The 52,609-nt window shown below is 35.6% G+C and overlaps 4 protein-coding genes and 1 long non-coding RNA gene across 6 annotated transcripts; 4 read left to right on the top strand and 1 right to left on the bottom strand.

Moving 5' to 3' along the window:
* Positions 1–4,480: 4,480 nt before the first annotated feature.
* XIP1 (Leucine-rich repeat transmembrane protein kinase family protein) lies at positions 4,481–7,977 on the top strand. The gene is made up of 2 exons (XM_086651147.1): positions 4,481–7,082; positions 7,365–7,977. Exons 1-2 carry the CDS (start codon positions 4,601–4,603, stop codon positions 7,757–7,759), a joined length of 2,877 nt encoding a protein of 958 aa, XP_086507273.1. The 5' UTR covers positions 4,481–4,600; the 3' UTR covers positions 7,760–7,977.
* An 18,268-nt stretch (positions 7,978–26,245) lies between these two features.
* On the top strand, positions 26,246–31,775 carry HSL2 (HAESA-like 2). Of its 2 annotated transcripts, XM_086651145.1 has the most exons (3): positions 26,268–29,188; positions 29,607–29,842; positions 31,334–31,775. In XM_086651145.1, exons 1-3 carry the CDS (start codon positions 26,602–26,604, stop codon positions 31,406–31,408), a joined length of 2,898 nt encoding a protein of 965 aa, XP_086507271.1. In that variant the 5' UTR covers positions 26,268–26,601; the 3' UTR covers positions 31,409–31,775. The 2 variants fall into 2 exon arrangements, with proteins under 2 accessions (XP_086507270.1, XP_086507271.1); XM_086651144.1 differs by lacking the exon at positions 31,334–31,775 and having other exon boundaries at positions 26,246–29,188; positions 29,607–30,196.
* Positions 31,776–34,193: 2,418 nt separating this feature from the next.
* On the top strand, positions 34,194–37,118 carry LOC147533464 (tubulin alpha-3 chain). The gene is made up of 4 exons (XM_086651143.1): positions 34,194–34,619; positions 35,448–35,682; positions 35,766–36,136; positions 36,251–37,118. The coding sequence occupies exons 1-4, from the start codon at positions 34,527–34,529 to the stop codon at positions 36,905–36,907; spliced, it is 1,356 nt and encodes a 451-aa protein (XP_086507269.1). The 5' UTR covers positions 34,194–34,526; the 3' UTR covers positions 36,908–37,118.
* Positions 37,119–43,015: 5,897 nt separating this feature from the next.
* LOC147533463 (amino acid permease 6-like) lies at positions 43,016–46,703 on the top strand. The gene is made up of 7 exons (XM_086649156.1): positions 43,016–43,640; positions 43,739–43,972; positions 44,064–44,157; positions 44,269–44,483; positions 44,993–45,138; positions 45,627–45,854; positions 45,936–46,703. Exons 1-7 carry the CDS (start codon positions 43,517–43,519, stop codon positions 46,353–46,355), a joined length of 1,461 nt encoding a protein of 486 aa, XP_086505282.1. The 5' UTR covers positions 43,016–43,516; the 3' UTR covers positions 46,356–46,703.
* A 2,444-nt stretch (positions 46,704–49,147) lies between these two features.
* Positions 49,148–51,985, bottom strand: LOC147533462 (uncharacterized). Its single transcript, XR_015228258.1, has 5 exons — positions 51,605–51,985; positions 51,453–51,516; positions 50,382–51,149; positions 50,156–50,287; positions 49,148–49,556 (listed from the first exon to the last, which is right to left on the bottom strand). It is a non-coding gene; the product is annotated as an uncharacterized LOC147533462 (long non-coding RNA).
* Between the last annotated feature and the right edge of the window lie 624 nt (positions 51,986–52,609).

Below are 52,609 nucleotides of genomic sequence, written 5' to 3'. Positions count from 1 at the left end.
ATTTTTTTTCCAGACCAATACACTCAATATCAATCTTATTCCATGCCTCAAAAGAATTATAATCCATCGGATTATACTCATCAAGGGATAACGAATCAATGCTTATGCACATCATGTTTGTATGCGAATAGAGATTCGTATATTTATCATTGGAATCCTGGAGAAACCGTACGAGAAAACCCACAACCACCTCCGTAATCTAATTATCCACCACAATCGTCTCTTTTTTCTTCAGAAACGCTTCAATCGAACTATTATACACAACCGTCTCCTTGTCAATACCAACCGTCACCACCACCACCACCACCACCTCCGTACTTTTATTATTCACCACCTTCGTACACTTGTTATTCACCACAACCACCAACACCAACACTTTTGAAGCAACCTACGTCGTTGTCCGAAGAAAAAGTTATTGATGATAAGAAGAAAGAGGATGATTCGTTGATGGTGGATTCGATAAAAATATCCAATGAACAAGCTCTCAAATCGTTTGACACTTTGGACGAACTATTCTCTTCTAATACACCACAATCTCTTCAATTACAAGCAATTATTCTTCGAGATATGGGTTATGATATTGTCGTAGAAGAAGAAGAAGAAGGAGAAGGAGAAGTGGAAGAAGAAGAGAAAGCCGAAGATAAGTTCACTGAAGCAACTTCAGATGATATTAAAGAAGAAGTTCACGATGAACATAACACAATTCTTCCAATTGCGGAGGAAGAAGAAGAAATTGATATGGAAACCCTAGCGGTTATTGTTCCCACCAAGCACAATGATGATGACGGAGAAACAGAGAATGGGTCTACCACTTATTATTCAGCCGAAAACCCATTGGTTGATTCTTCTTTCCATATTGTCCCTCACACACCATGGAAGAGTCTGACCTACCAAACCCGAGATGTCCACCAAAAAGTAGTGATGCCTGGTCATGGGGTGATGATGAATTTCTGTTTACCTGCCGATTCTACTACTAATGGTCATACAAATAACAATGTCATTAGTAGTACTTCTGCTGCTACTAATGGTACGCGTGCTTATGTTTGTGGGTTGTTGGAGAAGGACGAAGGTTGTAATACTAATGCTGGTGATAATGAAGGGAACAATAATAGACGGTCAAGGCAAGAAACATTAACCCCACATGAATTCAGAATTGGTCTCGATCCTAAGTTGAAGGACGCCAATATAAAAGGTTACGATGAGAATGAAAAGTTTGATGAATTTGAAGGTAATGATGTTGCTTCTGCTGAATATGATGAGAATGATAAAGAAGCTACTGCAGTTTTGGAAAGTATTGATAATAGAATGGATTCTAGAAAAAAGGATCGAAGAAAAGCTAGGTTAAAAGAAGAACTTGAAAATTATGGAGCTTCAGACCCTAAAGTTACAACACAATTTGCAGATTTGAAGAGGAAATTGATTCAGAAGGGTTGTGAATTATGCCATACTCGTGAGGATATCTGGTTGGAAGCTTGTGGGCTCCATGAAGAAGCTAAAGCTGTACTTGCTAGGGGTGTTAAGACAATTTCCCATTCTGTTAAATTGTGGATGCAAGTTGCAAATTTAGAAAAAGATGATGGAAAGAAGAGTTGGGTTTTGAGGAAAGGTCTTGATCATATTCCAAATTTTGTTTGGCTTTCGCAAGCAGTTCTTATACTAGCTAATGGAGATGATGCAAGGACTTCGCTTCACTTAGTTGTTGAGCGTTTCCCTGTGCATGTTGATCATTGGCTTGCTCTTGCAAGATTAGAAACTTATGATAATGCGAAGAAAGTTCTTCACACAGGAAGACAACATCTTCCAAAGGAATCGTCTATACGGATTACTGCTGCAACACTCGAAGAAGCTCATGGGAATATCGGCATGGTTAGGAAGATGTTTAAAGCAATTTTTGATACAATGATGACTTGGTTGAAGAAACTCAAGGTTGACTTCCCCATCGACAAGAATGTAGTGTTTATGATTTTTTATATCGATCTTCAAGATGACGGGAGATGTAGAAATCTACTAGACGTTGTTTATTCCCTACAATTACTATTTCGAGAATCAGTGGCATATGAGATTGGGATTGAAGTTGACGATTTCTGGCAAATTGGCATCTTTCAGATCCAACGCAAAATTCGTTTGAAGTGGGACTTACGGATCGCCATCATCTTAGGTCGACCATGGCAATCAGATGTGGATGCTATTTACCGTGGACGTTCGGATGTTTATGAGTTTCCATGGAACAAGAAAATGGTGACGTTATTACCTATTGAAGATGGATCGGAAGAACTACATTCTCTTCACAAACGGTTCGGGACTAACCTCTTGAGGGAAGGGGATGCTGATGCAGGGGCACCCGGCGTGGAGACTATTTCCATGACCGAACCCGGTCATGGACCAACTGGCCAGAGAGAGTAGATTTAGGAAGTCCTTATTTTAGTATAATTATTAGATAATTTAGGTTTAGGAAATTATGCTATTTTAATATTTCCAATAATTGGAAAGGTCCAGATTTGAGTCTAGTTATTTAGGCAGTTGCAGTATTTTAATTATTTAGGAAAGTCTAATTCAAGTCTATCTAGGAAAGTCCAGAATCCTATAAAAGGATATCTAGTTTGTCTTTTATTTTCAGATTGAAGAGAAAACCCCCTTTCAAGTTTAATAAAGTTTAGTATTTTCGAGTTATTTCATCTTTATTTTATCGTTCTTGTTAAGTTTATTCGTCTTCTTTAATTCCGCTGCGTTTCTACATCAATATCGTTCTTCGATTGGTGCTTCCTAGTGTCTTTCTCTTAATAGACTTGATACAACTTATTCAGTGGACTTGATACAAATTATTCCGACAACCAACTGAGCAAGTGTGTCAACATAAGCATGCCAAAACTGTTATTCACTTCAATGTTGTGAAGTGAATTTTGTGATACATAAAGAACAATTCGGACTGTGTTCTTCTTCTTAACTATATTATATTTTCAGGTTAAAGATTGTGATACACATGTCACGACCTCCACAAATGCAGATTGGGCTGGATCGACTGGTGATCCTGACTCGAGAACATATGTTTCAAGGAGTTGTTTTTCACTAAGTAATCATCATATTTCTTGGACCCGGAAGGAGCAGAGACCACAATATTGAAGTTAAAGTACTGTGTTTTAGCTATTACTACATCCGAAATAGCTTAGATTCAACATTTGTTTTGTGATCTTGGTAATTCTACAACTACAGCACGGCAACTACATTGTGACGACACACGTGCTACATATATGGCGCACAATCCAATTCTCTTTTTAAGAACTAACATACGGAGTTAACTATGTTAGGCAAGAGAAATTTATCGAACTTTCAAGAAGCACACAAACTTAATAGTGTCAGAATAATATCTAATAGTCACATGTGTTTTACTGCATTGTATCCAAAGAAATACAAGAGTTCCAACAACAAGCAAACCATTCAGACTAAATACCTAGTACATTATTGGGCAAAACCAAAGATCTCCCTAGACAAATTTGTATGAACTTTTTTATCTAATTGGAAGGCCATTGTCATGTAGGGAGATGCTAGAGTGCCCAGTTTTTAGCCCATTAAATTGCCCAGCTGATGTGGAATCACTAAAAGACAAGGGTTTTTCAAAGTTTGACTACGGTGGGGACCGCTTTTATTTCTAAATAAGGAAAGTTGGGCATTTTAATGGGCAAAATTGCTGGGCACTCTATCATTTCCCTTGTCATGTATGTAACATGTAGTTTTTGCGCGTTTTTTAGGTCACTTTTGTTTTTCTTTTCTTTGGTTTTTGCTTTTGTGTTTTTTTGAATTTTTCAACGTGCCTCGAACCCTTGACCTCTAAGGTGGAAGACTATACATCTTACTACTCCAACCAAAGATTGTTAGTATTAATTTTTGCTTTTGTAATTCACTCTAAAGTGTCATTTCAGCACTATAGTTAACATATTATCTTTTTCCAAGGAAAAAAACACGAATTAAATTCAAATATAGATGCGTTGAAAACGGTCTCATATATACAGAAGCATACCAAATAACTATAAAATGATTACAGGACCACTCACACAAGTAACAATTGGTATTGAGTTGGAAGCCACAAAGTTATGAGAGAATTTTAGAGGTTTGATATTAGGTTTATAATGTTAGATTCAAATATCTTATCTGTAAAAAGTATGAAAAATAAAGCATTGATATTTTGATGTTATTCCATCCCAACCATGCATAGTGGGTATAAAAATGAAAAAGCTAGCATCTTTGTACAAAGATATATGCACATCTACACTCTCTTTATTTCAATTTTCTCTCCCTCTCTCTCTCTCACACAGACACACTATCTCTCTCTACGTTTATGTGTATCTGATTAAGTCTCAAACTATTCCCTTTTGTTCTACTTTCATGCACCTCCTTTTTCATCACTACAGTTTAGTCCTCCTGCAACAAATGATTCCTCCATAATGCCATTTATAAGCTTCATATCTTCCATATCTCCCCTTCCACAACAAGAACAACCACCATCTTAACCAGATAGACAAAATTCATCCCTTCTCTCTCTCTCTCTCTCTCTCTCTCTCTCTCTCTCTCTCTCTCTCTCTCTCTCTCTGTCTAAACTCCTCTAATGGATCCCAAATTCCCTCTTTTCTTTCTCTTCTCTTTTATCTCATTCTTAATCAACTTATCTTCCTCACAAGCAAACATCAATGACCAGTCTCAATTCTTTACTCTAATGAAACAATCTCTCTCTGGGAACCCAATATCTAGTTGGAAAGATGAAACTTCTTACTGTAATTACACCGGAATCGCTTGTGATTTTCGTGGGTATGTTGTAAACATAGACTTGTCTAATTCACCAGTCACTGGAAACTTTCCTGATAATATTTGCTCATATCTACCAGAACTTCGAGGTCTTCGAATTGGTCATAGCAATATATATGGTAAGTTTCCTGAAAGTATCATAAATTGCACTCTGTTAGAAGAACTTGACATGGCATCATTATATCTTACCGGAACTCTACCGAATTTTTCGGGTATGAAGTCTCTAAGGATTCTTGATTTGTCATATAATGAATTTACTGGTGACTTCCCTGTCTCTGTAACTAACTTAACTAATCTTGAAGTTCTAAATTTCAATGAAAATGGAGGTTTCAATCCATGGCAACTTCCAGTAGAGATTTCAAGATTGACAAAACTCAAAAGTATGGTTTTATCAACATGTATACTTCATGGGGAGATCCCAAAATCAATTGGAAACATGACCGAACTTGTCGATCTCGAATTGACAGGAAATTTCCTTGTGGGTCAGATTCCAGCTGAGATAGGAAACCTTAAAAATTTAAGACAACTTGAGTTATATTATAACCAACATCTCAGAGGTGAAATACCTGAAGAGTTTGGAAATCTAACAGCGCTCGTCGATTTGGATCTCTCAGTAAATCAACTTACTGGCAAGATACCCGAGTCTCTCTGTAAGCTTCCAAATCTTCGAGTTCTACAAATTTATAATAACAGCTTAACCGGGGAAATTCCAACCGCTATTGGGAACTCAAAAGCTCTGACTATGTTGTCACTTTATGACAATAATCTCACCGGCGAAGTGCCACATAATCTTGGAGCTTCATCAGAGATGCTCGTTTTAGACTTATCGGAAAATCATTTATCAGGACCATTGCCACCAAATGTTTGCAAAGGAGGTAAATTGAAGTACTTTCTTATGTTGGGAAATAAATTTTCGGGTGAATTACCTGAGAGTTATGGGAACTGCGAATCTCTTCTTCGTTTTAGAGTTAGTAATAACCATTTGTCGGGTTCTATCCCTCCTGGGCTATTAGCTCTTCCCCATGTTTCTATTATTGATTTGGGTTTTAACAGTCTTGAAGGTTCGATAGCAAGTTCGATAAGAAATGCTAAGAACTTGTCAGAATTGTTCATTCAAAGAAACATGATTTCAGGTGTTTTACCTCCTGAAATCTCTCAAGCTAGTAATTTGGTGAAGATTGATCTTAGTAATAATCAAATAACAGGTCCTATTCCAATCGAAATTGGCTACTTAAGAAAGCTAAATTTACTGATGTTGCAAGATAACAAGTTGAATTCAGTTATCCCAAATTCTCTTTCGTCCTTGAAATCTCTCAATGTTCTTGATCTTTCAAATAACCAATTAACGGGGACTATCCCGGAAAACATCTGTCAATTGCTTCCAAACTCAATCAACTTTGCAAACAATAATCTCTCAGGACCAGTTCCACTTTCTTTGATTAAAGGAGGATTAGTAGAAAGCTTGTCGGGTAACCCAAATCTATGTGTTGATGCCTATATTAACACATCGGATTCAAATTTCCCTATGTGTTCACAATATTACAGCCGAAAGAAACGAAACCAAATCTGGGTAGTTGTAATTTCAGCTGTAGCTGTGGTTATTGGTCTTGCTTTATTTCTACAAAGATGGATTAGAAGAAAGAGATCAACAATTCAACAAGAAGAATTCTTAACTACATCATCATTCTCATATGATGTTCAGAGCTTCCATAAGATTACGTTTGATCAACGTGAGATAGTTGAAGCTTTAGTCGATAAGAATATTGTGGGTCATGGAGGATCTGGGACAGTTTACAAACTCGACTTGAACAGTGGATACACAGTTGCAGTGAAGAAGCTATGGACTCGAAAAACAAAAGATCCATCCTCAGATGATCAATTGTTTGTAGATAAAGAATTGAAGACAGAAGTTCAGACTCTTGGTAGCATTAGACATAAGAACATAGTCAAATTGTATAGCTACTTTTCGAGTTCAGATTTGAATCTGTTGGTTTATGAATACATGCCAAATGGAAACCTATGGGATTCACTTCACGGAGGACGGACCCTTTTGGATTGGCCAACTCGACATAGAATTGCGCTTGGAGTTGCACAGGGTTTAGCCTATCTTCACCATGATCTGTTGCCTCCGATAATTCACAGAGATATCAAATCAACCAATATTCTGCTAAATGCAGATTACCAACCTAAGGTTGCAGATTTTGGTGTGGCAAAGGTCTTGCAAACAAGAGGAAAGGACTCTACAACTACTGTCGTAGCCGGAACTTACGGCTATATGGCCCCAGGTAATTCAATCCTGAACTCAAATGGTGTTTGATTTTTTTTTTAATTGTCTGCATCTGACTCACCTGACTCATATGAATAGGAATAGCCTGATTCAAATAGAACCTAAACCATTTCAAATCGTCCAGTCTTCTGAAATCTAACTTAAGACAGATTTCGTAGCTGACTTGGAATAAACAAACCCCATGTCAGTTTCACTTGTTAGTTTACTTCTACTATCCGTCTTCAAGTTTTGTTAGATTTTTAGTATAGTTTTATTGATTGTACTGTTTTTTTCACTACAGAGTACGCTTATACTTCAAAAGCAACTGCAAAGTGTGATGTCTATAGCTTTGGAGTAGTACTAATGGAACTGATAACCGGGAAGAAACCAGTAGAAGCAGAATTTGGCGAAAGCAAGAATATTATCTATTGGGTTTCATGTAAAGTGGAAACAAAAGAAGGTGCTGGAGAGGTTCTAGACAAACGATTAAACGGGCTATTCAAGGATGAAATGATAAAGGTGTTACGAGTAGCAATCCGTTGTACATGTAAAGCCCCTGCTCTTCGACCGACTATGAACGAGGTGGTCCAGTTGCTTGCCGAAGCAGACCCATGTAGATTCGATTCATGCAAGTCGTTTAATAAGAACAAGGAACAACCGAAAATCGTTATCACTAAAACCCCATTAGAATTATGATCTCTAAAGAGTTTAGTTCAGAGTAGAGTATTACTGGCTCTAGGAGTAATAATTTAGGGGCTATTAAACTGTAATTGTCTCTTTTAAACTGTTAAAATCTATATATATGTAGACTTTTCTCTCTTTAGACTAAACTAGTTATAATAGTAAATGGAGATTATGTTCTATCTCTTTGTATTTACCTTGTGTCCTATCAAGAATTTGATGGAATTTGAGTACGATAACTGCTTTATACTAACGCGGAGAATATGTATTTTCTAAAATAAAGGAAATCATTTTCTAAGCTTTTGATTTTCTCCTTTTCTTTATGTTACTTTCAAGAGAGTAATCCAAGGAGAAGAAAAAGTAGGTTTATAGAAAGGAAAAGAAGTTGGAAGGTTGGGATTTGCAATTAAAGAAGTGGGTACTTGATTTCTTTTTAAATTTTCAAAAGTTAGTTAGATTCGTTGGTGAAGAGCCCACAAGTAAATGAATTATAACTTGAGAAAGATTAAGGGTTCTGATTTGCTGAAGAGGCAGAGCATCATTGTCTCCATCCAAACAAAAGGAATCACCCTCACTCTCCACTTCCAAGTGAAAGGAGAGAGATTCGACAAACGTATACTAATAAAAGGCAGGAATAGCACCTACAGCTGCACTAGAAAGACAGTGGTACGGATACTCGCCCTCGAGGAGGACAAGTTATCTAACTAAGATGAACTTAAAGTCCAAAATATAGAGCAACTATCCAAGGTGGTCAAGCCAATTTTCTTCATGGAGAGGGAGAGAGATTCGACCAACTTTTATCGACAATATGTAGGAAAGCACCTATCGTCGCGACAAAAGATAGTGGTATGGATATTTAAGATGAGCTAAAAGACCAAAATGTAGAGCAACCATCTAAGGTGGTCAAACCAATCTTCTTCATAGAGAAAGAGAGAACTTTCTTCTTTATCTTTGTGAGTGCTGAATATTTGATGGGAGGGAGATGTGATGGTAAAAAGAAATGGCTACTGATAGTGTGCCATGAACTCCACTTGCTACTAAAGAAAATATTGTTATTTTTTTAAGGTGGTTTGAGCCTTTGAGGTATATAAGACTACTTATATTGTTCAAAGCATTTGGATGAACACTTGCATTAATGATTTATATCACCACTAAATGCAGTAATGTATCCTAACCTAGGGAACTAATTCTAGGTCTAGAACAACTAAGTATTAGTTTTATACTTTTATGCTAATATCATGATTATTTTGAAAGTGAAGTTTCTTTTCTATCTCTTAGTTAGAGTTGAGGGTCACAAATTATAATTATGAGAATTGAGATGATTATTATATGAATGAGAGCTTTTTTTCTATAGAATGTAAGAGTCAAACTCTTGTGTCACCTGTGAAAAGACAGATATGTTACTACCCAGCTAAAATAGGCTTCAGTATTAATCGGAGATTTTGTTATGTATGATTTAGACAAAACCTTGTGGATTGAAATCAAAATCCTTGGTTTTAGCAATATAATCTCTAACATACACCCTAATAATCTCTAACATACAAGGAAAAGTCAAATCATTAAATAGAGGATTCAATTAAAACATTATGTCAAGTTTGATAGCAAGGTGATATACAATTCAAAATTCTAGACAAACGGAGTTATTGTTCAGATATATCAGATTCAGACGTCTAAAATAAGAACAAACACGAAACCAATACATAAGCCACATGACATATTCTGATAAATCTACTTACCTCCTGGATGAACAAAGAGCTCCACCCATTGGTGGATTGGCCACTTTAAATAAAGAGGGGAATAGTTTTCTTTTTTTTCTTTATTTTGAGAAGTATAAAGAGGAATAAAAAAGATTCAAGTATGATTTCAAGTCATGCACAAAATAATTCAATCTTTTTTAAGTGGTGGAATGACATGAAATAAAGTAAGTGGGTTAAGAAATGACAAAAGGCATCTCCTCCTCTATATATAAACACAATAGAAATTAAAGTCATGAGAATGTTTAAAAGAGATGAAGAATAGCATACCTTTATATGGATATGAATATGCCACCAAAATTTGTCTTTATCAACTTGTGTTAATTAGTTGAAGTACTTCTTTTGATGGGCTATGATTCACAGTGGGCCTGGCCCAAGTTCATCTACAACTTCATGTGATGAGTTCATTTGGGTAATTTATCGAACACCTTCTATATACCAAACGTGGTCAGAGAAATGACTTAATCTAAAGTAGGTATCGATTTCAATCAAATATTGATCATTGGTGTCTTTTCTTGAGATGAACCTGAGACCTTCACTTCAACTGCATAGCCCATAGAGATAACTATTGTTCTATGGAAATAGGGTCATAGACCATAGGGGTAACTCAACTGGATATATATACACACAAGTGTTTTACTATTGGTTAATTCCATATTGGCCCCCAATTAGTGATCAAGTGGACATTTTGGCTCCAAATTTTGTTTAGGAGTTCTTTTTGGCTCTCAATGTCCCGGAATTTTTTTTCATTTTTTTCAGTTCCATCCTAATGTCCTTTTCATAAATAATTTTTTGTTTCTTTTTTATGAAGACTCTTTTTTTTTTCTCTTGTCGACTTCACTCTCTCACTTCTCCTTCATCCCTCTCATGAACGAGTTGGTGGAAGAAGCGAAGAGTTATTTTCTATTTCTATGAAAATTCTTGGAAGAGGGCCGGCCGACAATCCTCTTGTAGAAGAAGAGGTGAGATTGAATAGTAAGGACAAAGATGAAGTACGTGAGAGAGTGGAGAACAGAGAAGATATGAGGTGGATGAAATACAAGAAAAAAAATTTGTTTGCCCAATTAGGCCTCAATAGCCAATGGTCACAAATTGAGTGCCCCAATGAAATTAACCCTTTTTCTATTCAACATTTAGATATTCAGGTTGTAACAAAAAAAGGGAACAAAAAAAACACATAGATATTCACAAAAACCACTCACCCATTTTAACCAACTGCACACACCTCTCCATTGCACTTAACAACAAGCCCAAAATAAGTTGGGCCTATAGGAAATAATGGGCTCAACTGCAATACCCTCTGTTTATTAGGGACCCACTATTCTTACAGACTCAAGCTTCTTGCTACCCGCACCCAACCCTAACTCCAAATCTTTTGCTTCCCCAACTTAACACTCAAATTTGTTTGGGAAAAATACGTGTTGTAAAGAGAAAAAGTTCAAGGTACATAGAAATGGATCTGGAAGATATAATAGAAACATAACTAGGTAAATAAGTCCACTTATCTTTCCTGCGTGCCAAACATGGGCAAAGAGTATAAGAGTAAAAGAAACTCAATTTATATCTAGGTAAATAAGTGCACTTGAAATACAAGTTTTTACTTGTTTTAGGGGACTAGTAGGTATGCCACTAGTAGCCAAGATTTGTCCTCTCTATATCATTGATTCTTGGACTTCATATTCTTCTCTCAATGTGTTATTCTTTTTTATTTCTAGTTTTTAGGGTTTGCTTCTGCATTTTCTTGTTTGCGACATGTCTTTACCTACCGTGTTTTCAAATGAAATAATTGTAACTAAGATTCTTCCGATTTAATTTCGAAGTGATTTTTTGATGTGAGAGAATTGTATGTACAAATGCTTCTATTTCTTATTTTTCTTGTTTGCTTCTATTTCTTATTTTTTCTAATTTACTAAACAAACTCAGTACAAATTTTTCAACAAAAAGAAAAACTCAGTACAAATTAGATCGAGGTCGAGTGTCCTGGGACTGCCAACCGGTGAAAGCACTAAGAGCGAAGCCGGACCAAAAACAATTTGTCCGAGCACGTATAGACCCTCCCTCTTAGCCAGTAGAAAGGGTACACAAGAATCCAAGTTGTTGTTTGTCGGTGCTGTCCACACCAAAATTCTAGATTGAACCCGACCCTCTTAGAGCCTGACAACTCGAGAGCCTGGACCACAGTGAATATATATATATATATATATATATATATGTTGTTCATTACCGACACTGGTTGGTTGGTTGGTGATGTCAAACTTTAGATGATGTTTCTTTCACCTTAACACCAACCTGTATTCTAGAGAGAGAAAAGGAGATTTATAACTAATAAGGGGAATTGAAGAGGAGGGGATGATAGGGTAGTACCTTCAAAAATCAAAATTATCCTGATGAATAAGACTGTGAGGAAAAGACTGGCAGAGAGGTGGGTGAATGATCAGTCCATGATCAGAGATGCCCTTTAAATGTCCTACACATTCTGATTCCACAACTGTCTAAGATTCTCTCTCTCTCTAATCTCTCATCTGTCTCTCTCTCTTTCTCTTCTGATGATGGAGAGAAGAGAAAGAAAAGACAAAGGGGACCTATTTAGATTAGATGGGAGACCATTCGATGGTCTTGTTGGAATGTTTGTGAACTAAGTGATGTTTTTTAAGGCTACTCCCCTATAGGCTCTAGCTAAACCTTTTTCTTTTTATCAATTAGGGTTGTTTTCATTTTCCATTTTGTGTTGAGCAATGTTACATAATCCCACAAAGAAATACAATTTCACTCTCTTACTTACTAGTTGGGTGTTGATAGATCAACACATTGACTTAAGAGCAAGACTCTATAATTTTAAGGCTAGCCGAACCACGTAAATCCTTGCCTCATAGTCGTTATTTTTTGTTCTTTATGGTATCAGAGCTACGGTATAGACTCGTTCTGATTTTGCGAGCAAGAGAAACTCCGAATTGAATCTGCTGACTGATTGAGATTTGAGTCGATCTAACATTTGACTCCATATCAATAAGTATTGTTTGTTGCTGAATACACAAACCCTTCATAATCCTTCTTTTGTAGAAATTGATTTTTCAAAGAAGAGTTGAGTTCACCTTTAACCTTGTCGATTGGAAGAAGTTTTTGTTTGAAACACAGAGAGGGGTTTGGAAGTGGAAACGTGATTGTTTATTTGGGGAAGAAGACTGGGATGTGATCTTGTGCTTCTCGGTTGAAATCTTTTTCTCTCTTACATCTTATTGAAAGTGATCCCGTGCAACTCATATCAAGATAAGTCCTATAGATCTTAATCTCTCTTAAATTTTACTCTCTGTTTGGGCTTTCTTGCATTTGAACCTTTTTTTTTGTTCTGTTTTCTTATTGCTTTTTAATGGCGGAAATAGATTACAATACTAGTTTAAAGTTATCAACTGTTCCTTTAAATGGCCTAAATTATGTTCGTTGGTCGAGAGCTGTAATGCTAGCCCTTGGTGGAAAAAGGAAGACTAGTTTCATTGATAGTAATGCTAAATGTCCTGATCTAACAGACCCTAATTATGACGATTGGATTGCTAATGATCAACTTGTTAGATCATGGCTTTTGAACTCAATGGTACCGGATATTAGTGAAATATTTTCATTTTCCGAATCTGCAAAGGATTTATGGAAATCTGTGGCTGATTTATATGGTCATCAAAATAATGCAGCACGTATTTTTGAACTTAAATCTGAAATTGCTAAAATAGAGCAAGGGGAAAAATCCTTTACCGAACATCTCGGTACACTAAAGCGAATGTGGGATGAACTTGAGTTATATCGGCCACATACAACTGACGCAAAGATTCTTTTACAAAGGGCAGAGGAAGATAAAATTTTTACACTTCTTAATAGTTTGAAGCCAGAACACGAGTCCTTAAAAAGCAATATCCTCATGAGTTCCGTTTTGCCCACTTTATCTAATGTTTGTGCTACTATTCAACGTGAAGAAACTCGAAAGAAGGCTATGAATTTGAAAGGTGTTCCTGATATTCCTGAATCGAATGCTCTCATGGTTGAGAAGGAAGAAAAAGTAAAATATTTTAGTAGTGGAAGAGGCAAAAATTATAGAAATAAAGGACGACGTGAAACATATAATTGCGATCATTGTGGTAAAACTGGGCACACAAAGCATCGATGTTGGGAATTGCATCCTCATCTGAAATCAAATTTTGAGAAAGGTAAGATCGATCGTGCAGCAGTTGCTGACACTTCAATTACCTTGAACCAGCTAAGTCAATTGCTTCAGCAAATGGGTAAAACTGACCGTGCAAATATAGCTGACACATCTACTATTAATCAAATGAGTCATCTTTTCGAACAAATGAGTAAGTCTGTCTCATCTGAACAAAAACCTTCCACCTCTACTCATACTTCAGGTACTTTACATGCCTTTCTTACTTCATTTGGTTCAAAATTTAATATATGGATTGTTGATTCTGGAGCTACTGATCACATGACTAACAATCCTTCGTCTGTAAATGATTTTTCTTCTAAATCTAATATGCATAATGTTGCTGTGGCTAATGGAAGTACAGTTCCTGTTTTAGGCAGTGGAAAAGTTTATTTTTTCTCAAATTGTCCTCCCTCTGAGGCACTTGTTGTCCCATCGTTTCCTGTTCAACTTCTATCCGTTGGGAAGATAACGAATTCTCTAAATTGTAATGTTATTTTTACACCTACTTCCGTCATCTTTCAGGATCGAAAGACGAACTTGATGATTGGTAAAGGAGTTTATTCAAATGGCTTATACTTATTAAGTTCCATGGACAAGGCGTGTCATGCAACAAATCTTGTCTCAACTTCTATTCTTCATAAGCGTCTTGGGCATCCTTCTAGTCGTGTTTTATCTAATATTTTCCCTACTATTTCAAATGAACCCAGTATTTGTGATGTTTGTCAATTTTCCAAACAAACTCGTTTACCATTTAATGTTTCTATATCTAAAACTACTATGCCTTTTGAGTTAGTTCATTCAGATTTATGGGGTCCAGCTCCAGTTGATTCATATGATGGTTATAGATATTTTGTGTTATTTATTGATGATTGGTCTCGGGCAACATGGTTATTTTTACTGAAATCTAAGAGTGATGTTTATTCTGCTTTCGTAGATTTTTATAACATGGTGAAAACTCAGTTTGATGCTAAAATTAAATATTTTAGGTCTGACAATGGTACAGAGTATGTTAAAGGTTTACTTCCTCACTATCTCCGCAATCAGGGTATTATACATCAAACGAGTTGTGTTGGCACACCACAACAAAACGGTGTTTCAGAACGCAAAAATAGACATGTGCTGGAAACTACTCGTGCTCTCATGATACAAATGAACGTTCCAAAAAGGTATTGGTCCCATAGTGTGTTAACTGCAACATATTTGATCAATAGGCTTCCTAGCCGAGTTATTAATTTTAAGTCTCCGTTAGAAGTTCTAAAAGGGCATAAACCTGATATCTCTCATCTTCGGGTATTCGGATGTGTGTGTTATGTTCATCAACAAACACAAAATCGGGACAAGTTTGATGCTAGATCCACTAAATGTGTTTTCTTTGGATATTCTTCCACAAAAAAGGGGTATGTATGTTATAACCTAACAACCAAAAAACTTATAATCTCTCGGGATGTTTTATTTGATGAAGATCAAGCTTATTTTCAATCTGAGTCTGGGAATCGGTCCCAGGGGGAGTATATGGCTGATATGGTACCGCTTCCTGTTGAAGATCCCATTCCACTTCCTAATATTGGCAATGCCTCCAGCAATGATGTTGAACTTGTTGAATCAACAAATCAACCAATACCAACTCCCACCAATAATGATCCTGATGAATTGTTAGAAGAACAAATAATACCTCCTCAAAATGAAACAGTTCCAGTATTAAGAAGGTCTGCTAGAGAGACAAGACCGCCAGAAAAAATGAAAGATTTCTTCACATACCATGCTGCTGCTTATCCTTTGGAGGCCCATTTGACTTATGATAATGTTTCTCCTTCACATTCTGTTTTTTTAAGTGCAATATCAAGTGATCAAGAGCCAAGAAATTTTACAGAAGCCCAGTCCAACCCAATTTGGATGATGGCTATGAAAGAAGAGTTGCAAGCTTTAGATGAAAACAAGACGTGGGAGCTTGTAAAGTTGCCACACGGAAAGAAAACGGTTGGTTGTCGTTGGGTGTATAAAACTAAATATAAAAGTGATGGAAGTATCGAACGACACAAGGCGAGATTGGTTGCTAAGGGATTCACACAAACCTATGGAGAAGATTACAAAGAAACTTTTGCTCCAGTGGCCAAGATGAACACATTTAGAGTTCTTATGTCCCTTGCGGCTAACAAAGATTGGAAGTTATTTCAAATGGACGTTAAAAAGGCATTCTTGCATGGTAATCTTGATGAAGAAGTCTACATGAGTATACCACCTGGCCATCCTGAAGAAGGCAATATTAATCTAGTATGCAGATTGAAAAAGGCAATATACGGGCTTAAACAGTCACCTCGTGCATGGTACTCCGAGCTGAGTTATGTTCTTATGAAGGACGGGTTGGAAAGGAGCTCAGCAGATCCATCTTTGTTTATAAAAAGAGGTACCTCTGGAATTACGGTTGTGTTGGTTTATGTTGATGATCTTGTTATTACAGGTGACGACCAACATGAAATCAAAAATCTTAAAGATATGCTTCACAAGAGGTTTGCTATCAAAGACTTAGGAATATTAAAATATTTCTTGGGTATTGAAGTTGCTTACTCAAAGAAAGGGATTTTTCTAAATCAAAGAAAGTATGTTTTAGATTTGTTAAGAGAGACAGGAAAAATGGGAGTAAAACCAGCTGATACTCCAATTGAAAGTGGTGGTAAAATTGACAACAAAGGTGAACCACTACTAGATATTGGTCAATTTCAAAGGTTAGTTGGTAAATTAATTTATCTTACCATTACTCGACCTGACATATCTTATGCAGTGAGTCTAATAAGTCGATTTATGCATTCCCCGACTTCTAATCATATGAATGCAGCGACGAGGATTTTGCAGTATCTAAAAGGATCACCAGGAAGAGGAATATTGATGCGAAAAAATGATAATGATTCTGGACATTGTATTTCAGCATATTCTGATGCTGATTGGGCTGGTTGTCCAGTTGATCGAAAATCAACAACAGGATATTGCACCTTTGTTGGAGGAAATATGGTTACCTGGAAAAGTAAGAAACAAAATGTTGTCGCTCGATCTAGTGCTGAAGCAGAATATCGTGCCATGGCATCAACTACTTCTGAGATTATATGGCTTCGAGCTTTGCTACAAGAACTAGGTTTTCCTTCGTCTCAACCCACTAAGATGTTTTGTGATAACCAAGCTGCTATGCATATTGCCTCCAACCCGGTTTTCCATGAAAGAACGAAACACATTGAAGTGGATTGCCACTTTGTTCGGGACAATATAAAGGCTAATGTTATATGTACTCCATTTGTTCGTACTGATCAACAACTAGCAGATATTTTTACAAAGGGACTATCTGCTAAAAAGTTTCAAGAGATATTGTTCAAGTTGGGCTCTATTGACATCTTCGCACCAACTTGAGGGGGAGTGTTGTTGGAGAAGATTTGAAGGATATATGTTTCCTTCATAGTCTTGGATTAGAATATAACAGTTTAGGCAAGATTCTATAATTTTATTATGTTACTCAAATTAGTTTTGTATTGAGCCTATAAACTGATGTAATCTCACCTCCAAGAACATCATGAATGAAAAATAGAGATCTCTTCTTCTCCCGTGGAGTAGGCTTAGCCGAACCACGTAAATCCTTGCCTCATAGTCGTTATTTTTTGTTCTTTAGACTTGTTTTCTTCAAATACTAAATCTAGATAGTCGAAAGATTCAAATCACAACCGTCACATCAGTTAGACAAATTTTTTTATTAAAATTCTTTGTAATTCCAACATTTTCATATTGAAAATTTATAGATTACTTACTGACTAATTGTGTTTTCTTTTTAAGTGGTGGTAGAGTATCATCTCCATACCCTAAAATCATGTATACCTATTTCTTTAGATTTTACTTGTTATTTTGGCAAGTATCTAAATACAAAATCGACAATAATATAAAAAGCCTTACTCACCAAGAATTTTTCTTGTCCTACTAGATTGTCATGACAAAAAATACGTACGTGGGGTTGAAATCACACTCTCATACGCATGTGTGGGTTTGTTGTTTGTTGCATCATAGTGTATTTTATTGTATTTATGTATAGCTGTCATATATTTAAGAACAATTCTATCTACAAACTTATCTATACGAATATAATAGTATTTGTTGTCGAATAATTGGGGTGTATAATCATGGTGGGTGGAAATAAATTTGATGTTTCAGACAATGATTTTGTAGGTTGGAAAGAAATAGACCGAAGGGATTTTTTTAATGCTGTAGAAAAATGGAAATAAAATTATTGCCTTTGGCATTTTCTTCAAACAAATAATTAGTTGAGACTCAAAATCAGTGTTGGAGATTTGCTTAATTTTGTTTGAATGGTAGCTATTGGTTTAAAATTCGAGAAAATAAGGACAAAGAGAATCACACTACAACTACTTGAGATATTGCGTCAACATCATTGAACTGGCTCCATATCTTCTTTGAGAAGCCACGGGTGAAATGGTGTATTTTATTTTCGGTTTTGAGGAAGAGAGTTTGAGGTAATCCAGAGTGCAACAGTTTTTTTTAATAAACTATAAGAATTAAAAGAATTTCTTGAAATATCTTTGTAATTCTGTTTTTATTCATAGTAAAGTTATTGTGTCTTTGTTCGTTGTGGACTAAGTCTCACCAAACGAACTAGTGAACTACATAAATATGTTATTTTTATGTGATTGTTAACTTCCTTAATTGTTTTTCTTTGTTTGTTTGTAGGGTCTTATCTTATTCATAGTAAAAAAAGAAGAATCACATTAAAACCTTGTATAGCTTAGCTAGATTTGGTGCCATTTACTTGTAGGGTCTTAGCTTTCCTCTCCTAAAAATAACCCTCTTGTACTGTTTGTACACAAACCTTAGAAGACCTAATTGTGTGCAGTTCTTTTCATCCTTACTAACTACAGTATAATATATATAGAGAGTAGTTAGAGGCATCTTATAGAGGGAGTTCATCTGAGTCATGAATAAATTGATTGGCTTTCACAGTTTCACTTATTCTTGATCTGTAACTAAAAGCTATTCAAATGAGAAAACACAAAAACAAAATACTCACAAGCTCAATCGAAGGACCTCGTATATGAGTTCATTTCTTTTTTTGCGACATAAAAATGCACCGATTAAGATACATACCAATATCAAGAATGCTATGTGTACAGACTAACAATGTTTCCACACATATACATTAACCACGCACAGACGTATGGACAATTCCATTTTGAAATAATTATGTGTCTTCAAATAACAAGTTGGGGAACTTTATTACTCCATAGAATTTACTCAAATCAATGGTTAATATTTAATTATTATCTTTTTGGGGTGTTGATATATCTAATTAATATTTAATTATTTGTCGAAAAAAATAAAACAGTACAATTTTCTTAAAACTTACAATATACTATATTATTAGTATAACAATTTGATCTTTGAACACATACATGTGACATTATTGAAAGTGTAACTAAAAGTGATAAAGATGATGCAAATGAAGGTGTTAGCTTTCTAACTGAGCCAGTTTGGTATAGAGATGCACTTGTAGCAGCCAAGACTTTGTACAACTTATTGTTGCAATATGAACACTGTACACCAAGTCGTTTGGCCCCAACAAGAAAAGTCGGAGATGAAATTCAACTTGATAGAAATTTTAAGAGAAAAGAAGTAACATTTGATTCTTATTTTATCAAGACTTCTTAAAGAAGTCGAAAATACATGTCACCAAAAATCGTTAACTTACACATTAGATGGAACCAACTTTTTTTTTTGTTGTTGAAAGTAGATGGAACCAATTTGATATTACAAATTTTTATTATCATGTAACTTTAACGAATTAATAATTTAGCACGTTGGGTCGTTGGTCCCGTGTTGGGACCTGAGAAAAATATTACTTTAGCGAGGATATTATTACATGGGGTTTTAGATATTTGAGGAAAAATAATTTTCAAAATGGCTAAAAAATTAACAAACATTTCACAACTATTATTCAGACCAAAATATTTATAAAAACTAAACTACATTTTTGAGCAATTTTCTCTTTAGTTTTTAAATATAGGTAATTTTTTTATTTAATAGATGTAATTTTTTCATTAGATGTAGGATTTCGATTAAAACTTGTAAATTAAAAAATTAATTTTCATAGTCTTTCTTACAATATGTGCTTTCAGTATTTTCTGAAAAAACATAGAAAAAACGTTTTTTTTCCTTTTTAGTTTTAATAAATAGAGTTTGCAAATTATACAAATAGAGTTTGCAAACTAAATAGCAAGATTTGCAAACTAGGTTAGCAATTCTCGGAGACAAGCAGTGTAGATGTTAAGTGAATTTGTAAACCTCACAAATTTTGTTTTGTAGTTGGGCTTTAGGCCCGTAATTTAGTTTGCTTTAGGTCGTAGTTTAGTTAAACTTTAGGCCCGATCCTAATTTAAAATATGTCGGTTATCACATCTTTAATGTATCAAGTCTTGTAACGAGAATTTCGTAGTTAATTTAAAAAAAAAATTGACCAAAGGGAAGTATGAAAATAGACTTGGGCTTGACTCCGAGACCACAATATGGGATATTGGGATGGGAATGGAATTGGAAATAGTTGTCCATATAGTGTGTTCTCTTTACCAGAAAAACGTTTGAAGAGTGAGAAGTTGAAATAGGACTGTCACACGACAAACCCTCGAATCCAAACAAATCACCCGCAATAAAAGAGAAAACGATTCTGTTTTTTTTCCCTCTCCTCTTTAAAAACCCCTCTTCCACCGTCTCTTCTCTTCTACATTCTCTCTCTACCCCTCCTTCCTAAAACCAAATAAAACCCCAAAAGACAGAGATGGAGACATTTAGATAGTGAAATAAAGGAAACCCAGAAGCATAATAGGTGAGATTAGTGGTGGGTTTCTTCTATTTTATTCATTATCTATCATCCCAATCAAGCAATGGCTGAAGAGGATGATAACTCCTTTATTTACCAAATTACCCTTCCTCCATTAAAGTTCCCATCTCATCACTCCTTTGTAAATCAGAGAAGGTTTTCCTGCATTTTCACAGCGATGGGTATAATGTAGTTCTCTGTACATCTTCTCCATTAGCTTTAGAGATGGCAGACAGGTTGAGCCAGGCAGTATAGTTTATATTAGACTTTTCAAACAGTACCCTTTTTTTTTTTCTTTAATGGTGGAAGATTAGATGAAGGAGATGAAGATATTCATCAAAAATGTTTTAAGGGTCATGATTCGTTGTTGAGGGGAGTTTTACAGGAGATGATGATGATGATGATGGTGTTTCTGATGCCGGCGCATGTATGCATTTCTCTCACTAGAACTCTCAAAGTCTTTTACAATAGAATGGGTTGTGATTATGTATCTCTCCTTTGTTTTTCTTTTATAGATTTGAGCTTATTATATGAGTATAAATATAGTTCTTTAAATATGAGATTTTCAGCTTCTTGTTTAGTTTAACTTTCTTCCCCTTTTACTTTTTCTTCATTGTTGTCTTATCTAAGAAACTGTTGATAAATTTTGGAGGTTTTGGGTATTTGGATATGAAAAAGGTTGAAAAAAAGTGGGTATATTTGACATGGATTTGATTCTTTTTCCCCCTTAAATTGATTATTAGCATTAAGTATTGATGCTTGGTTTGTATGTGGGTTTATCCTCATTCATTTGCTCTTGTGTCTGGATTTATATTTGGATAGACTGTATATTTTGTTTTAGATTGACAAGGAACAAGATCTGGAAGACTATTCCACAGGGCTATTTACTTGTTAGCTAAATGTGTTTTGTTTTCCTTATCATCTTGGTTGATTGATGATTGGTTACTCTAACAGTAAGAGTCTAGATTCGAAATTGGAAGTGTTCGATGTGTAAGAACGATAATGTCTGTCTTAACGTTTCATCATTTTACTCATCAATGTGACTTGGTTTCACAAATTCTATATCCTTGACGAACTAAGTACTTTTTTGTGCTGATTAATAGTGTTAATTTAAAGTTATTGTTATAATTCCCGATACTCATTAGTCGGGTACTCTCAGACCACCAATAGACGGTTATTCGACGCACTAGCACACTTCTTTTTGCTGCATTTAGGTGGACATAGGTTTGAATAAATGAATTTGAGCAGTTGATACGAAAGATGTATGTGGATGGCCATGCTGCAGATGGTTATTCGGATTACAGGTACCGCAACAACGAGCATAAAGTAGTTAAAATTGATTTTGGTATCGGTAGTCCGGTAAGATATACAACTCTGCTGCATTCCCTTATGATTGAGAGTTTGATAGTAGTTAAGAACGGCATACTTATTTAAGTGGTTCTAATTTGTGCTTTTGTTATGGTATTTCTTATAAGTTCTAACCGTAACTCTATTTCATGGGTTTCTCACTGCTTCATTTGATTAATTTTGTTGTTTTGTTTCTTCTAGTGTTTTCTTTCATGCGTCTTTGATGAAGCAAGATCATATGATTTATGTTAGTGATTATTCTACTAGATGACCCGAATACATGATTCATAGTAACAGAGTATTACCCTTACTTTCGAGCATGTCTTGTCTGCAATACTTAGATCCTTCGACCTACTATCAAGCTTATTGGTCTTCTTCCATGTTCATTCATCTATCTACCAAACCTGATGTCCCTCTTTGTTTTCTGTATATGCTAAGCATTATAATGTTACTTCCATTTACGTCTTTGTTGCCTTTGGATAAATTTGGATTTGTTTATGTTTGTACTAGAGGTTTAATAGGAAAAAACATGTTTGGGGTTATTTTGAAGTGTTTAGAGATTTTGGAACCGGAAACAAAGTTGGATTGTTGAGAGTTTTGGTGTTTTTACATGGAGACCTCCTTAAGGTTGGAAGAGTTCGGTTATAATCATTTTGAGTCTCCTCTTTTTGAGAATATGTCTATTGATCTTAAGTTTAATCACTGAGGGGTTCGATTAACACCTATTTGTCCTTGTGCAAAGTTTATTAGGGTAGAAAATTGGGGTGGGCCGGATTAGTCTAACATTGTTGTTCTTATTATACATTAGCCGTTTGATGTACTCGACAGATGATGTATTTACATGTGATGGAATATAATTATTCAATGACCGCATTTGCTATGGTCTCTATAAAGTCGAAATCAGAGAACATATAGCCATGGAGGAACCACAGTGCCTCCTCAAACTACATAGCTCTGTGGAGACTATCTTGTTTGTTTTTTGTGGGATTTATGTAAAAGAATACGAGGATTAATTTTCATCAAGTGTTTTCAGCCTTTCTATTAGTCTTGAATGTGGAAGTCGTAACAGTTCCTTGTGGTGATTCGATTTGAAATAATGGTGGTTCCTCTCTTTCATGTGATCACTACACTTTCGAACTTTTTCATCAAGATTAGTATTATTCATGACTAGTTGAAAGAACTGGGCCGAGCATTCACTTTCATGAAGCAAAATGAAGGATATGACCGATCAGTTCGCAAATTATAGTTGTTGTTTTTGTTTTTCATAGTAGATTTTTTACAAGCATTTAAATGATTGATCATCAATTTCAGTTCTTCTAAATGTTCTTTTTTCCTGAATAATGGTGACCCAGTTCTTTTGGGTCCATCAATTTTGGGTGAGATATAATTGAAAGTGTCCATTTTCTTTTTTTGACTTCCAAACCATTACATCTTCTTTTCTGCTTGGATTTTGGTGGCACTCTATTGCTTGTATTGTGATTTGATATTTTGCTTTTCTTCTAGCAAGTATTAATAGAGGTGAAGGAATGAATCAGGTTTTGATCCTGGAGACATTTTTTTTTCATGCCCATGGAAGTTATAATTTTGATTGGTACTAGTGTTTTGGTGATGTCGATTTATATCATAAAGTCATAATACTGAATTTCAGATTAGGTTTTGGTAGGGATGGGTTGTCCTATGCTCTCATGTGCATATGTTCATTCATGAACTTTCCTGTCACTGTTTTAAGTTTTCATTCATCTAAAAGTGTTTTTTTTCTTTCCTCCTCGTCTCATATACGAATCTAAATATTAACAGACTAACTCAAATGTATAAAGAAAATTAGTCTTTAAGACGAGTCAGACATCATGATTCAGATAAAAACAAACATTATGAAACCTACTTCTAGTCACCTTAGACTTCTAGTCGTTCAAGGTCATCGTACAGAATGCACATAAACTGATCTCAGTTGGATAAATTTGATAGAATATCAGCCCACCCATACCGTATGGGTCGGGTGGGGATCCGAGATTGGCCTTGCCTGAACCGATCTGGAACGGGTCCTGGGTCAGCCAACCTGTAATTGTGAGTGTTCAGGTTTGAAAGATCAATGTGGATATTTGAAAAAAAAAAGGAGAAGATTCCCGCCAATTTCGTTGCTCTTTAAGTTTGTCTTGACTATTGATTAATTAATGGCTTACTTGTTATAGGGTGGCTCTAAGGCCTATACCTCTCGGCTTTCTTGTCCCTTGATTCCTACACAACTTCCCCTTCACGGAGACGCTGTTGTCATTCCCCACCTCTGTTTCTCTCTCTCTCTCTCCATATTTATTTCACCTTAATTTCCCCTCCTCCATTTCTCTCTCTCTCAACATTTAAATACCCAACTCATTCAATATCTTCTCAAAAAAAAAAAAAATCATTCAATATGCTCATACTTTTATAAAAGGGTTAATTCCGTTTTAGCCCCCGATTTGTGACCAACTGGCCGTTTTGGCCCCGAATTGTGTCCGGCAGTTCGTTTTGGCCCCAAAAAATTTCTAAATGGCCCCAAATTTTTTCAACCTCCCAATTTTACCCCATGGCATTTCTGTAATTATCTTTTTTTTCTTTTTCTTTGTCCACCTCATCTAACAATCACCACATCACTCTGTCCACCTCACCCTTCTTCTCCGGCGAAAGGTTGCCGGCCGGAATAAAAAATTCCGGCCGGCCACCTTTACAAAAAAAAAAAAAAAAATTTCTTCATCTCCTTCTTTCTCTCTCTTCTTCATCTCCTTCTTTCTCTCTCTTCTTCTTCTTCTTCTTTCTCTCTTCTTCCTCTTTCTCTCTAACCCCTCTCTCTTCTCTCTCTCTATAACTCCGGCGAAGGGGCGGAGCCCCTTCGCCGGAGAACCAGACCTTCAAGGTCTGGTTGTAGAACCAGACCGAGATTTGGTTTCTATAACCAGTCCCGGTCTGGTTGTAGAACCAGACCGAGATCTGGTTTCTACAACCAGACCGAGATCTGGTTTCTACAACCAGACCGAGATCTGGTTTCTACAACCAGACCGAGATCTGGTTTCTACAACCAGACCGAGATCTGGTTTCTACAACCAGACCGAGATATGGTTTCTACAACCAGACCGAGATCTGGTTTCTACAACCAGACCGAGATATGGTTTCTACAACCAGACCGAGATCTGGTTTCTACAACCAGTCCCGGTCTGGTTGGAAACCAGATCGGGATAACCAGATCCCGATCTGGTTTCCAACCAGACCGGGACTGGTTGTAGAAACCAGATCTCGGTCTGGTAGCCCCTTCGCCGGAGTTATAGAGAGAGAAGAGAGAGGGGTTAGAGAGAAAGAGGAAGAAGAGAGAAAGAAGAAGAAGAGAGATAAAGAAGAAGAAGAGAGATAAAGAAGGAGATGAAGAAGAGAGAGAAATGAAGAAGAAGAAGAAATTTTTTTTTTTTTTATTTTTTTTTGGTAAAGGTGGCCGGCCGGAATTTTTTATTCTGGCCGGCAACCTTTCGCCGGAGAAGAAGGGTGAGGTGGACAGAGTGATGTGGTGATTGTTAGATGAGGTGGACAAAGAAAAAGAAAAAAAGATAATTACAGAAATGCCATGGGGGTAAAATTGGGAGGTTGAAAAAATTTGGGGCCATTTAGGAATTTTTTGGGGCCAAAACGAACTGCCGGACACAATTCGAGGCCAAAACGGCCAGTTGGTCACAAATCGGGGGCTAAAACGGAATTAACCCTTTATAAAAATGACATTGGACTCTCTAAAGTATGCTTGTCTCTGACCTAAAAAGGACTGAAAGATCAATTGAAACTGAAACGAGAGAAAAAATAAATTGATAAAAAAATAGAGACCGTTGATTTTGCTTAATTCTAAAAATATCACTTGTAGTCACTTCTAGTATTATTCATATTTTAGACTCTAAAAAAGTATCACTTGTAGTCACTTTTAGTATTATTCATATTTTAGAATGGATTGTTATAGTATTATGTCCTCGGGAAGTATTAGGCCACATCCAATACAAGAGAGGTCTATTGTCCACATTTTAATTACCTACATCCAAAAATCGAATTATTTAAGTATCTATTTCAGTATTTCTTGAATTTTGTGGTGTATTTGACTTTTCTACATAATTTAGTGATATCACCACTCTCCTTTTGTTTTACCAAAGACCAATGATAATGTTTTTCAACAAAAAAAAAAAAAAAAAAAAAAAAAAAAAAAGACCAATGATAATGTGAAAGCAATGACTTTTAAGGTATGTTTCATCAAGTGTCTAAATTATCTTAAGATGGACCTTTAACCCTTGCTCCCCAAAAAGGACAAAAGGTTAACTCCCTTTAAAACGTGAGCATCATCAGGTTATCATGCAAATCAAACACCTTCTGTTTTATCACTCTCATTATATTGAATTTCACCACTTTTATTTCCATTAATCTATGCCCTTAATAGTTCTAGAGATATGTGTTAGTAAGATGTTCTTGTGTTTTTCCCCAAACATTGCAGCACTTTCCATGTGATTTGTAATTCCCGGAAAAAACAGTTCCAATCGTATTTGTCACCATTATCAACTTTCCCCTTCTCTTATCCGTTACTCTCTTTCAAAAAGTTCACAACACGATTCCTAACCCTAAAAAACAAACAAACAAACAAATCGTTTTAATGGTTTCATTAGAATCGTAAACTACTCTTCTTTAATCTCAACCTCTCTTTCTCTCTGTAGAAATGATACTTCGCCAGTTCACACTCATGGTCTTCTTCTTCTTCATATTCGAACTGGTTTTTCTTCTTTTTCCGGTGATCTCTGTTTCAGATGATGCTGGATTATTACTCAAAATCAAGAATTCTTACCTTGATGATCCAAACGGGAGTTTGAATGACTGGATTTCTACTGGTGGTAATGGACCATGCAATTGGACTGGCATTGCTTGTGATCCTCTAACATTAGCTGTTAACTCCATTGATTTGACTGGATTTGGTGTTTCCGGTGGGTTTCCAGCTGGTTTTTGCTTGATTCGCAGTCTGCAAAATCTTTCTCTAGCTGAAAATTTCTTTAATGGTAGTGTTACTTCTGAGTCTATTTCTAATTGTTCTCATCTTCGTTTGTTTAATCTATCGATGAATTTGTTTGTTGGAGATTTGCCTGAGTTTAAACCTGAGTTTAGTAATTTACAGTGGTTAGATCTTTCACAGAACAACTTTTCTGGTAGTATTCCGGCGAGTTTTGGTTCGTTTCCGAAGCTTCAAGTTCTGAATTTGTTTGGAAACTTGCTCAATGGTTCGATTCCGGCGTTCTTATCTAATCTTACTGAATTGATTAGGTTTGAACTAGCTTATAATCCTTTTACTCAAGCTACATTACCGCCGGAAATCGGTAATCTTACTAAACTTCAAAATCTATGGCTTCCTTCAGCTAATTTAGTAGGAGAAATTCCAGACTCATTTGGAGGACTTGTTTCTCTCAAAAACCTAGATCTTTCAAATAACTATCTTTCTGGTAAAATTCCTGATAGTATTGGCCGATTGAAGAACATTAAACAAATTGAGTTATACTGGAATAGATTTTCTGGAGAATTGCCTGAAAGTCTTGGGAATTTGACGACTTTGATTAGGTTTGATGCTTCTCAAAACAATCTAACTGGAAAACTGCCTGAGAATCTCGCAGGATTGCAACTTATTTCGCTTGGGCTTAATGATAATCATCTTGAAGGTGAAATTCCAGAAGTTCTTGCTTCAAATACTAATCTTGTTGAGTTAAAGCTCTTCAACAATAAATTCTCAGGCACTTTACCAGTAGATTTGGGGCGGAATTCGGACATGGAAGATTTTGATGTCTCTGGTAATCACATTGTTGGTAAGCTTCCTCCTTTTCTTTGTTATAGAAAGAAACTCAAACGTTTGATTGCATTCAACAATAGATTATCCGGAAACTTGCCTGAATCTTATGGAGATTGTGATAGTCTTACTTATGTTAGAATCTATAACAATGAAATCTCCGGAACAATTCCGGATCGTTTTTGGAGTCTCCCAAGTATTTACTTATTAGAATTGAAGAACAATAGGTTTGAGGGAAGTATTCTTCCCGTAATATCTGGTTCTCGAGAACTGGCTCAGTTGCTAATATCCGGCAATCAGTTTTCCGGAGAACTTCCAGTTGAAATCTGTGAATTACCTAAACTTTCAGTTATCGACACAAGTAGAAACCGTTTATCCGGGGAGCTACCCTCATGCATAACAAAAATCAAGAAATTAGAGAAGCTTCATCTTCAAGATAACATGTTTTCTGGCAGGATACCAAGCAATGTTAGTTTGTGGACTTATTTGACTGATATTAATCTGGCTAGAAATAGATTTTCTGGTGAAATTCCGAGTGAACTTGGGAGTTTACCAGCTTTAACTTATCTTGATCTGTCCCAGAATTTACTATCCGGTTTGATTCCAATTCAACTTACTAACTTGAAGCTCAATGTGTTCAATGTATCGAACAATATTCTATCAGGAGAAATTCCTCCGGGTTTTGGCCGGAGCCTTTATCTCCTCAGTTTACTTGGAAACCCCAACCTCTGTAGCCCAAACCTTAAACCTTTCCCTCCATGCCCAAACACCAAATCCTCCACCTGGTTCCTAGTCACAGTTTTTATATGTTCTTCTCTACTACTATTGATGTCGTTGTTCTGGTTTTACAAGAGCAAAATGAATTCTATTGGTAGGAAAACTAAACCTCCGTGGCAGCTGACATCGTTCCATAATGTGACCTTCAATGAACACGAAATATTTTCTTCTCTGAAAGAAGATAACTTGATAGGAACAGGAGGATCTGGTAAAGTTTACAGAGCAAGACTCAAAACTGGCCAAACAGTAGCTGTTAAGAGACTCTGGGGACGTAATGGGAAAGAGGAGCGTTTATTTCTTTATCAATCAGAGGTAGAGACATTAGGAAGGATTAGACATGGAAATATTGTAAAACTGTTGTTTAGTTGTGTTGGAGAGGATATAAAGATTTTGGTTTATGAGTATATGGAAAATGGGAGCTTGGGGGATTTTTTGCATGGAGAGAAAGGTGGAGTTTTATTGGATTGGCAGAAGAGGTATAAGATTGCAATTGGGGCAGCCCAGGGATTGGCGTACCTTCATCATGATTGTGTGCCACCAATCGTTCATCGTGATGTTAAGTCCAACAACATCTTGTTGGATGAGGAGTTATGTCCTCGTGTTGCAGATTTTGGGCTGGCGAAAGCCATGCAGAATGAAGGAGGCGATGAAGATTGTGATATGTCACGAATTGCTGGTTCTTATGGCTATATTGCACCAGGTGAGTTTCTTAGAAATCTTCTATATCATTTAAAACAATATTAGAAAAATTGAACCATTGATTACAACTGGAGAAGTCAATGGACTTGGTTAATCTTCCATTTAGTTCGTAGCTTGAAAAAATATTTATCATTTTTCAATCTAGTAACCATTTTGGAAGTGCTTTTTCCTACAAGTGAAGGAGCTCTAAGTGCAATCTTCAACTAACATAAAAATCGAACCTAGAGAGGAGAGAAGGTTTGGCAACATTAGTACTTGAAACAAATACCCCAAAGGAAAAGACGTATTTGATGTGGTTTTCATAGTCATAAAAATAACTAAGGAAACGTTTCATTAAGCTCCGAATTGCCGAAAATAAATTGGACTAGCTAATGAAAATCAAGCTGACTTACTTTTTCTGTTGTTTGTCCGAAATGCAGAATACGCCTACACAATGAAAATTACCGAGAAGAGTGATGTATACAGCTTTGGAATAGTATTAATGGAACTAGTAACGGGTAAGAGACCAATTGATTCCTCTTTCGGTGAGAACAAAGACATAGTAAAATGGGTAAGTAATGCTGCCACAGAATCTGAAGACCCTTGCTTAAGTCTGCGACACCTTGTCGACACTAGAATGAAACCGAATTCTAATGATTACACAGAAATCAAGAAGGTATTGAGCGTTGCTCTTCTTTGTACATCTGCATTTCCTATGAATCGACCTTCCATGAGAAGGGTCGTTGAGTTTTTGAAAGACAGTAGGAATGTGAGTGTCCCTGCCACTACAACATGTGTCAAAAAGGGCAGCAACATGAACTAGGTCGTGTACCCAATTTTGCTAGAAAGTGCTGCTTCGGCAGTTACTTGCGTTTTTTCATATTGATCTCGCCTTGTCGGGTCGGTTGAAACTTAGTGTCTTTATTATGGTAGCAATAGAAGTTTTACCGTTGTTGTAGTTCGGAGAGAAAAAAAGTGTGCACATTTTGCTAGTTTGATGTACATAATAATTCATCCTTTTGGTTGAAAAGCATCATCTTCATGTCTTTATCGGTTCGGTTACCATTATGATCTAGTGCCTGGCGAGAGAAACCTTACTTTTAGTAGCTCGGATCCTTGAGGGACAGATAAACTAGATAAAGAGTATCTCGTTATTGAAGAGCTCTTCTATATAACAACTATAATATGAGACGAACCTATGCCATGGATTAGGGGTGGCAATTTGGTCCGAACCGGTGGGTTTTTGCCCGAACCCGCCCCTAATGGAACGGGTTTTACCGCCCCGTTTATTAGATGGGATGGTAATGGTATGAAGATAAAACCATTTAACGGGTTCGGGGCGGGTTTGGGATTAGGTAGTAAAACCCGCCCCGCCTCGATTAATATGTTATTTATTATATATACAATAGGTTTCTAAAACTTTTTATCTTATATCATCAATTTAGCTATTTTATATTTTATATTATGTAATAAGTTGTAGTGTTTATAGTTAATAAAACCGAACTGTTATAAAATTTTGTTTATAATAACCATATATGTTTTATTAATATAACTTATTTGAAATAAAAATATAAAATTTATGTTTAAATCCGACCCGCCCCGCACCGATTCATGTTAAACGGGGCGGGTCGGTAACGGTTAAGTAATTTTTAATCGGGGCGGGTATGGTAATTGAATACCCACCCCGATTAACTATTGGGACGGGAACGGTAAAACCCGTTTACTAACGGGGCGGACTTGGGAAAGAGGTAATCCGTCCCAAACCCGCCCCGTTGACATCCCTACCATGGATTGCTTCCTATGTGAACGAATCATGTCAATCTTCTTTATTTTTCATGCACGGACGGAAAACCAAATACTAGTTAAAGTTAACTGTCTTTGGATGGTTAAGAAATGGGTCTGGCTTTTGCTTTTGGCTGTGATCCCAATCCACCCAAGGGCCTCACAGAACCTAGAGGAACTGGTGTCTCAACTACACCCAGTCAGCTCTGACCGTTCCTTAATGCTTTGTGGGACGATAATGATATTGGGATGCCAAATATCACTGCTCTGATTAAGGGAACTCGAAAGTTAGATAATACCACTTCACTGATTACTAAATAGTTACACTATTCGTCGATATTTTTCATTCTATTTAATTTCGACTTTTCCTTTATTTCAATTGCAGCAAGTTAGCAACTGCATACTGTGCCATCTTTCTTTGCACCTTGTTATATGCTTACTATGGACTAGACTAAGGTAGCCTTTGTTAAACTAAGGTAACCTTCGGGTCTAAAATATGCTTCGAGTTTCGAATTGATACGAGTTAGATTTCATTTTTTTTTTTGTTATCAAAACAGTAGGAGGTGATCTTGGTTGCTCTATTTCCTATATCTTTTGTGTTACTGACAATGGTCCCGAATAATTTTTAGATCTGTTTTGCAACTTCTTAGCAAAAGAAATAGTTATAAATTTGGTGTCTTTATATTCACGTTTTTTTCTAGTGACTTAGAAAGTGATAAAGAGAAATCATTCTGCTTTGCCTTCAAAGCAAGCAAGTTCTGTTGTAACCATTCTATCAAAGAAACGTATGTGATTCAAGTATGCAAGATTTACTAAGGTTTCCCATAGATGCAATTTTTTTGGCATTTCTTTATTCTCACAATCTCACATGTTGTTGCCGTTTCCAAAACAGCTCAACTTTATCAAAAAGAAAATGTCTTCCTGCCCACCCTATATATGGGCCGAATCCTAGCCGAGATATGTGATGGGACAGAGTATCAAAGTTGTTATGAAAAAATTAGATGTATAGACCAGATGACACGTAAATCAACTTATGTTTTTATTGATTCCACAAAAATATAATAAAGGGTTGGAGGCCTACTCCACTTCACATCCCAAAGAGGCCTACAATTTAGGCTAGAAAAATGAGATAGAGATCTTTTTGTCATAAAATTCAATTATACTTTTATTTTGGTAATGTAATATAAAGCATCATAACATAATATATATATTGGTTAATAACGTATTATCAACATATGTTTTTGAATGAAATTGTTCGTACTTCATTATGACTCTCATATGATAAATTTGGCTTCGTGACCATGCTTTATTAGCGATTCCACCTATGAATAAAGCACACAAAAATACATTTCACAAATGTAGTTAGAAAACTATGTCATGAGAAAAGTGGAGTTGTGCCACTGTGGAAATAAATATATTATTGGTCTTCAAGTTAGTTGGAAAACGATTGGATGTTCTACTGTGCTCCACTAGTGTCGTTGGTGCACTGGTTAAAAGCTTCTTTGGCTTTTTATAAATCTAGGGTATATCCCGTGCTCTAGGGCACGGACACTTGTATCAATCAAATGTTACGAAATTTATTGTTATATTTTATTGAGAGAGAGAGAGAGATTTTTATTAGTTATTATTTTTTTGTATTACTTTTTTGTTTCTTTTCTCTTAATTTATATATTATTTTATTGAGAGAGATTTTAATTTCTATTTTTAACTCTTGAAATTTATTTTGTTTCTTTTTTTCTTAAATTAGTTATTTTATTTCTAAGAAGGAAACAATTATTGTTTTTTAAATAGGTAACTTTATTTCTACGAAGGACTATATTTTATATTTTGAGAAGGGCTTCTAAACAATATCCCTTATTAAAAAAGGATGTTTGTCCCAGTCATCGTTTTCCCTTCTGTTTTATATAATAGATTGTTACAAACTTCCATATTTGTGTGAAAATTTTGAGGTAGGTGGACTCAAACCGTTTTTAGTTCATAAAATTGGGCAGAGTCCTCTGATTTTAAAGAGGCGTGAACATTTTTTTTTTCTTTTTTGGCCAAATACTAAAATTATAAATCTTGTTTTTCTATCTACATTCGATGTCTTGTTCAATAAATCTTTGAAGTCTTTCTTTTTTTTCACTGAACTTGTCACTATACAGATCCGAATTGGATAAGCCTAGTGGCTTTTATTTGGTTTTGTGGTTGAGATCAGTTGATGATTCTTCAGTTGGCTGAAAGAAGACTTTCTTATAGTATGATTTTTATTTGGATTTTTGATTGAAATCAGTTAATCTTAACTATGGTGAACTTTGATGACTTGGTTGATTTTGAGAAAGTGCTTGTAGAGTGATTGGTTATAGCTAAATGGTAGGTTCAAACTATTTTCGGTAAAAAAATTGGCATGTTCGAATTGATTTTGATTCAAAAAATTAATTGAACCTTATCAGGGCTACGAAGACTCTTGAAATCGAAAGACTCCTGCGGATTTTGCTTTAAGAAAACCCAATTTTAACTGCATAACACTAGAGCTGAAATCAACGAGCGTGAGCTGATTTTATGAACCAAATTGATTCAAATCTAGCAATTTAGAGGGCGCTACAAGATGAGCAAAACAAATTTACCATAGTCAAAGGAATGGGGAGACGCCAAGAACACAGTTGGGAGGTTCCCTTTGAAACTTACTAAAAATGTAGTCCTTGACCAGGGGTGCGAAAAAGGCTTATTGACCCCATCCTTAAATGCCGAAGTCCCTAATGCTCGGCAGCACTAGAAACACGTTTAGAGCATACCTGTGGTGGATCCACCCAACTACTAACTATAAGTTGGAATAAACCCACCGACTTACACAGGCAACTGAAATTACTCTTTCCAAACGTAAAAGTCTATTGTCATTTTTTTTTTTTTGTCTTTTGGAAGTCGACTACGATGTACGTATGTCGTTACATTTGGCACTTGCTACATCATAGATGTGATAAGCTCGATAACCGCCCACTCAAACACTAAGAAGTCCGGGCCTATAAAAGTCTATTGTCATTATAAAACCCATTTTGATAGTAACATATATGATTCTCGGCTATTAATAGCCCACTTGTGTTCATCATTTTGGGTGCTTCTAAAGGACCTATGTCCTTTTGTTCGAGCCCAACACGGATTAAGTCTAATTGGAGTGCTTCGGATCGACCAAGTCCGTGGGACGCGAAGAGAGAAGCCCAAAAGTGAAAAAGAAGACTCCCTATTAGGCGGCACCCTCATCATTTCAGGGAAAGTAGTGTAGCTAGTAACCACGGTCACACGTCCCAATCAGTTTCCCACACGTATCCTTTAATTAGTAAACAAATTCGGAGGGTTAGTTTGGTCATAGAGGTCGTGATTAACTCTTCGCTGTCACTTGACCGTGGTTCTATAACCATAGTTAACTAACCACGGTTAATCATTTATCTCTTTTTTCTATATAAGCGCAAACACAATTTGCCCGAGATCACAAATTTGAGTTGAGAGCGTCTTGATAAACGCTTTCTTCTGTTCTTCTTCTTCTTCGAATCTCATTTCCTTTTTCGCGTTTCCGTTCAGATTTTTTCTTCGTTCCGGCGAAAATGAGAGAGTGCATTTCAATCCACATTGGCCAGGCCGGTATTCAGGTCGGAAATGCGTGCTGGGAACTTTACTGTCTTGAGCATGGCATTCAGGTTTGTTTTCTTCCGATCTAAATTTTTTAACTTGTTATTTTGTATACTTGATTTCCGTTTTGCTCTATTTGTAGTTTGATTCTGTATATCGAAACTTTCGTTATGGATTATTCTGTTTTCCTTATTAGTTTCTTCAGATCTAGGTTACCTACATTGTTAATTTCATTAATCAATAAGAAAACTTTAGATCTAGGTTTTCTGCTTTGTTGATTTGATAGATCAGTGATAAAAATTTGGATTCAGGACTTTTACTTTGTCGAATTGACGGATCGATAAGGAAAATACAGAGCTAGGTTCTCCACATTGTCGATTAACATATCCAAAAGAGAAATCCAGATCTAGGTTTTCTACATTGTCGCGAGGTTTACCAAATCATCGTTTCAACAGATCAAAATGAAAAAAAAAACCATATTTAGGTATGTTGGATTGCCGATTTTAATATCCAGCCAGATCTTGGATTTGTAGTATGTTAGTTTACCAGATTGGTTAAAATGTTTTATAAATCTAGCTCTGTACTTGGTTGTTTCAGATCAATAAGAAAAACTTAGATCTAAGTTTCTAACTTTGTTATTTGTTATTTGTGATCGATCCATTAGAAATCTAGCTTTGTTATTTGTGCTTGTACTTGATCTATTTTTCTCGTCATCTATACCGATCTTTTATATCATATTCATTTATATTATTATATGTAATTACTCAATTTTAATATGACAAGTTGAATTGGAATCTAACTTGGATATGCTCATTTTTCTCGACATGATCTGATATGTTGCCCTGTCCTTACATTCCATTTCAGTAGTTCCTTATAAATTTTATTTCTCTTTACAGCCTGATGGTCAAATGCCTAGTGACAAAACAGTCGGTGGAGGAGACGATGCCTTCAACACATTCTTCAGTGAAACCGGTGCTGGAAAGCATGTCCCTCGTGCTGTTTTTGTAGATCTTGAGCCAACAGTCATTGACGAAGTCAGGACTGGTACTTACCGCCAGCTCTTCCACCCAGAGCAACTCATCAGTGGCAAGGAGGATGCTGCTAACAACTTTGCTCGTGGACATTACACAAGTAACCAGAACTCCCACTAATCCTTTATATGTTCGTCTGATTTCGTGATTGTGCCTGTCTGATACATTGATTTCTGTTTTCAGTTGGCAAAGAGATAGTGGATCTCTGCTTAGATCGTATCAGAAAGCTTGCTGACAACTGCACTGGTCTTCAAGGGTTCCTTGTTTTCAATGCTGTTGGTGGAGGAACTGGTTCTGGACTTGGTTCACTCCTCTTGGAGCGATTATCTGTCGACTACGGAAAGAAATCGAAGCTTGCTTTTACTGTTTACCCTTCTCCCCAGGTTTCTACATCTGTTGTTGAACCCTACAACAGTGTGCTCTCGACCCACTCTCTTTTGGAGCATACCGATGTTGCAGTGCTACTCGATAATGAGGCCATTTACGATATCTGCAGACGCTCACTCGACATTGAACGACCCACATACACCAACCTCAACCGTTTGGTTTCTCAGGTATATACTGTTAGAGTTTTGATTTCATTAAATCACTTGTAGTAATTTATAAATAGTACATAGAAAATATCACCTGAGTGACAAATTGTATTTTGGTTTGTTTGTGTGATTTAGGTTATTTCATCTTTGACAACCTCATTGAGGTTTGATGGTGCATTGAACGTAGATGTGACTGAGTTCCAGACCAATTTGGTCCCATACCCAAGAATCCACTTCATGCTTTCATCATACGCTCCTGTAATCTCAGCCGAGAAGGCATACCACGAGCAACTTTCAGTAGCCGAGATCACCAACAGTGCCTTTGAGCCCTCATCTATGATGGCCAAATGCGACCCTCGTCACGGGAAGTACATGGCTTGTTGTCTGATGTACAGAGGTGATGTGGTACCAAAGGACGTGAACGCAGCTGTAGCCACCATCAAGACCAAGAGAACCATTCAGTTTGTTGATTGGTGTCCAACTGGGTTCAAGTGTGGTATTAACTACCAGCCACCAGCTGTTGTTCCAGGTGGTGACTTGGCCAAGGTTCAAAGAGCTGTGTGCATGATTTCTAACTCCACAAGTGTTGCTGAAGTGTTCTCCCGTATTGATCACAAGTTTGATCTCATGTACGCTAAGAGAGCTTTCGTTCACTGGTATGTCGGTGAGGGTATGGAAGAAGGTGAGTTCTCAGAGGCCCGTGAAGATCTTGCAGCACTGGAGAAGGATTATGAAGAGGTTGGTGCCGAGTCTGCTGAAGGTGAAGATGGTGATGAAGGAGACGAGTACTAAGTAGTAGTAAAAGCTTTTCTTTTTGTGTTTATGGAGTCTGTCTGTTGGGTTGTTACTGTGTTTACCTTTTTCTACGTTGAGTCTAATCGGTCAATGTCATTAATTCTACTGTTGGTGTGTAGTTTTGATACCATGATGAACTTGTTCGTCTGGGGTGTCATTTTTGCTACTGCTGTTATTTTGCTTTGAATAATAACATGGTAGTTATATACTTCTTTTGGCTTTTATGTTGATGATTGTCGCCTTGCTAATTGAGTTTGATTGTTTGAATCTTTCTTGTGTAAACCTGAACCCAACTTATATCAGGACGAGTCAGGCTTGATGATAACATATTCCAATCCAGACTTGAATCAATTTAGATCTCCAGTCAGATTTCCGCAACAGATTTCTTAGTTTATGGATTCAGATTTCTATATTCCATCCCTAGTGTCAACCATTTGCTTTAATTCTCTTAAAAAGGCACCCAAACTTAAAAAGTTTATAACCCATACCCTTTATAACCACCAAACCACCTAAATCACATGACACTACAGACAACAACTTGAGTATCTCTTTTCCAGAGTCTAACATTCACATTTTCCTTGTTAGGTTATCACTTCTTTCTATCAGCTTTTTAGTGTTCTCATGCTATTTCATGTGCTGCATATAAGAAAGTTAACCAAGATATACCTATTTTGCATTTGGCAAACAGAGGTTGAAGGTCTACTCCTTGAAACTCATCTTCATTTTGGATCTTGGTACTATTTAGTTTTGGTTTTTGATCTATAGGCGCTGTTGGATTGGGTTCGTGGTAGGCGAAGGTATATTCGATTGGCGTGAGGGACGGAGGATTTGATATTGGGCTACTCTGGCACACATAGACCGTGTGAGCATATTAGAAGATTAAGACCTTCATTTCCAAGCATATTTGAAGAGCCAATGGCTTCCTCAACTGTTCACCATAGCCATAGTAACGCTGCCAGGTTCTGGTAGCAGGTTAACTTCACAACTTTTGTTAGGTACTACAAAATTGCACCATCAATTCTAGTTACCCCAAGTTGTTATACTAAATGAGTAATCCAAAATATGCCTAACCGGAACATAATAAAACTTCAATTTTTTCTTTCTATACAGTTTTTGAAGTATCAGAATCTACAATCATCAAAAGAAGTTGAACTTAAACTTGTCAAAAAGTGTAAACATTACAATTAGTCTAGACTTAGATTGAAATTATTCACATATGATTGTTTTCCACCAAAGAACATGGTCGGATCCTAAATACTTAGGTTCTTCATCGTCTAAAAGGTCATGCCAACAATTACAGAAAAAGAAAAATCGACGCTAGTGAGAGCTTGGTTACAGAAGAAAAGAGTATAAACATTGTAATAACGTAAGCAAGGTATATTTCGGTTGAATATGTAAAGCTATTAACAACTTTCCCTTTGATAAGTAAAGTTGACAGTAGATGGTTCGGTTTAATTTATTGGGCCCCTCTGTATTAATGAAACTCTACGTAATCTTTTTTTACTTGTGTGGGACGGAAGGATTGCACGTATTCCATTTTTACTCAAATACAACAATGGTGGTTTAAAAAATCACATTGATGTTACTTTGCAGCCAATAAAAGTCTAACATAAAACTTGTATATGATTGAGTTAGTATTACTTTAATTGTCTACCAAATTAGGGTTGTACTCAAGCACCAAATTCTTGTTATAAATAATATTTTGTTTATGTGTTGAGTTATGTACAAGTAAATATAGATGATTAACTCTTAACTAATAAACTTCAATCAATCCCCTTAAAACAGGGTCTAACCTTTTTCCTCCTCCTCTAAGAACTTTAAAAGAAAGTTAAGTTTTAATTTAACTAACCTGAAAATTTACAAATTACCAAATCAATTTTGTTACTATTCTGTACTTTTTGTGTTCCTTAACTTTTTTGGTGACTCTTCATCTGCTAAAGAGGAAAATGCTTCATTCATCTTTAGATAGAGGTTTAGAGCATAGAATGAATATAACAGCCCAATCCCAAAGACCCAAAGAGAGGGTGAGATCGATTGGGTCCATTTGAATATGACTGAAAGCATCTTAGATAATTAGTGCAGATGTGGTCCATTGAGGAGCACTTGACAACAAAGAGACAAATAGACCCAAAAATAGTATCCATTTTTCTATTCATTATAAGAGAAGAACCTAAAGGAGAGAGGGAGAGAGAGAATGGTTGGTTTTATGAACTCTGTCACTCTGTTAAGAAAAGGGTAGCTAGGGTAGGGAGAGAACTAGTACTGTTTTGGGGGGGTAGTGGAGCAAGACTTTCGCGGACTCTTGAGAGTCCGCGAAAGTCTGAGGCATTCAAATCCAGACATTTGAGAGTCCACGAAAGTCTGAGGCATTCAAATCCAGACATTTGAGAGTCCACGAAAGTCTGAGGCATTCAAATCCAGACATTTGAGAGTCTATGAAAGTCCGAGGCATTCGATTGTAGACAAAATATGTCCCAGACTTTGGTGGACTTCATAGTTTGATGAATTTGTGAAGGATTTGGGACAAATTTGGAAGCCAAAATGTCTTTCAAAAAACAAGAGACATTTGAAGTCTATCATGTGATCAAACAACAATAATAATATTAAAATAATAATTAAATGTCTACCAAATGTCCATCAATGTCCACAAATATGCACAGATGTTTACGAAAGTCGAAAAATATATTTTTGAAATGTTAGTATAAATATATTATTTCATGTGATTAAACAATAATAATAATATTAAAATAATAAATGTCTACCAAATGTCCATCAATGTCCACAAATATTCACAGATGTTTACGAAAGTCGAAAAATATATTTTTGAAATGTTAGTATAAACATATTATTTCATGTGATTAAACAATAATAATAATATTAAAATAATAAATGTCTACCAAATGTCCATCAATGTCCACAAATATTCACAGATGTTTACGAAAGTCGAAAAATATATTTTTGAAATGTTAGTATAAACATATTATTTCATGTGATTAAACAATAATAATAATATTAAAATAGTAAATGTCTACCAAATGTCCATCAATGTCCACAATATTTACAGATGTCTACGAAAGTCGAAAAATATATTTTTGAAATGTTAGTATAAATATATTATTTCATGTAATTAAAAAATAATAATAATATTAAAATAATAAATATCTACCAAATGTCCATCAATGTCCACAAATATTCACAGATGTTTACGAAAGTCGAAAAATATATTTTTGAAATGTTAGTATTAATATATTATTTCATGTGATTAAATAATAATAATAATATTAAAATAATAAATGTCTACCAAATGTCCATCAATGTCCACAAATATTCGCAGATGTCTACAAAAGTCGAAAAATATATTTTTGATTAGCACAAATATAATATGCATTACACATTTTGTCAATGGAATCAAGATCTTAAAATGTCCCCAGGACATTTTGTCTATGGATCAAATGTCTTGAAATGTCTATAAAGACATTTTGTCTACAAACTCTCAATGTCTTGAAAATGTCTATGAACAAATGTTGTCTATAATAACTCATCCGAAATGTCTTGAAATGTCTACGGGACATTTTGTCTATGAAAGTCTGTGAAAGTCCCGCTCCACTACCCCCCCTTATGACTTGAAATCCCAAGAGAAGAGAATGCATGGGTTATCCCAAGAGAAGAGAATGCATGGGTTACCCCAACTCCCAAGTATGGGTCCTTGTTTCTTCTCTGAAAAAACAAAGTCCTAATCAAAATGTGGGCAAGGTCTGCCATTGAGAGCTGAAAACTTGGGGGGACCCTAGCTCCTTTGGGGTGTCTTTGCCTTGTAAATTTTAATTCTTCCAAAAAAAACATTCTCCATAAACTTCACAACTGAAGTTGTACATTATTTTCGGCCAAGAGTGAGTTTAGGACATGCCTACTCGCGTATCATGTAAATGTTGTTGCGTTTTTTTACATAGTTTGTATAGGTTGAATTTGAGGCCCAATTCTTGTACGAATGAAAAATGTAGCTAGAATTCTACGTGATTTTAATGATAGTGTGGTGATGTAGTTCTTAAATATAATGCAAAAGACTGGGCACACGAGAAAATATCTTTGTCCATAAACTCATACATCTTCCCATCCTAATCAAATTCCTTCCTCGCCAATTACATCGAATCATGCATAATGAGAGGCGACATAAAACTTTTAAGTCTGTCACAATTGAAGAACATGTTATCTTGTTCATTATTCATCTACAATTCTTTATACAATATATCGTCGTCATTCTAGCATTAAAACGAGCTAATCAATGTCTTGGTCACCAAACTCAAATGTGGAAAAATCCAAATCAATAAGTGAGCCATTTATTGTGAAAGAAATGGCTTTTCCCAAAAGGTTAAGGCACTACTCTTGCTCTCACTTTCATTGTGTTCTTATAAGAGTTGACTCATAATCAATATTAGGGTTGTCAATGTCCATACAATGCACTCACAACATCAAACCATACTGTTAGCTAGGGTTTAGGAATGTTGGAATTGCATGATGCAAATTGCCCTAGTGGGTTTCCTTCATTTTGTTTGTTTCCCTCGTATTGAAAACCTAAAACATTATAAACAGTACTCATATTTAGATGGACCATATAAAAAGCAAATTTATATAATTAAATTTATGAATGGAACATTTTTTTTTTTTTTTTGTTGAAAGATTATGAATGGAACATTGGAACCCCACCAATTTAACATTAACAACAATAAATACAAGGCTTTCCTTAACTTGAGGGCCAAAGGGAAGTAGAGTCTAGTATGATGTAGTGGAACAAATTTAGAAGTTGAAATTGCAAAAGGTTTTAGTAATTTGTGCTTTAAGGGAGATGTTAGTTGAAATTTTTTAACTTTGAGTAACAGTTATTTGATCACCGTAAAAGTTTTCTAAGATCTAACATAGAGTAATACAGATATCTACTCAAATTTTTTTTTCAAATACATGATATACAAAAACATACTTATATTCGTTTATTTTGATGATTAAACCGGAATTGTGTAATTTCATTTTAGGAAGACCAATTATGAGTACAAAATCGAAGAAAGAAAGCACTTTAAACTAGAAATTTGTAAGGATAAAATATAATAATCTTTCAATTGCTTAATGTCTAACTAAATGGCAGACCATAACAATTTTAATATTATGTAAGAAAATTCAAACCCCTCAATTTTTTTGTAATATTAAAGCACCTCCAAACCAAAATATAAAATTCTCAAGAAACAGAACAATCATCTACTTTTAGGAAAAAAGAAAAAGAAGTATCTGATTCACTCACTACATTCTTAATCAAATTAGAAAACAGAAAAAGTAGTGATTTAATTTTATTATATAAATTAGGAAGCTTAGTAGTCAGTAGTGGGTTGTAATGCATTCCAAGTACTTTTGAACAATATAATAGATTAATAAATGTCCATTTGAATAAGACTTTTTGGAGTATATAGTAGTGTCCTCATTATGAATTTGAAATGATCTTGACTTCACATTTGGGTTTAAATTTATACATGTTTTTACCACATAGTTCATGTATGCTCATGAAAAATAATGTTGGTTTCTCTTATAGGAGCAATTTGGGCCGGGTAGGGCGACGGTGGATAGTTATATTTTCGTGCACACTTCTAAGCAGGGTGAAACGATCTGACCATGGGTTCAAGGGTTAAAATCCACTTCTAAATTTTTTGGCCCGTAACTTTCCAAGTATTGAAAACAACACTTATAATACTTTAGTATGGTAGGTCTCTTCATCAAAAAAAAAAAAAAAGAAGTATGGTGGGTCAATAATGTTTTAGTTCATTTATGTACAAAACTCCAAAATTTCATATGAATCAAAGGCATCAGAATACCCTTGAGCTAAATAAGGAACCCTAAACTTTATCACATCTCACCCATATATATGGAAGTGAGAGGAGGAAAAATCACCTAACTAGCCTGCCCAAATAGGCTATAAATTATGGAAGTGTACCATCTCATTGTCATTATGGGTTTATTTAACAGAATTTAGTGCTAAATTATGAACCCTAAACTTTTGTGTCATAGACAAATTGATTGATTATTTGCCGACTTATGACGACGAAAACAAATTCCATCACGACCACCAACAAATGGAAAAAAAAGAAAAGAATTAGAGGATAAAAATTCAAGTCAACCATGATGTTTGCACTTTTTGAAGGGATGGACTAAACTCATCACAAAAGTTCCGTTTAACAAAACTTGAAACCTCAACCATCAATTGTGTGATTCCTACAATAATTATTAAGTTAGGGCATATACTTATGACCTAAAATCCTAATATATACCATAAAAAATCTTTGTTATTGTCTTGCTTTCTACTCTAAATTTTCCTTACCCACCTATAATCACTCTCTCTCCACTTATAAAACATGTACTTGTCTCTTATCGCCACTAAATAAGGAGCTCCCACTTCACTTTCTCTCTCTTTCTTTAATTTTATCCATCTAATCTTCACTGTTCAGTCTTGGGTCAAATTTTATTATAAATTCCCTTCATTCCAACCATAAAATTCACACCCCAAAAACTCAAAAACTTATTTAGAGTAAGAAAGAAGAAACAGAGTAAGAGAGAAAACAGAGAGAAATGGCAGTTGAGTTGCAGAAGAAGAGCAACTCATTCATGGGTACTCATCAATATGACCCAGAAATGTTTAATCAAACTGATTATCGTAAGGATTTTGATGATGATGGCCGTGAAAGACGAACTGGTACCCATTTATATATTTCCCTCCTCTGTTTTTAAACTTCATCCTCTGTTTTTTCACTCTCTAAAGACTAAAATGTTGTTTGATTTGATTGAAAACAGGGACAGTAACAACAGCAAGTGCTCATATAATAACAGCAGTAATTGGATCAGGTGTACTTTCATTAGCATGGGCAATAGCTCAGTTAGGTTGGGTTGCTGGTCCTGCTGTTTTAATGGCTTTCTCTGTCATTACCTGGTTCACTTCAACTCTTCTTGCCGATTGTTATAGATCCCCTGATCATATTACAGGAAAAAGAAATTATACCTATATGGATGTTGTTAGAGCTAACTTGGGTACTCATCAAAATCTCAACATTCTTCATCAATCTAATCTAATTGTTCATATCTTTAATGGGTTTTTTTATTTGTTTATGATTTTGAACAGGAGGATACAAAATTGCACTTTGTGGGTTAGCTCAATATGGAAATCTTATTGGAGTTACAATAGGTTACACCATTACTGCATCTATTAGCATGGCGTAAGAAATCAAAACAAAACCCTAAAAAATCTAAACTTGAATATCTAATTCTAATTTTTTATTATAATTCTAACTTTTTTTTTTTACTGTTTTTGTTGATGATGGAATCAGGGCTGTTAAAAGATCAAATTGTTTCCACAAGAATGGTCATGATGTGAAATGTGATACATCAAATTATCAATTCATGATAATATTTGCAGTAATCCAAATTCTTCTATCTCAAATACCCAATTTTGACAAACTCTCTTGGCTCTCCATTGTTGCTGCTATTATGTCTTTTACTTATTCTTCAATTGGATTAGGTCTCTCCATTGCCAAAGTTGCAGGTGCCTCATCTTCTCTTAAAACAACCCCTTAATCACTAACTAAAACTATGAGAACCCAAGCCCAAACACTTGTAGATGTTTTTGTCACCAATGCCCAAGCTAACACGGGTACTTTGGCAAAACTCCACGAACCCACCGAAAAAGTCTCTGACATTTCGCTAATTTTCAATCGAACCTATGTGGACCCTTTCCCTAGGAAAATATGAGATTATTATGTCCCTTTGTCCTTAGAATTGACATGTTATCGACTTTGATATCACTAGTGACGATCAGAATTCTAGCTGATACAGTATTAAGATTATTGTCACTTAGATTTAAGCTCAACGAGTACAGAGTTTTGTTTGTGACTAAAATTCTACGAACCCGCTTGAAAGATTAAAACTTAGTCGCCCTTGTATTGTATATATAAATCCTCTAGAGAGCCACTTGGGTTAGGAATATTACAAAAATGAATAAATGAAGTAACACGGGTGGACCTAATATTTTTTGAAATTTGAATATAAATACAGAGCCAGGACATGATGTGAGGACAAGTTTAACAGGAGTGACAGTGGGAGTGGATGTTACAAGTACAGAGAAAGTATGGAGGACCTTCCAGGCTATTGGAGATATTGCTTTTGCTTATGCTTATTCTACTGTCCTTGTTGAGATTCAGGTAATTAATAACCTCCTTAATCATCTCTCTATAAATATCTAGTATTATTCTAGTTGAAAGTGTAAATGAGCAATGAATGAGATATGGTTATGTGTGGGCAAGATATGGATTCTTGCATGCATGCTTATAAACGTGGAGTTCTTATTTGAGGTTGCACAATAAATATTAGGGCCACAGAGAGAGAGAAAAACAGATGAGATGACATCTTGGTAATTGAAGTGTCAAAGAAAGGATTAATGAAGGGGTTACTTTACAGTCAAATTACTTACTACTATCTGAACACCACGCGGAGTTCTGGAGGAGGAACCAAGTGGAGGGATGAATAGAATTTTTATTTATATTTATTAAGTGTCCTACCTCATAGTAGGAGTAACTAAGTAAGGTCTTTTATCGTTTTCCTAGTTACAACGAAATAGTGATATTCAGGATACACTAAAATTTGCGCTCCATGGTCTCATAAATTGACTAATAGTAATTTTTAATTGCAGGATACACTAAAATCAAGTCCACCAGAGAATGTAGCAATGAAGAAGGCATCTCTCATTGGAGTATCAACTACAACCTTATTCTATGTACTCTGTGGTTTGGTTGGGTATGCGGCATTTGGTAACGATGCACCCGGTAACTTTCTCACAGGTTTCGGTTTCTACGAACCATTTTGGCTCATCGACTTCGCTAATATTTGCATTGTCATCCATCTTGTTGGTGCCTATCAGGTACATACAGAAACACACTCGATCATGCTTTAATTCAATCGATCTTAATTTATTTTGATCATATTTGTTTTGAAATATTAGGTATTTTGCCAACCAATATTTGGATTTTTCGAGAAATGGAGTGCCAATCAATGGCCAGACAGTGGATTCATATCGACAGAATACACATTTAATATACCATTTTGCGGCGAATATAATATGAACTTATTTCGGCTAGTATGGAGGACTATATACGTTATATTAACAGCCTTAGTCGCTATGATATTTCCGTTCTTCAACGACTTTGTTGGTCTGCTTGGTGCTGCTTCATTTTGGCCATTAACTGTATATTTCCCTATTGAAATGTACATTGCTCAATCCAAGTTGCCCAAATTTTCATGGACATGGATGTGGATGAAGATATTAAGCTGGGCTTGCCTCGTCGTCTCTATTGTTGCTTTAGCGGGCTCGGTTCAGGGCCTCATTTATGATGTCAAATCCTTCAAGCCCTTCAAAACTTAGATCTCGATTATATATATATATATATATATATATATATATATATATATATATATATATATAGAAATGTATGTACTTGATATGTTTGTATTTCTTGTGTGTTCTTTTAGTTTATAAGAAGGGTATTGTTGGATGAAACAGTAGAAATAATATAAGATTAACTTCCATAATGAACCAAATTATGGTGAGTTTAATTATTAGAGTCTAGAAGAGAGGAAAATTAGGTTTGAGGTTGGATTTCTCCATTGCTCTACGAGTTTCATCGATAGTAGTTATCGAGTGTAACTTACATGATTGATGTTGCCATTGTAGTTAAAGCGCCATGCTAATACAACAAAGTGATGTTTGTGATATCATGATCCAATAGATGATCAATACTTTCCTTAAATTTCAATGTACTTTTTTTTTTTTTTGAACTATTTCAATGTACTTAAACTGAACAAACCTTTTGTTCTTTAATTAAAACAAAGACATAAATAAGAAAGTATAGTGTTGGTTAAGGTCATCAAAAATAAACATACCAAGAATTGTTAGTGAATTTGGATAGGTTATGGTCCAAGATTTACAATTTGTTGTAATATGGAAAAAGAATTAACATCTTAACCATATCTACTAAGACATAATGGTTCAGAAGTTGATTTCTTTTACTTATTTGTTTTACAAGTGCCCTTCTTGGATTCTTTATTTTCATACTTTTACCTTCTAACTATAATCTGTATAGAGCAAATTAGAACATAACAATATCAGCAAGTACATAATGGAAGTTTCAAAATGGCTTATTTGCTAATCAGTGTCCAAAAGTCCATCTCAATGTTAACCTTAGATTAGAAGGATCTTTAATCTTGGGGATCATTAAAATAAATAATACTGATTTTCATGACAATTTAAACATTGGTCTGAAATCTAGTATGATCTATAGATGTTGGTCATCATTTGCTACGAAAAAAAAAAATATTCATAGCAAATGGTGGCTAATAGCTGCGAAACTCATAGTCAGTAACATAAAAGCCGTGGCTGAAGCTCGTTCATTTCGTAATGTGTCAGCCGCCGACCTTCTAACAGAGAAGAAGGGTGAAGTGGAGGAAATATGTGATGAAGTGGAAGGGAGAGGGGAGATGATGCGGATATAAATGTTTTAACGTTTTTGGGACAATATACCATTATGGTTTCTAAGGGCATTCCGGAAAAAGTTAGAATTTTATTTTTGTCCTTTATGACCAAATCGAACTGACAGACGCTTACTTAGGCCAAAATGACGATTTGATTACAAATTGAGACCCAAAACGAAAGTAAATTTTTTTTTTTTTACGATTAGACATATTTTCTTTTAGAAATGTAGAAAATGCTTACGAGTGAGCAACTAGCTCTGTGTTGCGCGGTTTGAGGGAAACCCCAATTAAGGTGAACCTGACCTAGTGCTCGTTGTTTTATCTATTTTCGTATTTATTAATTAATCGACTAACAATGAGAACCCCTTGTACAAGGGTCTCGTGTGGCATGCCACCTCAGACACAAACACCAGTGGTGCTGGCGTTGGAACCTCACCCAATGCAGAAGAAAGTAGTGTTGCCATAGGAGATGCAAATGCTGGCCACACGGACCACAGTCAACTTTTAACAACATGTGCACGTGGTGTGGTGGCGAAGTAACATTTTCTCCCTCTACTTCGATGATTTGAAGATCAACATTGATTTCTAGATACTCATAAAAAAACATTGATTTCTAGAATTATGATTTTTTTGCTACCCTTATCTTGCCATTAATTGGCTACTTTGGGCCCAAATTATGTCCCCATTTGTTTTTTGGGTGTCCAATTTTTCAAACTTCATCCTTCTACTGTTTGATTTGGAATTTTGCTATTTATTTTAGGGTTATTTCCCTAATGGCCCCCTACTTTGTGACCAGCTTCCCGCCTGGCCCCCTACTTTACGAGAAATACCCATATGGCCCCCTTCCGTTATAACACCGTTACTCTCTCTCTTCACAATCTTTTCTCTCTCCTCCAGCATGTTTTATCTCTCTGCCACCTCGCTAAAACAAGGCACATCATCGTCTTCATCGACGGGTCGCCGGCCGGCGACCTTCAAACTTTTTTTTTTTCTCTCTCTCTAAAAAAAAAAATTTTTTTTTGGATTCTCTACTCTCTCTCTCTCTCTCTAAACTCCGGCGAAGGGGGTTTCCCTTCGCCGGAGTAGGTCGAAGTGACCTTGAACAATCTGTTCAAGGTCGCGAAATGACCTTGAACAGATCTGTTCAAGGTCGAAGTCGACCTTGAACAATCTGTTCAAGGTCGCGAAATGACCTTGAACAGAGCTGTTCAAGGTCGCGAACTGTCGATTTCGACCTACTCCGGCGAAGGGAAACCCCCTTCGCCGGAGTTTAGAGAGAGGGAGAGGAGAGAATCTAAAAAAAAAAAAAATTTCTTTTTTAGAGAGAGAGAGAAGAGAGAGAAAAAAAAAGTTTGAAGGTCGCCGGCCGGAATTTGGCCGGCCGGCGACCCGTCGGTGAAGACGATGATGTGGCTTGTTTTAACGAGGTGGCAGAGAGAGAAAACATGCTGGAGGAGAGAGAAAAGATTGTGAAGAGAGAGAGTAACGGTGTTATAACTGAAGGGGGCCATATGGGTATTTCTCGTAAAGTAGGGGGCCAGGCGGGAAGCTGGTCACAAAGTAGGGGGCCATTAGGGAAATAACCCTTTATTTTATTTTACTAGGTATAACCCGTGCCCATAGGGCACGGTTAATTTGATTGAATGCAATGCATGTATGCGTTAAATTTGAAGTTGAAATTCGAAGTTGAAATACAAATTTGTAATTTCTTAGTGAAACCAAAAAATTTACAAGACGTTATGTGAAAGATATAGAAAACACTCAAACACTAAACAAAATTACAACATTAAGCTAAGAACAAGTTCTCAAAATGAGTAAAAAATATCAGCAGACATAGTAAAAGCAATATCTCAAAACATATCAGTTGGTAGATAACTTAGCAGCAAAAGCTAGATTAAACTATCGCATAAACAAATTTTGCCCGTAAAGATGATAATCTTCAACGAAGATCGACCCGATCTCATATGATCACCCCAAGAACAAATCCATTGATATAACATGATAGATTATTAGAAGATCATTACGTCCTAACAGGAGACCAGAAACGGTTGGGTGCCATTGGGTGTGTAATATGTAATCCAACACTTCTAAGGACCTGTTTAGAATTTGAACAAAAATCAGATTGATCAGTACACAAAGTTGTAACATTTATGGATTTCATAATTTCAAGAGCTGCAATCAAAGTAGAATAGCTTCCCAATGTGCAATTTTTTTTAACAATATTTCCAATCTGCAATTCAATCCAATAGCTACATGGGGAGAGGAAAAATCCTCAATGACTTTCACTCAACTACAAATTCTTGATGGCCACCCTCATAAATTTGTCTGAACTTCAAGTCCTCCCATAGCAACCTGTATTTTACCCAACTTGAGTAAATGCTCTATTTCGACGAAAGCTGGCACCTAATCCAACTCTTCTTCATGCCCAAGATAATGAGCTAACCTCTCTTCCTTTAATCAAAAGGGTTTTCGAACTAATACTGAGTAATATAGTAAACTGTTAATCAGTGTGAGAGTATAGCTGCAACAAGGCTACACACCAGTCGAAGATTACAATACTCAGACCTTTCTTAGACCTTAACCATATGATCTATTTATGTGACATTTTTTTTCAAAGATGTTACATGAGTATAGACAATTATTCATCATTTGGTTTGGTTACATTAAGGGGATATGCTCGTAGCTACCACTCACTCAGTCGAATACCCAACTACCCAAGTCAGAGATACGTGGCTTTTGTTATGACCCTTTTTGAAGTGGATACGCTAGTGCACCAATTTGACCCAATCGATTGTTATTTGATCCTAATGAAAATTGAATACCAACCTGTACAAGTTTGATAGAATAGCAAAAGAGTAAGCTAATAAAATAGTACTTTGTTGATTAATACAAAGAGAATAAAACTTTCAAAACAACAAACCTAAGCTACCAATGTAGAGCTCCTTTATCACATATGAAGATCAGGGTTCTAATTTTTCATTACTAATAATCCCACTAAAGAGATTATTAATCCTATTTTCCACAATTTCTGATTCTTAAGCAGCATATCTATAAATTCAAATCACAAAAGCTAACATCACAGTCTACTATTACACCCAACAAAGTTGCAAAAGTACGTTTTTTTTTTTTGTGGTATAAAATAAGAAGAATCACACTCAAAAGAAATGGTTCTACTCAAATCACTTTCTTGAGATAATGTAAGAAAAAAAAACTCAGGACAAGACGTTTCCATTTACCTACTTAACTGTCTGCCTTCATATTCATCCCTTGATAGATTACATGAACTAACAAAGACTCGAGGAGTATGACACGCAAAATAGACTACACAAATTTCGGATCCTTAGAACTATGTACATCCATCACAAAAGTCCTGCACTTGGAAAACCCCAACACTTTTTTCTACATATTTCTTTCTAAGGATCTCCAATCGATTAAACCCATAATTACATGGGTTTTCAGCAATACATAAAGAAGTTAAAGCTTTCATTTCTAATTCATCTTCCCTCTCCACCGTAGCTTTATAAAGACCACATATACTATAGTTGATCTCTTTCCAATGTTGTTTCTAACGAATTGATCACAATACATCGATTATTGACATCGCCCATAACATAGACATTGTGCCAAATGAACTTCCTTTTCCCACATTGAACAAAAACTCACCCCATGTTAGAATGATGTAAATGGCCTAGAAAAAAAAACATGTAAAAGTGAAATGCAAATAATGATTCAAAACAGCCAGGATCTCGAAAGAGATAGGGCATGATAAATATAAACGGCAAAAGTTTATCGAAGTTTCCAATTAAGGAGGATTTATGTTCTTATGAGCATTTTTACAGACACTTTATGTGCAAATTTAAAAGTTAAAAGGCTATTTTATGAAGAAGCAAAGGAGAAACCCCATGTCACTAACCTCAAACCGTTATTGAGAAGGTATAAAGCAGGCAAAAAACTAATGAAAATTAATCACAAAATATGTAGTATTAGATACCTCCAAAATAAGTTCGAGCAGGAAGGAAAAGTGAACGAACTCCGAAATCAATTGTATTTTGCAACTGTGACCAAATTGAGGATAATTAAAGAGATTCAGATCAACAAAATTAAGTACATAATTCAGTGGTTAAATCAAAGAATCAAACTTACTTTAGAGCCATGGACATGGTACTATGGTAGTGAATGGAGAAGGGCTGAATTTTATAAAGAGGTTCAAGAAATTGACGATTCATTTGGAAACTGAAATCGGGGGGAGATTAAATGAAATCGCTAAAGATGCGATCTGAGTCTGTAACTGATATCCTCATGATAGAGGCTAACCATATTCATCATAAATATTTTATAAATTTCAAGAGAGAGAGACGGATGGTACTGTAATAGACGGATTGAAGAGAGGAAGAGTTGAAATTTATGGCTGCCGAAAATGAACGGAAGAACCCTAATATAACTGCTATCTTCACCATAGCTGAAGTAAAGGCTATAACTTGTTTAATGAGAGAAAGAGGGAATAAAGATCATGTGGCTGAGATTAAATCAGGCCCAAAACAGATGGTTGGATTTGGTCTCTATTAAAAACTTTTACTTAATACATGTGGCGTCTATGAGGATCCTAATCAGCAAAATGGAGCATTTATTTTGTCCTAGTCAGCACTAACCTTCCCTGTTTTGTTATATTTGCTTCCTGTAATTTGTTTTTCTCTCATTTAAGTCATCCGTCGATCTCCTTCACTTTATGTTTCTTTGCCACTACTCTAATGTCGAAAAGAGGGTAGTTGGACAATTATTATTAACAACTTTTTCTGTTTCTCTTCCCTTTATCTTTCACTATCATCTTCCATTATCTCTCCTCTGTATCTATCACTTAGGCAGAGTCGTGGACTCGTGGCTGCCAATTTGAGGGACCTGGGCCAAGTTTGATTTTGGACCTTTTGTACAATAAAAAACATTACGATCAAAATGATAAAAATAAAATTTCTTTGTAGATAGTGTAGTGTAGAGTCTAAGTGATTTTTTGATTATGTTGGCTTTCGAATCAAGATTTTGACATATGTGTTTATGTATTGTTGGACTTTTTTTTTTTAAACACTTAGATTTATATTTTTTAAAACGCCTACTAGATGAAAGAAATGGGAAAAAGAAGGAAAAAAAAAACCA

This window comes from Eschscholzia californica, unplaced genomic scaffold, assembly GCF_041429995.1.
Source record: "Eschscholzia californica isolate CP2 unplaced genomic scaffold, dmEscCali1.0.p SCAF_6, whole genome shotgun sequence".
In the NCBI taxonomy this organism is placed as follows: domain Eukaryota; kingdom Viridiplantae; phylum Streptophyta; class Magnoliopsida; order Ranunculales; family Papaveraceae; genus Eschscholzia; species Eschscholzia californica.
Note: the sequence above shows the minus strand (reverse complement) of the source record. Positions and strands in the feature narration are given on the sequence as shown.

What these genes read in the sequence shown, in the direction of transcription:
- XIP1 (XM_086651147.1), top strand. Translation starts at nt 4,601, where the DNA reads ATGGATCCCAAATTCCCTCTTTTCTTTCTCTTCTCTTTTATCTCATTC. An exon ending in TTACGGCTATATGGCCCCAG is followed by an intron (nt 7,083 to 7,364) that starts GTAATTCAATCC and finishes TTTTCACTACAG; the next exon opens with AGTACGCTTATACTTCAAAA.
- LOC147533463 (XM_086649156.1), top strand. Translation starts at nt 43,517, where the DNA reads ATGGCAGTTGAGTTGCAGAAGAAGAGCAACTCATTCATGGGTACTCAT. An exon ending in ACTGCATCTATTAGCATGGC is followed by an intron (nt 44,158 to 44,268) that starts GTAAGAAATCAA and finishes TGATGGAATCAG; the next exon opens with GGCTGTTAAAAGATCAAATT. An exon ending in CTGTCCTTGTTGAGATTCAG is followed by an intron (nt 45,139 to 45,626) that starts GTAATTAATAAC and finishes TTTTAATTGCAG; the next exon opens with GATACACTAAAATCAAGTCC.
- HSL2 (XM_086651144.1), top strand. Translation starts at nt 26,602, where the DNA reads ATGATACTTCGCCAGTTCACACTCATGGTCTTCTTCTTCTTCATATTC. An exon ending in TTATGGCTATATTGCACCAG is followed by an intron (nt 29,189 to 29,606) that starts GTGAGTTTCTTA and finishes TCCGAAATGCAG; the next exon opens with AATACGCCTACACAATGAAA.
- LOC147533464 (XM_086651143.1), top strand. Translation starts at nt 34,527, where the DNA reads ATGAGAGAGTGCATTTCAATCCACATTGGCCAGGCCGGTATTCAGGTC. An exon ending in GTCTTGAGCATGGCATTCAG is followed by an intron (nt 34,620 to 35,447) that starts GTTTGTTTTCTT and finishes TTCTCTTTACAG; the next exon opens with CCTGATGGTCAAATGCCTAG. An exon ending in TGCTCGTGGACATTACACAA is followed by an intron (nt 35,683 to 35,765) that starts GTAACCAGAACT and finishes TTCTGTTTTCAG; the next exon opens with TTGGCAAAGAGATAGTGGAT.